The sequence below is a fragment of the Lontra canadensis genome, unplaced genomic scaffold (genome assembly GCF_010015895.1).
Source record: "Lontra canadensis isolate GAN:19392208 unplaced genomic scaffold, GSC_riverotter_1.0 scaffold141, whole genome shotgun sequence".
NCBI classification, from domain to species: domain Eukaryota; kingdom Metazoa; phylum Chordata; class Mammalia; order Carnivora; family Mustelidae; genus Lontra; species Lontra canadensis.
In genome coordinates, this window is record NW_022631135.1 from 28,126 (window position 1) to 100,214 (window position 72,089).

The window sequence follows — 72,089 nt, forward strand, 5'->3', positions numbered from 1 at the left end:
TATCCATCTCTCTTTCCTGTCTTAATTTTTCCCTCTTTTAAAAAATATTTTATTTTTAAGTCTCTACACCCAACATGGGGCTCATACAACCCTGAGGTTAAGAGTTGTATGCTCTGCTGATTAAGCCAGCCAGGTGTCCCCCATATTTTTCTCTGTTTTTACATATCAGATTCACAGAAAATTTACAAAATAATGCAAAGTATTCCATATACCCTTCATCTAGATTCCCCCAATGTTAACAGTTTCTAGTTGCTTTACCCTTTTCTCAGTCTCTGTGTGTGTACTTGTATATGCACATACCATACATATCAAATTTTTCTGAAATGGTTAAGAATAATTTGCAGGTACTATGCTCTCTTTCCCATAAATACTTTAGTGAGTATTTTCTACAAACAGGGAATACTTTGTTTTCAAACAAGGAATTCTTTAGTTACAGTAACAATGATCAAAATCAGGAAATTAACATTGAAACACTAGTTATTATATAATCTATGGACCTTATTGAAATTTTGTCAGTTGTCCCGGTAATGTTCTGTATAACAAAAGAAAATCCCAGATTATATCTTTTATTTATTTTTTAAAAGTGAAGCATAATTGATATCTAACATGATAGTAGTTTCAGAGGTACAGCATAATGATTCAACATTTGTACGTATTGTGAAATATTCACCACATTAACTATTTACCATCTGTCACCACACACATTTACAACATTATTTCTTGTGATGAGAACTTTTAAGATTTATTTTCTTAGAAGCTTTCAAATTTGTGACACAATATTATTGACTATAGTCACTATGTTGTACATTAAATCTCCATGACTTTCTTACTTTACAATTGGAAGTTTGTACCTCTTGCTCTCCTTCAACCATTTCCCCCACCCATCAACTCTCCTTCTCTCTGGTGATAACCAATCTGTTCTCTGCATGTATGGGTGTTGTTTGTTTTGTTTGCTCTTTTGTTTTGTTTTGTTTTGTTTTTTAAGATTCTAGATAGAAGTAAAACATGGTACTTGTCTTTCTTTGACTTATTTCCCTTAGCAGAGTAACCTCAAGTCCCTCCATGGTGTGACAAAGGAAAGATCTCATTATTTTCTATAGCTGAGTGATATTTAATTGTATATGTATATCATATCTTCTTTTTAAAAAATATTTTATTTATTTATTTGACAGACAGAGATCACAAGTAGGCAGAGAGGCAGACAGAGAGAGGGGGAAGCAGGCTCCCTGCTGAGCAGACAACCCAATGTGGGGCTTGATCCCAGAACCCTGGGATCATGACCTGAGCCAAAGGCAAAGGCTTTAACGCACTAAGCCACCCAAGCACCCCCTGTATATCATATCTTCTTTATCCATTCAACTATCAATGGACAGTTGGATTGTTTCCATATCTTGGCTATTGTAAGAATATGGCAATAAACATGGAGGGCATAGATCTCAGATTACTGTTTTTGTTTTCTTCAGATAAATGCCCAGAAGTGAAATTGCTAGGCAATATTGTTATTTATATTTTTAATTTTTTGAGGAAACTCCATACTGTTTGCCATAGAGACCATATCAACTTACATTCCCCTTAATAGTACATGAAGGGAACTTCCTTTTCTCTCCATCTTCATAACACTTTTTATTTCTTCTCATTTTGATAATAGCCATTCCAGATGTGGGGTGATATCTCATTGTGTTTTCAATTTGCATTTCCCTAGTGATTAGTGATGTTGAGCATTTTTTTATGTGTCTGTTGGTCATCTGTATGTCTTCTCTCGGAATATGTCTATTCAGATCCTCTGTCAATTTTTTAATCAGATATCTTTTTAAAAAAATATTGAGTTGTATGAGTTCTTCATATATTTTGAATATTAACCCTTTGTTGGATATATGATTTGCAGATACCTTTTCCCATTCAGTGGGTTGTCTTTTTATTTTGTTGATGGCTTCCTTCTCTGTGAAGAACCTTTTTAGGCTGATGCAGTCCCATTGTTTTAGGCTGATGCAGTCCCATCTGCTTTTTCTGGAGCCAGATCCAACAAAATATCAAGACCAACATCAAGGAGATTACCACCTAACTTTTCTTCTAGGAGGTTTATGGTTTCAGGTCTTACATTCAAGTCTTTATTCCATTTTGAGTTAATTTTTGTATAAGGTGTTAGATAGTGATCTAGTTTCTTTCTTTTGTATGTGGCTGGCTAATTTTCCCAAAACCATTTGTTAAAGAGACCCTCTTTCCCCGGTTGTGTTTTATTGGCCCCTTTGTTGTAAATTCATTGACCATATATGCATGGGTTTCTTTCTGGGCTCCCTATTCTGTTCCATTAATCTATGTATCTGCTTTTGTGTAAATACCACACTGTTTTGAATACTGTATCTTTTTAGTATAGTTTTAAACCAGTGAATGTGATGCCTCCAGCTCCCCTCCTCCCTGTCCCTGCCCAGGACTACTTTCACTATCTGGGACCTACAACAGTTCCATACAAATTTTAGATTGTTACACTTCTGTGAGAAATACCATTGGATGTTTGATAGAAATTACATTGAATCTGTAGATTGCTTTGGGTAATATCAACATTTTAACAATATTAATTCTTTCAAATCATCTTTTCAGTATCTTTCCATTTATGTTTGTCTTCAAATTCTTTCCTCAGTGTCTTGTAGTATACCAGTCTTTCAGTGTACAGATCTTTCACCAACTTGGTTAAATTTATTCCCAGATATTTTATTCTTTTTGATGCAATTATAAAGGGGATTTGTTTTCTTAATTTCTCCTTCTGATAATTCATTGTTGGGGTATAAAAATACAATAGATTTTGTGCCTACAACTTTACTGAACTCATTGATTAGTTCCAACTAATTTTTGGTGAAGTCCTCAGGGTTTTCTAGATTTAAAATCTTGTCTTCACAAATAGTGACAATTTTACTCCTTCTTTTTCAATTTAGATCTCTTTTGCTTCTTTTCCCTGCCAGATTGGCCACATCATGTCTTTTAAATCTCTTTTAATCTGGAAACATTTCTGAGTATTTCTTTGAACTTTATGAAATTGGCATTTTTTAAAAATACAGCACAGTTATTTTATAGAATGTGTCTAAATTTTGGGTTTGACTCTTATAACCTTAAGATTAAATCCAGATTATTCATTTGTGGCAGGAATGCCATAGATGTGGTGCTGGTTTCTTTCTGGTTCCTTATAAAGGAAGTACATGTTATTAATTAGTCCCATTAGTAGTAATGTTAACTTGGATCTCTTGTCTAAGGTGGTATCTGCCAGTTTTCTGTATTTTATTTTAATTATATTATACCCTTTGCAATTAAAGAATGATCTTGTGGGGATATCTTTTTCTCCTTAAACTAGACGAATCAATTATTTTTATGATGGCTGGCAATGGCAATTTAAAAATTCTATCAATCCTTCTAGATTTATGAGTTAGCTTTCTCCTGTGAAGAAGAGTTTTGTTTTTATCCCTAGTTTGCTTGCTTGTTTGTTGATTTTACTCATGGAATCTTATTTTATTAAGAGTGTCTAACCCCGGGGTGCCTGGATGCCTCAGTGGGTTAAGTGGCTGCCTTCAGTTCAGGTCATGATCCCAGGGTCTTGGGATTAAGCCCTGCATCACTGTCTCTGCTCAGCGGTCAGAGAGCCTGCTTCTCCCTCTCTCCCTCTGCCACTCCCCCTATTTATGTTCTCTCTCTCTCTGTTAAATAAATAAATAAATACAATCTTTTTTTTTTTTTTTTAAGAGTGTATAATCCTTAAATCTACTATCTTTGATACTCAAATTGTCCTGGATTTTGACAGTGGGAGCCCCTTCAGGCTGGTTCTTGTGTCTTTCTGATATCCCCATCCTCTTTTGGTTACTTTCTTATATTTTGGCACCACAAAATGTTTCAGGCTTATTTTATTCTTTCTCTGATCCAGTCCTTAATCAACCATTCCCTCAAATAACACTGTTTTCTTTTAGTGAAGAATCGTATTTAGAAAACAAGATCTGGGCAGTGTCTGGATGGCTCAGTCAGTGAAGCTTCTGCCTTTTGCTTGAGTCATGATATCAGGTCCCTGGGATCAAGCCCCCACATTGGGCTCCCAGTTCAGGAGGAAGTCTGCTTCCCCGTCTCCCCCCTGTTCCTGCTCTTTCTCTCTCTCACTCAAATAAAATAAAATCTTAAAAAAGAAAAAAAAAAGAAAGAAAGAAAACAAGATCTGGTGCTAAGTGTTCTCATTGTTATTATAGTTTTGTTGCTTCTAGTCATCTTAGAGGATGGAACTGGGAGATATACACATACACATCACACACACACAAACATGCATGCACAGTTTATCATATCATATATACATACAGTGTGCATTTATATGCACAAGACATGCACATATACATATACAGACCCATACATAGCTATACCCATTCATATCTATTTATATCCCCATGAGTTCACACTAATATCTACAGTTCCAGTTCCACACATCAGGGTTTATTCTATCATTTCCCTTCCTTATTTATCGTTATCTTCTACAACAGTGAGAAATCTGGCTTTTACTATCAAAAATGTTTGTGTGTGTGTGTGTGTGTATGTATATACGTATGTATTTAATCCTAGGATATATAAAAGTAATTTCAGAATTACTAACCTATGTTTCTGGGGAAAAAAGCAGCAACTCTGGTCACTAATTAGAGTTTAATATCTTGCATGTTTATTTTTATATATGAAGTTTATTGATATATTTTATTGAGATTGAATTCCACTTATGAATTTGCATAGGGGACTGACATTTTCATAATGGTGAGACTTACCATCCAAGAATAAGATTGTTTCTCCACTTGTTCAAGTTTACATTTATGTCTTTCTTTTTAAAAAAAATTTTTTTTTAAGATTTTATTTATTTACTTGACAGAGATCACAAGTAGGCAGAGAGGCAGGCAGAGAGAGAGGGGGAAGCAGGCTCCCTGCTGAGCAGAGAGCCCAATGCGGGGCTCAACCCCAGGATCCTGAGGCTTTAACCCACTGAGCCACCCAGGCACCCCTACATTTATGTCTTTCAAGAGTGTTTAAAGTTTTGCTCATATAGGTTTTGAACATGTATTTTTAATTAGAGGGTGTTATGCTGAGCGAAATAAGTCAATCAGAGAAAGACAATTATCATATGATCTCCCTGATATGAGGGAGAGGAGATGCAACATGGGGGGTTAAAGGGGTAGGAGAAGAGTAAATGAAACAAGATGGGATCGGGAGGGAGACAAACCATAAGAGACTTTTAATCTCACAAAACAAACTGAGGGTTGCTGGGGGTAGGGGGCTAGAGATAGGGTGGTGGGGTTATGGACACTGAGGAGGGTATGTGCTATGGTGAGTGCTGTGAAGTGTGTAAGCCCGACGATTCACACACCTGTACCCCGGGGCAAATAATACATTATATGTTAATAAATAATTTTAAAAATCTATTCTTAAGTATTTTATCCTCTTTGTTGCTATTGTAAATGAGGTTTTCCCTAATAATACCTTCTCTTCCTGACTGTCATTTTTATAGAAAATTGTTATTGATTTCTATGTGTTAATTTTATAGCCTGCTAAATTCTTTGATTGTTTATCATTAGTTGTCTAGGGTTTTCTGGTTATAGGATTGTAACATATGCAAAGAGAGATAACTTTTTTTCTTCTTCAATTCTTATACCTCTGATTTCTCTCATCTAATTGCTTGACTGACATTGCTGGCACGATGTTGGTAGCAGTGGAAACAGTAGCCAACTTCTCTTTGTTCCTCTTCTGTAGTGTTTCCCCTTAAGGAAGATGCTAGTTTTGGGACCAAGGAATGTATATTTTATCATCTTAAGAAGGTATTTATCAAATCCTATTTTTTGACTATTTTTATCAGGAAAAGGTGTCAGTGGTTTTCGAGAGCTTTTTTTTTTTGACATCTATGGACATAATGATACAATTTTTCTTCTTAAAAATTTTGAATGGCACATTATACTAATAAAATCTCTACTTTTGAAACAACCTTGTATTCCCCAAATAAATTTTACTTGGTTGTGTTGTATTTTTTAAATATGTTTTAGATTCTTTTTGCTAATATCTAGAACTTGTGAATCAATTTTCATAAGTCATATTGGATTGCAATTTTCTCTCTTTGTACTGTCCTTCTTAAGGTTAAGTGTTAATGTTATACTTGCTTCATAAAAAAATAGCCTATTTTAAGATTTTTATTTATTTGGCAGAGAGAGAGAGATCACAAGTAGGCAGAGAGAAGAGGGGAAGCAGGCTCCCTGAGGAGCAGAGAGCCCAATACAGGGTTCGATCCTAGGACCCTGAGATCATGACCTGAGCCAAAGGCAGTGGCTTAACCCACTGAGCCACCCAGATGCCCCTGTTTCCCTTCATTTTCAATGCTCTGTAACATGTAACAATGGAGCATTGGGACTATGTGATCTCTGAAGTTTTGGTGGTGTTTTTCAGCTCTCTAGCACAAAATGAGATCCGTTATAATATTTCCTTCCAGAGAGTTATGAAATCAATTGTTTTGATGAACTTGGAAATGCTTTGCAAATAGCACATCACTAGCCATATGTTAATTATTATAATATGGGTAAGAACAAAGTGTAATGCAGAATGGGTAATTGAATCTGGCTCAGTTGGGAAAGAGATAGATACCTAAGAAGGTTTCATAGAAATTGTGTCTTAGTTCAGTTTTGAAATAGGATTTTGTTGAACTAAGGAGTAAATAGTCTAGGCAAAAGAAAGAGCATAAGAAAAGACATTGAGTTTTATGACTGTACAATTTACCAATTTTATGATATATAGTAGTGATACAACAGTTGACACTTTTACATATTGTTTCTTTGATTCTAAGTAGGAGATAGGGTGGGTGTTATCTCAGTCTTAAGGTCACAGAGAGCAATGACTTTATGACTAAGTGACAGAACCTAGCACAGGTCCTGGCACAGAATGTGTGTTTAATAAATATTTGGAGCATTTTCTGATGATATGAAACTACAATAGAATGTTCTGGGGATTTTTTTTTTTTGTACTTCCTTCTGTTCCTCTATTATTATACATTTCATAATTAAACAATTATTACCAACATGTAGTATTGTTTTATAATACCATATTGTCCATTCATTGTTTCATTTATCTTTACTTTATATTTACAACTAACCTGTAGCTCCCTTTGCTAAGTAGGCTACATATTTGCTATTTAAACTTCTTATTTACAAAAACCCAATTTTCATTCTTGTATTCTATTTCCATCAAGTAGCTCATGAGTTTCAAGGGAAGCTGACACTCTTCTTCAAATGCCCTATTCTCCAACGGTGAGCTTAGATTGTCTTATGCCAAACAATGCATCCCATTGCTCTGGCCACAGTGATTGGTTCAAGACACAATGTGAGCCAATAAGACCAGAGGTTTCTGGGAAAGAAACATCCTTGCTCTGTCCCACTGTGTCTAACAAAGAAGAACAACCAAATAGGAAACATGAGGTGAAACCTGACAAGAATGGAGCCTCTACAAGAAAGCAGATGAGAAAATAGAGAACAGTAAACTAAATGTTGAGCTACAATTTTAAGCCTTACCTGAAGCCAACATAGTTTTAGATTTTTCAAACATGTAAGTGAATAAATAACAATTTCCTTTGTGACCAGAACTCATTTGTAGGAAAAGTATCAATTAATAACCATGAAAATGAATTCACATGACCAATCCAAATGACAAAGTCAAAACTTTGTACCACTTATCCAACCCTTTTCATTACATAAGTTGGAACACACACACAAAAATGAACATTTTAATTTAAACTTTCATAAAATTATCAAATCAGATTCTGTTTGGATTTTATAAGTGATCAGAAAAATACCCAAGTCTTTATACTTCATTATATTTCATTTATATAAATACATTCTGTAAAAATTGAAGTGTGTTTAAGCCTGGCTTCATAGGGTCAAGCAATATATTTGTCCTCACAGCAAAAGAGAATCACATGATGATGACTGAGCTTCCCATGATGATGAAGAATTTCACCTATGTTTATTTTAAACAATATGACATATAATCTACCTTATTTGTGTCATGATATTTTGAAGCTGTATTTGGAACAGAAATTCCAAAGAATTAGAATCTTCAGTGAGTCGATAAAACTAGTAAGTTTCCAAATTATGATAGACCCCTGTGAATTGTCTTTTTATTATAATAGTTTGATCATTCATTATTAACTTTAGATTCACAGGCAACATTAGAAATGCTCTTTGAAAGAGGTTACCTGAGACTTAACTTCATATGCCCAGTCACTAAGTATTTCCATTTGAAAATCCTATTTTCATCAACCTCATAAATTTAGTCATTAAAGAACTTCATTAAGTATGTGCAATGTCTTGTGCAGGCTCTCAACATCATTCTCCATGGGGTACAATTAACAGGGAAATGGAGAGGCATAACTGTTTGTCAGGATGTGGGGGCACAGTCACCTTCATGTGTTGTTAATGAAAGTGCAAATTGACATTGATGTGCCATTTGGCCATGTCAAGCAAAATTGAAAATAGACTTTGATTATATCAAATTTTTATTTTAGGCATTTACTCATTTAGTAAGAAGTTAGTTTTATAACTATTTAAATTTACTTTTCCTTGATTTCTAATATGGTTGGATATCTTTTATAGGCATATTGGCTTTCTTTTTTTTTTTTTCTTAACTTCCAGTTCATATTCTTTTTTTTTTTTTTAAAGATTTTATTTATTTATTTGACAGAGAGAGACACAGCAAGAGAAGGAACACAAGCAGGGGGGAGTGGGAGAGGGAGAAGCAGGCCTCCCGCCGAGCAGGGAGCCCAAGGTGGGGCCCGATCCCAGGACCCTGGGACAATGACCCGAGCTGAAGGCAGAGGCCCAACGACTGAGCCACCCAGGTGCCCCCAGTTTATATTTTTTGTTAGGTTACTTGTATTTTCTTTCTTTCTTTCTTTCTTTCTTTCTTTCTTTCTTTCTTTCTTTCTTTCTTTCTTGTATGTCCAGTGTGGAACCCAGTGCAGGGCTTGAACTCACAACCCCGAGATCAAGACCTGATCTGAGCTGAGTTCATCAGTAAAATGCTTAACCAACTAAGCCACCCAGGTGTCCCTGAGTTACTTGTATTTTCTTACTCGAATGTACAAATGTTTTCTATATTCAGATACTATTCTTTTGTATTTTTATAAACTGCAAGTAACTTCACATTGTATTATTTATGTTACTAGATACATCTCCAGAGGCAAGGGAAACAAAAACAAAACTGAACTATTGGAACCTCATCAAGATAAAAAGTTTCTGGGGTGGCTGAGGGGGCTCAGTCAGTTAAGCATCTATTTTTGGCTCAGGTCATGACCATGGGGGGTCCTAGGATTGATCCTTCCATGGGGCTCCCTGCTCAACGGAGAACCTGCTTCTCTCTTTCCCTCTGCCACCCCACCTATTGTCCTCTCTCGCTTGTGCACTCTCTCTCTCAAATAAATAAATACAATATATATATTTTTAAAGATAAAAAGTTCCTGCATACCACAGGAAACAATCAACAAAACTAAAAAGCAGCCCATGGAATGGGAAGAGTTATTTGTAAATGACATATCAGTAAAGGGGCTAGTATCCAAAATCTATAAAGAATTTATCAAAATCAACAATCCTAAAATAAAACATCCAGTTAAGAAATGGGTAGAAGACATGAACAGACATTTCTCTAAAGAAAACATACAAATGGCTGACAGACCCATGAAAAAATGCTCAACATCATTCATCAGGGAAATACAAATCAAAACCACAATGAGATACCACCTCACTGGTCAGAATGGCTGAAATTAACAACTCAGGAAACAACAAATGTTGGTGAGGATGTGGAGAAAGTGGAACTCTCTCACACCATTAGTGGAAATGTAAACTGGTGCAGCACTCTGGAAAACAGCGTGGAGGTTCCTCAAAAAGTTAAAAATAGAACTGCCCTATGGCCCAGCAATTTCACTGCTAGGTATTTATCCAAAGGATACAAAAGTGGTGATTTGAAGGGGCACATACGCCACAATGTTTATAAAGGCACTATCCACTATAACCAAAACATGAAAAAAGCCCAGATGTCCATCAACTGATGAATAGAAAAAGAAGATGTGGTATATATAAACAATGGAATATTACTCAACCATCAAAAAATGAAATCTTGCCATTTGCAACAATATGGATGGAACTAGATGTTTTATGCTGAATGAAATAAGTCAGTCAGCGAAAGACCAATGCCATATAATTTCTCCACTCGTATGTGGAATTTAAGGGAAAAAAAGATGAACATAGGGGAAATGAAGGAAAAATAAAATAAGATAAAGACGGAGAAGGAAGCAAACCATAAGAAACTCTTTAATATAAGGAACAAACTGAGGGTTGCTGAAGGGAAGGTGTGTGGGGGGATAGAGTAATTTTTCAGTGCCTTTTAAATATACTTCAGTATAGTTTTATAAGTTTTACACATAGTTGTTTAGTTTTATTCCTGATAACTTAAGATTTTATTATTATATTATATTATTTATTTAGAGGGTGAGGGAGGAGAAGTAGGGGGATAGGGAGGAGGAAAATCTTAAGCAGTCTTCATGCCTAGTGCAGAGCCTGATGTGGGGCTCTCTCTCACAACACTGAGATCACAACCTAAGCAGAAATCAAGAGTTGGATGCTTAACTGACTAAGCCACTCAGGTACCCTGATTTTATTGCTATTTTTAAAAAGATCTTTATTTGAAATATTTTCTAATTGGCTCTTAGAGGGGGATACTATGAATTTTTTATGTTTATCTTGTTTCCTACAACTTTGCAGTATTCTTTCAGGGGTTCTAATGGAGCTTTGTGGCTCCTAAAAATGAAAAATTTTCATTCATTTCAGGTTCTTGGAGGATATCCCAAATGACACACCCTGGGTGATTGGAATGGGGGAAGGTAGATTAACCCTTTCATGGGACTGAGACAGGGAGGCAAGCCAAGGTCTTTAGAAGGTCCTGTACCTACAGAAACACCTACAATGATCGTCCATTCTAGGTAGAGTGAAGCTGTTGATATGCAATTAGATTTGTCCCAAATCTACCGGTGACTTTTGCTAACCTAGACTGTCAAAGGCAGCTTGTTCATAGTTCTGCTCTTGGTGCTAACATCCTCCTTTATGACTGGAATTTTCCATGGTGGCTGAGATCCACTCCCGGCTTTGGCAAAAGTCTTCCTGGCATTTTTCAAGACCAGAAGCAGGCATTAATCCACTTGGGAAAGAATAATCTTGCCCAAAAACCTGGTACCAAAGGATAGAATAAAGAAGGGGTGAGCAGTAGTCACTCACTGGATCAAATAAATATAAATTCCAGAGTGGAAGGATGACACACCTTGGGTTAGAAAACCCACCTTGGTCCTTGTATCTGTCTATAAGCAAGTACTTGTGTCAGCACACTTACCAACAATGTCAAAAATGGTATGTTGTATTCAGTGCTTACCATATTGTACCATTCTGGTAGTATTTTTCAGGAAGTTTTAAAAAGCACCAAATACTAATTTTTCTGCCTAGTGCCAGCCCTCATTCTATTAGCATCTTAGTCACCTTATTACAGTACTTTCCTAGAAAAAGATGCCTATAATTTACAACCAGGTACTACAGACACCCTCATTACAAGACTTGCTGACTACTTCGGATTGCTAGAAAAGAAACTGCAAGTCCAACTCAATAGCTCCGATATAAATCTTAATTTACTAAAATTCTCTTTTAGTGTCAAATAAAGACTGAAAATATCTGATCTAAAAAGATTGTAAGAGCAAATTAAGAAAATGTTATAAAACATTTTGGAGGAAAGCAAAGAGGGTAGTTATTACAATGGGATCAAATATATTTGCCAGTCTCCTCTGGAAACAACCAGTTAAAACCTAAAATATTCTCAAAGCTAATTTAAGTCTTCAAACCATTCAAGATATAGAATGATACACAGTGGTGAAAGCCACTGTGACCATAAAAATAGTTACATAATATGGTATGCCATCCCTCATCCAATTCCTATGCAGCTTTTTCCATGACTCCGTTAATCCAATTGGAAGCTGATAGCTCGTAATACACTGTTACTAAAGTGCTTCTCACAGTCTGAAAACATGGTATTAGTCATCCAGGGGAAGATCAAGAGGCCTTTAAAGGGAAGGGAAAGAGGAGCTAGGTTTCCAGATTACACATTTCTGTGATTTTTTTTTTTTAAAGCGTGGCCAGCACAGTTCTGCATTTAACAGTTGTTGATACTAGACACTCATGAAAGGACAAAAAAAAGAGAGAGAGAGAGAGAGAGAGAGAGAAATCAAATTTCAGTCATAGCTCCAAGACAGAAGTTACATTTTTTATATGAAAGAATATATAAACACCAACACATTGTATATGACTGAACAATGAATGTACACATGGCCTTTGCGTATACTAGCCTGGATGACAAACCCTGGGCTTTCTATATACTTTCTCCTTTGGTTCATCCTGAGTTCCAGCAAACTGGGCTGGGTTCCATTCCTATTCCCACTTAGGCTTTGCTCATTTACAGTGCTCTGAAAAATATAGTACATGATGGAAAATGACTTTCCACAAGCAACTTTAAGATTGCTCGGCAACCAGTACTTTCATACCAGACCATGGCAGAGAACATATTCTCCCCCATATCAAGATAGGGTCTGGTTTGTATATTTCCGTCTGTTACTATGGAACTGATGGGTTACTTTAATCCTCTGAATTCTCAGTGCAATCAAACAGTTGATTACCAGAGAATTGTGGACATCAGATCTAGTGATAACCATGAAGGGAAGCATGTCCTTTACCTCTAACACTTCTTTTTGTGAATGGATCTTTCTATCCTTCATAATAACTTAAAACTCAGCCTGATTGGGGCACCTGGATATCTCAGTCGGTTAGGCATGACTCTCAGTTTTGGCTCAGGTCATGATTTCAAGGTCCTGAGATCGATCCCCACGTGGGGTTCCATGCTCAGTGGGGAGCCTGCCTCTCTCCCTCTCCCTCTGCCCTTCCCCTCACTCCTGCATGTGCTCTCTCTCTCTCTCTCTCTAAAATAAATAAATAAATCTTAAAAAAAGAAAAAACTTCAGCCTGATTGGGAGTTACAATATCTGCAGATGGTACTATTTTCCCCTTGTAAATGGAAAGGAGAGAGATCTACATTGTCTAGTACAGCCACCATTAGTTTAAATTTAAAATAATTAAAATTAAATAAAAAAGTATTCAGTGCCTAGATCTCTGTAGGTATATTCAATAACCACATGTTACAATAACCACATTGTACAGCTCAGCACTGATCTAGAAATGTTCATAGAACATGGAAATGGAAATTTTTGTCATTGCAGAAAGTTGTTGGAACAAACACTCTAAAACATACATACAGCATTTCCTTTCCAGCAGCAAAATTTGGCCATGAGGAGAGATTCGATGTCTTCTGATTAAGCGAAGATTTTGCAAAGCCATTTGGGAGAGTGTAGGGTGATAACCAGTAGCAACATATGAGGAGAAAAAGGATAATTGTTCTCCAAGTAACAACATGGATTTTATTTTGATTGCTGGTATATATTCTCCGTGATCAGAAGCTGACTGGTATATTGGGCATTTTTAGAGGCTCTGTGGAGATATGGTGAGGAAGAAAAGAGAGACCTAGTCATTGGCAACAGATAGGGACAAGAGCCAAGATGTCTAACAAAGGGATGAGTAAGCGTGCTGTGGTGAGTGACATACAGCTCTCTTCTCCATCTCCTCCCAAAATCTTGTATAAAATACACATTACTCACCAATACCTTGGGAGTTGAAAATGTTTTTTCTGAGTCTGCTCTAACATGAGTCTGGTGAGGGTGTAATGTGTCCAATTATGTTCAGCTTAAACATTTTATTCTCTTGCTCCTGGGTATCCTCTTTCTCCAAGGACAATCTGTGGACGTCTTTTCTTTTTGACACTGATTTTGGCTGGATCAGTACATCAATCAATCCCACCGCAGGTGTGCCAGTGTTGGACACGTTCCCAAAGTCTTCCAACATGCAACTAATTTGAAATGAACTTGTTTTTTTCTTCTCATTTAACAAATATTTATGTGCACATGATATGTCTGATACGTCCCCAACCCTATTCTAGTTGCTGGCTATAGGACATTGAACCAACCCTATCCCTGCCATCAAGCAGCTTAAATCTCCTCTTCTTCAGGCTGTCATCTACTCAACAACAGTTAAAAACATAAAAGTGCTAAGTATGTTGCTTTACCTGTGCTGCATTTGATCCCTTCTAGTGCCAAGCATGACAATCCCAAGACCTAGCGAAACATTTGTGGTCTGGTTAGAGGAAAGGAGAGATAGCTGTGTAACTGGTGTCCTGTACCCAGCAGGCATTTGATCTATATTGGTTGTTAAAGGCTACTCCAAAAGTAGGATGAAATGAAATTCCTCTAAATTGGAATTGGTTTACTGATCGTCTTAATTTAGGTCTCAATGACAGAAATAATTTTGTTGTAATAACTGAGGCATTGATATGCATTGTAAAAATATCATTTTAATAGGCATATACTAAATAGTGTAAAAATGAAAATTTTGGGGTTGGAGGAGTACAGCAAAATTGGGACTATAGTCAAATACGGACTGTGTAGGAGTAGAGGAAAATAGACATATATTAAAAGTATAAAAATGACAATTTTTGTGTTGGAGGAGTTAGTTGGAGGAGTTAGTAAAATAGGGCTTTTGGTGGGAGAATAAATAAGTTCAGACTTTCTGAAAGGCAATTTGGAGATATTTTTCAGTAATTCAAAGACATTTATACCATATGACCTAATAATTTCACTTCTAGTGACCCAATTTAACAAAATACTGTGAATGCAAGTGAAGGTCTACCTATTTACTCAATGTGAGAGAGAATTATATAGAACTTAAGCATCAAAAAAAAAAAAAAAAAGAACTTAAGCATTGATAATAAAGAAATGGCTGTTGGGGCACCTGGGTGGCTCAGTCAGTTAAGCGACTGCCTTCAGCTCAGCTCAGGATCCCTGGGTCTTTGGATCTAGCCCTGTGTTGGGCTCCCTTCTTGGCAGGGGGTCTGCTTCTCCCTCTCTCTCTCTCCCCTCACCCCACTCATGCTCTCTCTCTAACTCAAATAAATAAAATTTAAAAAAATAAATGGCTATATAAGTTTTTATTCACTTATATCACACACACATACACACACACACACCAAATTCTGAATTGAGATTATGAATTATCTTTATTTTCTTCCTTCAACCTTTTATATTTTCCCATTTTTAACAATAAATAATATACTACAGTGATAATTTCTAAGAGTGCTAATATATAAGAGATATAAGAGATATACAGGAATAGTAAGAGATAATGAGCTCAGTTTTAAATAACTATGATACCAGCTAGATTAACAAACTGATACTTTGTGCAGGTTTAATTTAAGGTAATTATTGGAGTAATATTTTTAAATTCCTTTCTGTTTGAATTATTGGTCATATGGGAGAGAGTGAATATTCTTCATCAAGAGGAGACACAGTTTGTAATTAACTGTGTTTTTAAGGATGGTTTGGTCCTCTTGTTACTGAAGTACCAGAATATTTAGATAGGATAAAAGAAAATCTAAAAGAAACCACTAAGATAAGTAAACCATAATACTTGGAAAATTTGTGACTTTATTGTCCTCTATTAAAAATGTGAAACATTCTCACATTTTTACATCTTTTATGAAGCTTTTTTCTGTAGTAGAAAATTTCCGTAGAAGAATTACATTATCTTCATATGAACCAAACTTTCCTCCCTTTTCTGAGTATTTCCTCCCTTTTCTGAGATTTTACCACAACCATATCTATGATGCTCTTGTTACAGATTTATTTACCTAGCAATTCAGGTTTCCAAGGTTTACGGAGCAAGAACTTTAGGAAATGCCTTTGTTTTTCCTTAAGATGTTTGTCATAAAATTCTCTATCTCATAGTATATATGTTTGTATTTCTTTAAATAAATGAATTTATTTATTTATTTATTTACTTACTTACTTACTTATGGTGAGGGAGAGAGGAGGGGAAGGGCAGAGGGAGAAAGAGAATCTTAAGCAGGCTCATGGCCAGTGCAGAGCCTTACATGGAGCTCAATCTCATGACCTTGAAACCCTGACCCTGAGATCATGACCCTGAATTCATGACCTGAGCTGAAATCAAGAGTCAGATGTTTAACTAGCTGAGCCACGCAGGTGCCCCTCTTGGCATTTCTGTAGCATAATCCTCATAGATTTATTTATTTTATTATTGTGTTATGTTAGTCCCTATAGATTTAGAGTGATAGCAAACAGCTTTTGAAATTATCAATTCAGCTGCTAGGGTACATTGGCTTAACAAAGCCCATTAAATTGTAGATCAGAGTAATCTTTACACTAGTCCTTATTTATATATATTTTGGAATCTTTATCAGCAAAGGTAAAGATATTGTTCATTCATTTGGAAAATAATTCTTTTAAGTAAAACATTATTAAAGGAATATGCAAATTGATTTACATTATACCACAGTGGTGTAATAACTGTAAAGGATATTCATGGAAAGGTTATGCATGACATAAAAGTATTACCTTTTAAAAAATATTTAAGTAATTTCTGGGTAGGATTTCACCTTCTTATGATTCTGTGAGGGACACTGGAAATGTTACGTGGGCATGACTCTTGGTCTTTGAATTAATATACAGTTCAAAGCAATAAACGCTAAGTGGATATTTAGTTGCTGTGTCTGATATACAATATATTTAAGCTAAAATATGTACTCTAATTATATTTTTAATTCTTGTGTGTCAAGTTGTGTCATCAAATAGATAACGATAATCATTTTAATGAGTAAGAGAAGAAAACCACAGATTATTCTTGTGATCAGGAGGAAAAAAATAAAGAGAAGGATTCACACAATAGTAATTACCTGAGCAGATGGATTCCTAATCCTAGAAATAAACATGCTAATTAAGCTACACTACAGAATGACAAGATATTATGGTCTTCGGAGTCTGGAGAGATTGTTATTCTAATTTACTAGTGTAACTTAATTCTCAATATATTAAAAAGTACTTAATCAACCAAATCTTTTTTTAATTATCAAATTTACTTAGGCAGTTTTAATGTTTCTGCAAATTTCTTCCATGTGTGAGTTTCTATAGGGTCAGACTTTCTCATCAGTGATTCACTGTTTGATATTTGTATTTTTCATAGAGCAGGATTGAGTTTTGTTTTATATATAACAAGACACTCTTTTCTGTATGCTGTTGGTGGGGTTTTAATTGGAGAATCAAAGATCATAATGCTGACCTGTTCATAGCTATCCTATGCTGCCTTCCTTTAAAGATGAAAGTCCTTATTAATAATTAGGAATTTATAATCCTTTGACTGATTTAGATGAGCTACATATTTTGTTACTTCTATGACTACGTATTTTGGAAAAGAATAATGGGAAGATTGAGAATAATGGATGGAAGACAAAAGTTTGTGGAAATAAGTAAATATGAGAAAGAAGCAAGGAAGAAAGTATCATATTCATATTTACAGATGCATGAGAAGTTTGAATTATCTAACCAGTAACTGATCAACATAAAGTTGTTTTTGGAAGGTTGTCTGGAATATATATAATTAACTTGACATTTTTTATTGGTTGGATGCAAATCTTTATGGAAGACATAGATCTTTTTTTAAAAGATTTTATTTTTAAGTAATCCTACACCCAACGTGGAGCTCACAACCACAACCCCAAGATCAAGAGTCACATGCTCTCCAAATGAACCTAGCTAGGCAACCCAAGAAAAATAGATTTTAGAGTAAAAAGAGTCATAGGAAAAAATTCCAGAGCTGGTTTAATGTTTCCCAAAATGTTAGTATGTGGAAATATATGGATGGAGGGGAAGTGGTGTATGTTATTTTCCTATCCTTTTTCCTATATTTATATTTTAGTTGTAAACATGGTATGCACTTCTTCTATATCAAAAGGTATTTTAACTACATTTAAAAGTGGTAAATATTTAAAACAATTAAGTAAGTGTAACTCACCTCAGTTTTAATCTAATTCAACAAACATTTATTGAATAAACATAGGACTGGCAGTACAGAGCTATATAACCTTAAAAAATATCTGGTCCAACCACTTAGATCTTTTACTTCAACTGTGGTCCATGGACCCACACACAGCACAGGCATTTTCCAGGAATTGTTAGATATATAGAATTTTAGGGGCACCTGGGTGGCTCAGTCAGTTAAGTGCCCGGCTCTTCATTTTGGCTTAGGTCCATGATCTCAGGATCCTGGGATCCAGCCCTGCACTGGGCTCCATGCTCAGCTTGAGCATTTTCTCCCTTTTCCTCTGTCTCTCCCTCTGTGAGCTCTCCCACTCTCTCTCTCTCTCTCTCTGTCTTTCTAAAATAAATAAATAAATCTTAAAAAAAAAAAAAAGATATACAGAATTTTCGGCTCCATCCCAGCCCTTCTAAACCAAAATCTGCATAGTAACAAGATTTCCAGGTGATTCAAATGCATACTAAATTCTGAGAAGCACTTTGTCATAAGAACACAATCTGAGGAAAGAAATAGACACGAATATTTTTTAAAAGGTAATAATTTTACAAGCAATGTGCTACCAGAGAAACAAATACTGTGCGACAGTAATAGAATCTAATTCTGCTTATAGAGATTTGTAATCGTTTTAACTCCACTCTCTTCTATGTTATACCTTCCACAGGATACATCAGCATTTTCTAAGTGTGTCCCTGGGTCAAATACATCTGAGAAATGGTGCACAGCTTTGAGATGCCCTGTTCATAATAGTATGTTAAAGATTCTGAGAAGTCCCAAAATAAACGTCTGTTTTACGTAAACCCAGGAATCCACAAATATACTTAAACAAGCAACTTTCTTTTCCTTGTGTGGTACTATTAACATACTACAGAACTAGTGTTCTATGGAGAACACTTTGGTAAACACTGTCTTTGATGAATTGGCAACATTTGGCTCATGAATACCTTACTAGGATTCTTCTGCTCTCCATTAACATCTCTTTTTCTTTTTACACTTATCAAGGATCTAGAATAAATTCAATCTTAATATAGGTGTGAACAAAAAATACAATTTAACTCCAACACAATGTATATAATAATATAGAAATTCTGAGGCAAATTAATTCAGCCGTTCTGTTAAAACTCATCCAGATCTGGATAGATAAAGTTGTCTTTGAACAAACAGTATGCAAAAGCCTGGCCTCCACATATCATTGAAATTAAGCCGGATCCTGCAAGTAATGAAAGGGGAGTTTTGGTTAACTACCAATAATGAATAATTCATTGGTGAGATTATGAATAAGAACAATTGTCATGACTAAAATAATGTTCCTGAAACTGACACAGCATTTGAAAGAGGGTATTTTATAGATTCAGCTAAGAGACAGTAGGTATATATTCTGTGCTGATAAATTGTTGAAATTCAAAACTTCCTTCAGGGAATAGATGCGTGGTTCTGTCAAATTAATAGTAAGGAGCTCTTAAAACTCAGAAATTCAAAGGCAATGGAGTCAAAGCACATGCCAACAGTTTTACAATTCTCAATTCTTTTAGCTCTTCAGACCTGCCATTTGTTTGTGTTGTTGTATTTAAAAATATGTCATAAAGTATTTTCTCTCTAATTATGAAAGGAAGATATGCTCTCCTCTAACTTGGAAAATATTTTTTAGTGTAGAAAAGATTTTGAATACAGAAGTCTCCCCACCTGGGCTGTTTGGTTGTATGAGAACACCTTTAGCTCTGACTTCATTGGCCCAATGATTCTTCTTTTTTTTAAATATTAATCCAGCCTAACAGGGCTTTCATAAATCTGTTATTTCTTGTGTGGCAGTAACAGTATAACTCCCATGAAAGGTAAAAGTCCCTGAGGTAAGAGCCCTTAGTGGATCAGAGGCTTAGCGGGACTGCACAATTTCCTCACACAAACGTGTACATCCAGTGTGAAACCAGGAGATAAAATTTCCAATATGTTTAGTCACTATTGTTTTGTATCTAAATTTTTTGACTCAAAGAAAAATCAAAGAAGTTTACCTCCAACATCATTTGGCAACCCGTTCTCTGTGTAATCTAACCCTAGTTCTTAAAGCCAAAATAGTGACCAAACTATTTTAGCAAATTGTATTGGCCACTCCAGTATGCCAACACCAACTCTCCTTGTCATCAAGGTGGCATGTGCTAGGTGACTGAATTGCCTAGGACTTAGTAAATTTTGTGGTATTGTGAGGAAAATCCAAGGGATAAGTTGTTGTTTTCATTTCTACTTATACTGGTAACCTGTCTTTCAGGTATCTTCTTTCTGATTCATTAAAAATGTGCATTTTTGAAAGCATCATGCAAAATAAAATATCAGTACCTTCTACATGTGTTTTCTGTAAGAACAAAACAATATTAGAAAAGAGTACACACTAAGACTTATGTATATGTAAGGGAAGTAGAACATTAACCTGTAGTGAAGGGAACTAATGAGTAATATAAACAGAATTAACTTAATATTAAACAGAAAACTTAACTTTCAGGAAAACAATGTTGTGAAATGTTGCCTTTCCATTTCTCATCATTAAGCTTGACAATACTTAAATAAAAACTATTGCTAAATTTACTGAAAAGGGGAAATGTAAAAATATCTGTGGTCAATACCTAGCTTAAGCTAAAGAAAAAGCGTTAGAAAAGTCCACTTCAACTTGGTTAGTTTTGTTACTAGATGTATAATTGATGAATTCAGCTGTTCCACTTGTGGGGAGAAAAAAGTAAATGAAATGAGATGTGCTACCATAAAAATAGTAACACTATTCATGTTGAAAGAGAACCAAAAGAATATGTCACAAATAGATATTGTGCTTTATTCCCTATAATTGTAGAATTAAAATATATTTTATTTTATTTTATTTTTCTTTATTTGAGCAGTCTTCTAGTCCAATTACCTGACTCACATAAAAATATTTTGATGCTCCCACTTTACGTATAAATTTTATGCTGAACATAATATATACACATACGTGTATAATATATTTGGATATCATGCATATATACCTAAAGCAGCCCACCAATGTGATGTCAAGAGGAATTCCAACATAACTGGAAAAGAAAAAAAAAAAAAAGAAGGTGTTGTTCATTTTTTAAAATGCATTTATTTTTACACATGAAGAAATATTTGTTTCGTCAGATCATATCCACATGACAAAGAGAAATTTTTTTCACATTCATGAAATCAGCTAGCTCCAAAGCTATACTTAGATCATCGTTTACAAAGTCATTTATTAAATAAGATACCTGAAACTCCTCCTCTAGGAGATGTTAGGATGTTATGAATCGTCAGGTTCTTGGGTCAGCTCACAGAATTGATTTGAGTGTTATATAACAGATAATCCTAAGGCCATCCCGAATTCTCAACACCTGACTTTCTCTGGAGTTCTGAGCCACTTCACTCTGAACTCTATTTAGCTGTATTTATTAAGTATTTTCTATGTGCCATGTGTTAGACAATTACCTTGTAACTTTTCTGGGTCTGGAACCTACACCTTGTCTCTACCTTGAAGATTCAGCTACCCTATGCCTCAGAGCCCTTTTGCAAATATCCCATGGCCATCTTTCATGTAAACTTAGCCCCAAAGTAAAATAGAGAAATTGAGATATGGGGTTTAGTAGTTCTGAAAGTTACTAAAGGGGAGTGTGTGTCTGGGGACAAGGAGATTGATGTACAAGAATTCTCTAATAATAGTGATGCTACGATGTAAGAATTCATTGGGAAATTGTGTATTCTTAAATTGGAGAATGATGAAGCCATAAGTAGACCACAACACTGAAAAAAAAAGAGTAATTTAAGTTGCTAATAAATAAAAATAACATTGAATTTTAGCTTGTGGTTGATTCCCACCCATCCTTTGACTAGTTCCTTTTATTTTTTTTTTTAATAATGGAAGATAGGAAGGGAGAAAAGTTATGACAGAAGAGTAAGTTTTGAATAGATGAATGAAAGAATGGATTAAACTGTCATTTACTGAGTAATTATGATCTGCTTAGACACTATGTCAGACAATTTCTCATTCTCATGGAAATGTCCCTAGGTCTCCCTGCTCCAGAGAGGAGGCAACTAATGTGAATGATGTTGTGACTTCCCTTAAGACTACACACTTCATAAAAAGGTAGGATTGGAATTTGAATCCATTTTCCTTTGACTCCAAAGATTGCAGGTAGAAATAAAACCCCTTGTTTAAGAACATAGTATTCTTGGTAAAATAACTATTGTTGGGAAGTTCGCAAGCCTGCCAGTATGGGTTTCCTTGGGGTCCAGTTCCCAGTCTGGTCAATTTCTGCCTCAAGGAAGGTTCTGGAAGAAAAGTATTCCGAACGGAGGCAAACTGTGTACAAGCTGATGACAAGTTGAACATGAGAGGAGAATAGGAAACATCTACATTCAGTACAGTTTTGAATTGGAAGATGCAGCCAATCAAAACCTCTCCCAGGAAGTATAGAACTTAGTTGGGGACAAGTGTGGGGAGGGAGGGAAGAACTAGCATCAGTTTTGATGATTAAGCCGTCAGAGGACACTATGCTAACAAAGTTTTACTCTTGTGAAACAGTTTAGGTACCAAATCAGATTTAACATATTTTCTTTGTTTCCTTTATTTTATTTTGCTTACCAGCGGAAGTGATGACAACATGGAGAATAGTTACTGAAACAGCATAATCCCAGACCCATTCTTCTACAACTAGAACAAAGAGCAATCCGCAAACAAAGTAGGTGACCTGTGTTGAGACTAGAAGAACTGCAAATAGAATGAAGAATATAATTATTTGGAACTTAGAGAAACTAACAGTTCTGAAACACAATTAGTAAGATTGTGCAAAGAAATTTTGGTAAGAATTTCCAAAATATCCATCTCTTAGCAATCCCCAAATTGGATAAGAACTTTTTAACATATTCTGTCCTTTAATAATCCTTTGACTCACAGAAAAATTACAGTATATAATTTGTTTCACATTCTCTGTACTTACCATTTTTAAAAAATTTTATTTTTTCAGTGTTCCAAGATTCATTGTTTATGTACTTATCATTTTAAAGGTAAAATACAATAAAGAAAAGTTGCTATGTAACCAATACATGCTGGTCTGTAATTGGATTTGCAACTCTCTATTTAAGCTATATTAAAAACTAATGAAAAATTCAGTTCTGAGTTTTCAGAAATGAAGAAAGAAATGTAAGAATTCAATGACTTATAACATTTCTTTGGTCCCAATTATTGCCTTTCTTGGAAACGAGTTCCTTCGTGTCTTTATAACAAAATGGCATGTTCAGATAGTCATGTGGGACATGTAACCAATAACCCTGGATGAAAGGAAGCCTCAAAAATGAGTTGTGTGGATGGAGACAGTCTTCTAAATCCACTCAGTTGTCTCAGAGTGGTCTCCACAACATGTATCAAGAGCTAGTAACTTACAGGTCAGGACCACAAATCTCTAAGAGCCTTGAACATGTGAAGGGTCAATGTTTTACGTCTTGGCTTTGATACGGATCTTTAAGACTATCGTGGTTTCGAAGGAGAGACCCATCAAACATGTGCAAGATATGTATGTGGCATACTATCAAGGTCCCTTTGTAATGACTTGACTTTCTGTAAAAATTACCTTTCTTTTTTAAATAATAATGCAGCAAATGATTAGTATGTTCTTATAATTCAGGGATCAATGAATCTAGACAGGCAAACTCTGCATTTTTCAAAGCAAGAGGTAAAATAATAATATTCTATCCTTTTGTGCATAAATAATTTTATTAGCCAGCAAACCAGTGATTGTTTTGTGCTGAGCTAGGCACTAACCAAGTGAGCAAGTCCCAAGTGCCATCCTTTTGAAAAGCCTTACAGTTACTCCTCCTCAATTTGATTTAATTTTACTTACCGGGTTTCAAAAAGTTGGAGGGAGAATTCATACCAACTCCTTTTTTATCATATGGGAAGAAAGTTCGGTTCAGCATGTCCTGTTCCCTAAAATTGAAGCTGTGGAAGGAACTCCATTGCTGTATCATACTGACACCACCTCTTCCCACCATGTTTCCACTTCTTCCTCTATCAGTGGCTCACAGAGCCTCCAGATTATTATAGGGAAATGGAGATGCCTCTTTTATCAGCATTGACAGATTTTATAGGTTAACTCGCAGCTGCTTGAAGACATTGATTTTAGTCTTGAACAAGCTATATTTGCATATATTGATGAAAAAGGCTTATGCTTTGTTTATAATATGAAAGAAAGCATGATTTAAAAGAAGTAATACAAAATTTAAAGTCAGGATACCAGTGTTATAGTCTTGCCTTTGAGCTTAGGAGTTATAAAACCTTGAGTACAATTTTAACCTCTGGGTCAGTCTTGTTTTTTTCTCTATAATTGGGAAGTGGAGTGCTTTCTTATCTACCTCAAGAAATTGTTGGGAGGATTTTAATTTGAAATGAAAGCAATTTGTAGCCTATTTTCTGCTATGCAAAGGAAAGATATTAGTAATCAAAATGTTTTAACTAGACTTAAAGTTTCCAGTGTCCTTGCTAAACCTACTCTCCTGGGTGATGAAAATCATTGAAACAGACAAGAAACTTGACCCTAACTACATGCCCAAGGCTCTGAGATTACTCTTACACTTTATCTCTGAGATTAAAGTCTAAATTCTCAAAGTAACAACTTTGAAGAGTTATGGCAGTTATCTCCCCAAGCCCAAAATTAAAGATCTAATAGGCTAAGGCTTTATTGATATCTTTGTACAAATGTTAGTGTTTTGTGAGAGGAGAGAAGAATATAAACTGTGCCAGACATCCTGGGATCTTCACTAATCTCCACTATGTAAAAACACAGCCTTTCCAATAAGCTATGTCATTCCTATCTTTCATGGGCTGACCCAAAGGCAAGAATTAAATACTAACAGTTGAGTTTTCAATCCCCTCCCAAAAAACACACATATAGCTCTTACTTAACTCTTTACTGTGACTATTCCCTTATCAATTGTGGACAGTTTTGATAGAAAATAAGTTAATTCTATCTTCAATAGGAAAGCACATAAAGAGAAACTTAAGATGGACTGTTAGACCTCTTGTGTCTCATTAGAATGAAAGTCTCTTTTTCCTAACATATTCCTCGTCTATCTAAAATTCAATTGATAATAGTACCAAACAAGGTTACCCATTTGAGGAGGTTGTTCTAAAGCTTTTTAATTTGAATTCAGTAATTTTAACTGACCAAGTTTCCTGTGCAAGTCATATTAAAAAATCTGGTTTCTCTGGCTTGAGGCAATATTTGTACATTTGCATATTTGTTCCAAAAAAAATGTCCAGTGGTTTTCTAAAGAATTGTAATGTTTAAAAAATCCACAATTCATTAAAAAAGTGTAGGAAGAAATTTGATAGACTGTTAAGAATAATTTTGTTTAGAAAGTAAGTTTGTGATTGAATTTCTTCCTTTTCTACTCTCTACTTGTAGGTATTTTATAAGCTTTCATTAATTTATGTGTATTATTTTATAATAGAAATAACATTAAAATCTCATTTTTCTAAAGATGGGACGAGCTCACCATGAATCCCTCAAACAAGTATGTTTGACATATATTCAACGCAAGTAGCTGTTATTATTAACATATATAAGGCTTAGGTATCAATTAATAATTATTTTTTAACCAATATTATGAATTTTAAAGAGATAAATTTTTTCTTAGTATACTCTCACATATTACTTTTCCTTTGGAACATTTCCCCCCTACTTTGGAAAGAAAAATCAAACTAAGCAGAAATGTACAAAGCAGAAAATGAAAGTCCTCTGTCATCCCAGCTGGGAGATAACAGTTTGTTGCATAATTCTCCAGATTTCTTACCACTGACACCATGTATTTTACTCTGTTCTACAAAAATGAATAATTACACTACACAAACACTATTGTCATCTTCATTTTCCATGCCATATCTCATGAGCATTTCTCTATATCAATATATTAAATCAGTCTTCTTTGAAAAATATTTAATGTACAAAAAATTTACCTACAAGATCACCAAACAAAAATTCCTATAATAATTCTATTCAATTATTCCACTACTCCATTCTATCCCATCTTTCAGGAATAGCCACTTTAAAATTTGGGATGGCATTTTTCCACATTAATTTTTGAAGTCAGATATAAGATACAGATGGCTGCGAAGAAGGCTTGATATGTTGTAAATTTTTACAAAACAAAAAATATTTTGTTTTTTGAGGCATTTAACTCGCTCATTGACAAAGATTGGAAATTAAAACCAATTACCTTTATAATTTGTGTTGAGCCATGAAGGGTTTGTTTTGAAATCAAATGGTGCCAGGACATCCAGCTCATATACCCTGAAGATGTTACAAGTGAAAATAGTTTACTCCAGGGGAGGCAGTTCCTAACTTCCCACATTAAGGCTTTGAATATTGCTCTTCACATGATAAGTCATTAGCTTTAGCCACATTGTGGCACACGTAGAAGCTGGCAGCTAAATAATCTTTTTAACTCTGTTGTCTTATTTGTCTAGTGAAGTCCCCTGGATGGGGGGGGTAGTTAGCCCTTAGCTATCATCTTGAAAGTCCTTTCCATCAAACACGGGAAGAGGACGTAACCTAATCCTGTGGCAAGAGCATCAGCCCGGAAGTCAACCAGACCCAGGTTCTAAACCTGATGGTGTTGTGAAACTGCGAATTCAGGCAAGTCAGTTCCATTAGAAGCTGAACTTTCATGTCTTCTCTGTAAATTGAAAAGGTTAATCTCTGAGATCTCTTTCGGTTGTAAAATCTGAGTCTATAAATATACACCCTCTACGGTGCCTGTTTGTAGTTGTGTGCAGCTGGTCAATCAGTTAGCTGCCTCCTGGAGCTTTAAGGCCCAAGAACTTAAAACTCCTCTCCTCTGACTCACATTAACTACAAATCCCTGAAATCAGGCTCAGAGAGCCCCGAAGAGTCTTAGCTCTTCCCTGCTCCAGGCATGGCTTCACCGTCTCCAGTCCCGGGAAGAGCTGAGGCTGTATGCGAGCACAGATGCTTCCTCAGTGGGTTTGCCTGCAAGCATGCTGAAAAACATTATTCCCATTGCAAAACTTGGTATAATTATTTTTGGTTACTAATCTGCATATTGAAATCAAAGGGTCCTAACTCCTTTCTTGAACCATAAAATTAAACTATATAAACACTTAACTTCTGAGAAATTATTTGTAAACCTACATAATGTATTTCAAGACGATCAATTTATTGGCGACCTAAATTTGTAGAGGCAAAATGCAACCATAGCAAGACCAAAAAAAAAAAAAAAAGGCAAAAAAAAAAAAGCCCTAAAAAAAATGCTTCACATTTACATAGAAACAACACTGAAAATACACATTTTACTTTGTCTTCATAGCAACTTCATTTGACAAATGAAGACAATTAAGAGAAGCTCTATGGCTTAGTTAAGATGTTTCCAGAAAGTTAGTAAAAACCTGGGCTAGAAGTTAGGTCTCCTGATTTGGGTCCAAGAGGTATTTCCAGTACATATCAGAAAATATTTAAATTGGATGTAGATTATCTCTAAATCCCCTTCTCATTCAAATCTGCTCTGTTTCAATACCAGCTCAGGGAGTAAGAGCTTCACTTTCTTTCCATCACTATCTTCCAAAGAAGAGGAGCAGTCCTGTCTGGTCCTATCCAACCACATCATTTCATGGTTGTGGCTTTTATCATTTTGAAGATGGCACATTTGCTATCTTTCCTTTAAAAAGGTGTGAAAATATACCATTTTTAAAACATTGCACCCTCTATTCCATAAAGGCACATCAGGTGGTCAAATATAAACTCCTTTCAGATTCACTCTTAGCTTTTTAATTCTGTTGGAAGGCAACTTACTTGAGCATCATGCCACACGTGCCCAGAACTGCGTAGTACATGGTGTAGAAAAGGATCACACATACAAGAAGATTCTGCAAAACAAGCTGCAGAGAACACAAGCATGAGCTCCAAGAGCCTAGGCTTTCTCGTACTGTTGTTGGTAATGAGTCTGACAAACAAGAGGCGATGGCCGCCCAGTCCTTCGTGTTGGCTAGCTTTGTTTTGCTTGGAGACCCATGGGGTGGGAAGGACTTCAAAGTCCACAAGGAAAGTTTCTCTGACTGGAAAGGCTAGCGTGGTCCACATTTGCACCAAGGATTAACGCAGTAGAAAAATCCATATCACTTGCCTTCCCTCTCCCAAAACACACTTCCTACACGCTAACATTTACAATTTAATTTGACAAAATGATCATAATTACAGCTATCATAATAGTCAAAATAGGAGAACAGCTGAGAAATTTTGAAAAGTATGAACAAAAAAGTACATAATAACACAGTAATAACGGAACCTATGTGCAAGAGTTTACAGAGCTATTGACTAAAACACAATAGATGGTCCTAAAATGGCCTCTGCCACATATGAGACTTTGGAAGGAAGCATTGCAGATTAATGGGGACCAGATGGATTACTTAACAAACAGTGTTGTGAAAATTGTCTAACTTCTAGACAGAAAAACCCCATTAGATTCCAGTCTTGTACCAGACACCAAAATAAACTTGAAATGGATTAAAGGCTTAAATGCCAAGAAGTAAAATGGGATAAAATATTTGCAATATATATTAGGAGCAAAGGATTGATATCCACAATACATAAACACATACAAATAAAAAAAGACTCACAAACCAAGAGAAAAATGGACAAAGTAGATAAATAGGCAGTTCACATGAATAAACATTTAAAAAGCCAATAAACAACTGAAAATGTCTGAACCTCACTATTAATCTTCTGAAATATATTCTTATGAATATAATAAAAATGTCAGCATTTCACATGGAAATTTTCCAGTATATTCTTTTCTCTTTTTATCTTTTCAAAAGTCTTCTTGTTTGGTCAATACTTAAACACTTTAGCATTATTCGTTTTCTCTGAATGACCAATTCACCAAATTTATCAAATCTTTTAATTGACCTGGGTACAGAGGAGCCCTCCACTAGATGCAAGAAGAGAAGAGAGTTAGCACAGAGCACACCACAACCATTTGGCTGAATGGACCAAGTTTACAGACTTACCAAAACTTACTTCTTTTTTTTTTTTTTGTCCTTATGGAGTTTATATTTTTTTCTCCTATTTTTTAAAAAAAAATTTATTATGTTATGTTAGTCACCATATAGTACATCATTAGTTTTTGATGTAGTGTTCCATGATCCATGGTTTGCTATAACACCCAGTGCTCCATGTAATACGTGCCCTTCTTAATACCCACCACCAGGCTCACCTAACACCCCATGCCCCTTCCCCTCTAAAACCCTCAGATCAGACGAACCATGAGAGACTATGGACTCCAGGAAACAAACCTACTTTTTTCAACTATTTAAAAATGGGTGAACTGTCTGGCCTAAGAGAACCAGAGGAGATCAGGACTAAAAGGTTCTAACACCTTCAGGATTCCAGCCCCCTAACCCCCACAAACCCCTGTCATCCCTAACCCCTCCTACTCTTTGCCTATAGTCTTCCCTTGGCCAAGTCTCTTCACCTTGTGCCCATCATTCTCATCCCCCTTTTGCCCTTCAGTATCTTCCACTCCAGGTTCCCTCCCTCATGACCCTTTGTCTCTTCCTAGCCTTATTCTTTTATTTATCCATTTATTTTATTTTATTATTTTTAGTTGAAATATATTTGACATATAATATTGTGTAAATTTAATGTGTACCACATGCTGATTTGATACATTTATATACTATAATTGGGTGCCATTGTAGTAGTAGTTTGCACTTCACCCTGTCTCATAATTATTTCTTTTTGCGGTTGGAACAATTAAGATCTAGTCTGTTAGCAAATTTGATGATTATAATACAATATTGTCTATATTTTCTTATTCCGTGCACTCAATTTCTAGGACTTATTATGGGTTGCAAATTTGAACCCTTAACACCTCAATCTGTCTTTAAGACCTGCATAGCCTTGTCGTTTCATTATGGCTGACACAATCCTTTTTAAGGGAATAAGTAAAAGGATGAGATCTTCTCATAGCTCTCTTTCTTTTATTAGAGAATAAAAATCTTTCCTAGAAACCTCCATCAGATGTCCCAATATGTCTCATTGACCATGAGTTGGGGTCATGTGCTCACATCCTTAACAATCACAGACAAAGAGTAAAGGGGTCTACCATGATGGGTTTAGAATGTTGGGACTTTGCTCCCAGGGCTTGGCACTGACTGCTATAAAATAAAAATTATTAGCAATTATTAGCAAGGAAGGAAAAAGGGGAGTGGGGTCTACTACAAGGTAGGCAACTCATGAGGTCTTCCAGGTGGTAGAATCAATATGGAAACATTGATTTGTAGAGAAGATTATTTAAAGGTCAAGAGAATATGTGAAAGTTTTACCTGAGTTGAGGTTCAACTACCATGCCCACATTTAATGTGCCCACATTCCCAACTCTAGGGATAAGAATCTGCCAATGGAAAATGGGTATGTGATAGGGAACAACACTGGTGCTTCTACAACCTTAAAAGTTTCTTAAGGGTAATGTGTCTTTGGGATTGCTTTACTCTTTATTCTACATATTAACATCAATTTGTTTTCCTTTTAATTTGAGCATTAATAGCCTCTCGTTGAAATATTTCTAGGTGATTCCTATATTTTAATTCAATCTAAAATAAGATAAATAATATATAGTTTCTATACTAACGTACAAATATGAAATTATTTTTATTTCTATGTTAATATCAAAATTTAAATATTTTTAAATATACTCACTTGTTTTAAAATTTTACTTTTGTAATCCAAACAGACAATTGTGATACATATGTATAAGACATTTGTAGCTATTCTTTTAAAAATGAAATAATAATTTGTGGGAAAACATATTTATTGACAAATTTTACATATAGGTGTGTCTACTTTGCCCCCAAATTTACAAAACACTATACATAAATAAAATTACACATTATAAAGTTATTTTAAAAGAAACGCTTTGAAAAGCAAGGCCTAATTTTTAAAACAATTACTTTTTTTCCCACCTGAATACTATATTTAGATTTTCAAATAATAATTTTCCTATGAGCAAATTCAGTTGCCTCTAGTAACTTCTTCCTATAATCTATACTCTACGCAGCTTGCAAACGTAACTTTCTAAAAGGTAATCAGACCATGACATTCCCCTGCTGGATATCCTCCGATGGCCCCACATCATCAGGATTCATTCATCCATTCTTTCATTTGACAAATAGTCACTGGGCTGAGTGGCAATGCAGAGTGAATGGGATGTGGTCCCAAGCATAGAAACTCAGCCTAGCAGTGTTTTTCAAATAGATAAGTATCAGACTCACCTTGAGGCCTGCTAGGACACAGATTTCTGGGCCCCAGTTCTGGAGTTTCTGATTCAGTAGGTCTGAGATGGGACCCAGAAATTTGTGTTTCTGACAAGTTCCCAGGGGATGCTGGGTGCTCTGTTTCTATGACCACACTTTGAGAACCACTGATCTAATGGCAAGAATGATGAGTTAACAGCTACCTACAGAGAGAGCTCTGGTTGGGGGAATTTACAGAGTGCTGCTTTAATATTGTATTTAGGCCAGTATAGCCAACATATTATACTGTCAACTCATACTAAAGATTAAAAATTATTAATGAGATATTTTATGGCTTTTGTTCATACTACATTTAGAAACTCGGAGTACTTCTTACAACACAACTCAATTTTGACTAGCCACTTTTCAAGTGCTCAGTAGCCACGTGTGGCTAGCAGCCACTTTTTTGGACAAGGCAGTTCTAACCACTGCCATTGCCTTTCCTTCCAACTTCATCCCCTCAACCCTGTCCCAAATGGTTGATAGTGTAACTCTATTTGTTATTTATTGTTGGGTTGGATTACTATGTCTCAAGCCCTATCACCATTATTTCTCAAGTCATCCACCCTTCCCCATCCCCCACCATTATGTGCACACATGAAAACCTTTCTGGATATGTGGGACTATCATCTGCATTTCACAGATTTGGAAACTGAGGCAAGAGAGGTTAAACTTATCTCAATGGCCTGTCTGTGGCAGGGCTCCAGCTCAGAGCAGCTGGATGTCAAAGCTCTTCTTTGCCCTGTACTGTCCTGCCTCTCACCTGGTAGGTTCTTGATAAAAGAATTTTGAATAGGCAATTCTACTTCAACACTTTCTTTTTAAAATGATGGAAACTGATTCTTGACTAGGTTGAGTGAATGGCCCAACATTATACATTTATTTAGTGACAGAGAAAGAAAAATAATTGTATTCAACTAACAAAGGAAAGATAATGCTACCCAAGTGACTGAATATATAACTTCATTATGATACAATTATTTTCATACTTCAGGAAAAACTAATATACAAGAATCAGAGTTCATAGAAGTCTAGATATTTAGCAAGTGCCAAAATCTTTATTATTCCTTCAAAAAACATATTTGGGTCCTGAACCAAATAAAGTATAAAAAATATGACATTTGGCTCTTTGAACTTGACTGAATATCTGATGATGTTAATATTTTAGGGTGTTACAATGATTGGAGGTTTATCATATGTAAATACAGATCATTATAAATGCAATTACTTTATTAAAGAGCTCCCATGTTGTTTTATTTATGCATAATAACAAAACTATTTTGAGAATAGAATATATATATATGCATAAGTCTGGCAAAATGTGCAAATTTAGGATATGGTAAATACTTTATAAGTTGCTTTCAAAAACACTGTCTGCTAAAAGTCATCTTTACACTGCCATCTTTTTTGATGCAAAATATTGTGAAGCCAGCTTTCCTGCCATTGCCCTAAAGACAAAGCATGTTTTTACGGAGTTGAAATTAAGGAAGGACTATACCTACTAAAAAAGAATAAAACTCTTTTAGTTTGAGGTCTCTGAATGGCCCAAACCAGAAGTAGTAGATCTGGGTGGTGACTCCTGGTTTCAGAGCCTGAGTGCCCCAGCTGCGTACCTCATTCAACTCTCCTGCCAGTTTCCAAACTGGTTTGACTGGTATAGGAGTGCTGACAATACTGACTCCATCTTTGGGTCTCCATCTTGTTCGTGTCCTCCCAATGACCTCCCTCAGGGCTATGTGTTCCAGGCCCTGTGGAGTGGAGGTTAAAGCATGCTCGGACCAGAAAGTGGGAAGGCTTATTTGGATCTCCCCTCTGGTGCACAAATGGCGCCATGTTAGATAACTACCCTTTGCTCTATAAAGTCCGTGGGTGAAGATCTGGCCTCGGTGGCGCATAGCAGTGTAGCACCTGGATTGCTACCCACCTGATCCCCATTGTCAGTAGGTTACCCGGCATAACACTCAGTGTGAATGTTATAGAGTGGCTTGTTTCATTGTCGGTCTCAAGGAACCTGCCTTGTCTGGAAGAGACTTTGCTATTCCTTCTCCACCTTCTAACTCTAGGCTTAATTCAGAAAAGGAAAACCTGAGGGTGACTCAGTTAAGTGTCAGACTCTTGGTTTCAGTTAAGTGTCAGACTCTTGGTTTCAGCTCAGGTCATGATCTTGCGGCTATGTGCTCAATGCAGAATCTGCTTCAGATTCTTTCTACACCACCATCCTCTCTGCCTCAAATAAGTAAAGAAAATCTTTAAGAGGAAAAAAGGAAAATTTCATATTCGTGCCATTCTTCTGGAGTCAATAGCTACCTCTCATCCTTCTCTTCATTATTATCTTTTGAAATTTTCTTGTTATGTCATTTCATAACACCCCAGAGGGATCTCTTCCACATATCTCATGGTGTTTCTTCAAGGAATTAGCTAAAAGATATGGGGTCTAATTGTTCTATGATACTTACCCCATTTTATCTGGAGGAGCGGGGTGTGTCCCGTATGCTCACTAATGTATTCACAGTGTATGGTCTGGTTCCTGGCACACAGTTGACTGACTCATTACAGTATTAAGGGTTGAGGGAAGCATGGCTGATTTTCAGCCTGCAGACGAGTTATGGGGTATCCATTATGACAGATCAGGCAACACAGAACAACACCTCATATAAGAGCAGTCTTGGCTGAACAATAAGATGGCAATCAGTCACCAGATAGTTATGGAGTGTTGACATCGTGCCAAAGTTATCACACAGCAAACAATTAGAACAAATAAATATATCCAATATTTACATGACTGTTTAAAGTATACCTGTATAGATTAGCTTACTCCTCAAAATAAACGGTAAGATTGACCTAGGATAATAATCGCCTCTTTTCAGATGAAGAAACAGAGGTTCAGAGAAACAAAGTGATGTTTGCAAAGCTGTCGGTGGAAAAGTTGCAATTTGGCATCATGTTTATTAACTCCAAGTCAGAAAGTAAGTTTTTTGGTTCTGGTCATGAGGGCAAAACTACTTCACAGAAGGGAGATAACCTTGGCTGTGCAATGACACAGAGCTGTTAGTAAGAATCACAACGGTCCACACTCTTCATATTTAAATCAGTTCACACGACCTGTATGTGAGTGGTTTTCCAAATGTCATTATTCTTAAAAACACCCAGTGTTTGCTTATGAAAATACAAATTCCTCACACTCCATGTCTGATATTAGCATTCTGTAGATATTGGGTAGAGCTCAGGTAACTGGATTTTAATGATCCTCTCAGATGATTCCAGTGCAAACAACTACTGAGGACGTAGGGACAAGTCCAGGTGATAAACAGAACATGGGTTTCTCCTATAGTCTCCTCCTCAGGTAGAATTTCTAAACGGGAATTGGACAAATATCTGGGAGACCCGGATGCCTGAGCAAAATGGGCAAGATGGATGAGAGAGAGATTTCCAACAGGAATGAACCAATACAATCTTCTACTTCACAGATAATAAGGAAATGCACACTGAAACAACAATAAGACACCATTGTTCTCCTGTCGGCAAGATATATATATATTTTTTAAAGAATCACTTGTTCTGGTGAATATAATAGACATTATTCTAGACTGCTGGTGTGAGTGGAATTTAGTACAAGTCTAATGGGAAGCAATACATCAATATGTGGTTTTCAAAAGTGTGATTCCGAACCTAAACACATATTTCTGGTAGGAAATAGAAAAGTCTTAAAGGTGTCTGTCTTTACATGGTGAAATCATTGATGATCTCTCCCCCTTTTTTCTGTATTTTATAAATTTTTAATGGAAGATGGAGACCTAGTTTCTAGCAGTCACAACTTATATGATTACAGGAAAGTTACTCCGAGTAATGTTTTTATCTGTAAAATAAGGCAATGGTGTCTTTAACCCTTGGGGGCTCATTATTCTGTGGAATGTCTAATGTAAACTATGAACTATGCAGAAAAATAGATATGCTCACAAATACACAAGATGTGGTGTGCAATGTCAATGTTCTCACAGAACCTCTGAAGTCCATGCATGGATCCCAGGTTAAGAATCTCTAATCTTGGGGCGCCTGGGTGGCTCAGGGGGTTAAAGCCTCTGCCTTCGGCTCAGGTTATGATCCCAGGGTCCTGGGATCGAGCCCCACATTGGGCTCTCTGCTCAGCGGGGAGCCTGCTTCCTCCTCTCTCTCTGCCTGCTTCTCTGCCTACTTGTGATCTTTGTCTGTCAAATAAACAAATAAAATCTTAAAAAAAAAAAAGAATCTGTAATCTTGAAGGATAATTCCAAGTCTAACTAACTAAGTGCACTTCAAATCCTAGCGGGGAGAGAGCATCCCCATTCCCATTAGAAGAACTAGAGACCATCAGTCTAGTCATGGTATCTGCAGCTAGGGCAGATGCTGAAAACTCTAAAAATATTTTCTGTAGCATTAGTACTCTAAGTCATATTTCAAATTTCTATATGTTCATTAGACTCCTCTAGTTGAAGGGATCAGAAAAGTTCACTCTCTTAATGGTGATAATGGAAACAGTGTCAGAATCAATTAAGGGAACTGTCTCAACAGCTGTTCAGCTGCACTTCGCCACCCACCATTCAGGAGACACAGGAACTCGGTAGTTAGGTACACTGTGGTGCTGGAGACTTAACACCGATTTTCCCTGTCGGGACGAACCTCTTCCAGTCTCTGTTTCTCTCTTTATTTCTTCTTTCAACTCTTCTCCCAATTAACTACTTCTTTCTCATAGGCAAAGACACAAAAAAAGAACCTGATTTGATAAAACAATCACTATCTGATATATGGCACCTGAGTTGGATAGAGCCCAATGAACGGGGGCTATTCCACCAATGACTTCACCATGGGTGGCTGTCTTTGAGTCAGCTGAACTTCTCTAAAGCACCAGGGATGTCCCATTAGAGATTCCACCGCGCACAAAACATGGTGACCTATGTAAAAGGCAACCCACAAATTGGGTTGAGGGAAGGGTCAGTACACCCAAAAACTTCTCAGAAGGAGAAGGCTGCTGGCTTATTTCCTGTTATTAAACTATGAATAAGATAAACATGGGGCAACCAAGTTCAGATGTAGGCTCTATTAAAACTAGTACCATAGAGTTGGTTATGAGGATTGGGGTAGTTCTGGGGGTGGGGGAAGATGAAACAAATTCTCTTGTTTCCAGGTACTGGTTAACGGTTTCCAAGTGTTGGTTAACAGTTTTCAGTCAGTTCGGTCTTCAATACTTCTCTAATCTCTGAAGTTCAAAAGGACCGCAAATACTCTAGGACCTCAGTTGCCTTTTTGTTTTTCTAAATCCTAGCTATTATTAAAATAATACACATTCATTAATTCAGTCCCCAAAGTATTCAGTGCAAAAGATAAAAATATAAACAAATCTGACTTTGAACCTAATGGTCATTGTGGAAATTTTGGAATACATAAAAACATGAAGCACAAAAAAAGTGAAAATCACCCATAATCCATTATTCAAACAAATCTCAGTTAAATTGCTATTCGGAGCTGTCAGGTTCTTTTTGTCAACATCTGTAGCTTCCAGAGATTAAAAGTAAGTGGAGGCTTTTACATTTCCCTCCCATACCCTCGACTCAGTTTCTAAAACCTGCAAATCTGGTAGGAACTATAAACATCTTAAGAGTGTTTGTCTTTAGATGCTGAAATCACGGATATTTCCTTCTTCCTTTTCTACAATTTATAAATTTCTAATGAAAAATAAAAGACCAGGATTCTACATTGTATGCTACAATCATAGCAAGTCATTCATTCTTAAAATTGTGCCAAATATACAAAAATGTATTAGCCGATAAACCTCAGGGTATTTATACAACCTGCTTTTGAAAAATTTAGGGAGTTCCCACTCTCTATCAGCACTTTGATAAATACTTCGTGTTTGTCAGATTTACTTGGAGGCTATCGCAATGATATCCCGAAGTCAGGATCAGTCATGTTGACCAAATCAGTCGACAAATTTCTTCATGAAGTGTGTGTGTGTTGAGGGAAGGGATAGTGCTGGTGGGGGTGGTGGGAGGATGAGGGCAGGGACAGAACAAGAATATGGGTTCTAGATCTGGGGTGCTCCTGTGATGGTATTTAGGTGGCCGAGCTTCCCAGACTCGGATATCTTGTTCACGTAAGGATATGACACGTGTTCAATTTTGCATACTTTGAACAATGCTCCTTTCATCAGTAAAAAAATAAGTTCTTTCTTATGTTCATTGACAAAGTCTCTGGTATGGGTTTCATTAATAAATTTTCTACTGCCTGAGAAGTGCTTCAAGTGTGGATTCCTGATAAGGATATTTCAGATGCTAATCAACAGCTAATAGAATGCAGATTGGCGTTAATCTATACACACATCTCTCACACTGCATTATACCGAAGTATTTTACATGAAATACACATTTTCAAAATAAGTCTTTTTATATTAATATTCACATTTTTGCCCCTTTAAGTGGCTTAAAATTTAACTACAGACTTTGCAAAAATGTTGAATAGGGATACTCTGAAAAGGTAATGTGAAATTGTAACATATTTATTTCTCAAGGACCGAAAGTGAAAACAAAATTTTCAGTGACCTCAGGTATTTTTTTCCCCAAACTCTCAAAAAGAGCAAGGATAGTTCCTATATAATTATAAAACTATTATTATACACAAGAAATTTTACATGGATACACAATATTATTTATGCAGAGTTCATATTCAAATTTCCCCAATTGTCCTCAAAATCTAGAATCAATTAAATTTTCACATTAAGTTCAATTGTCATATCTCTTTAGTGCCATACACGAGATTTGTCTGATGATTTCCTCATGATACTAATGAAACATTGAACAGTACATCAAAAACTAATGATGTATTACTCAGTGGCTAACCGAACATAATAAAAGAAAAGAAAGAATCTCTGGGGAAGAATTCTAATTGGTAATCTTGTATATTTCCCACTGTATCTCATGAGGAGACACATAGTATTATTTTGTCTCATCATGGGTGATGGTCAGTTTGATCACTAGGTAAAGGTGATGCTTGCTGATCTATTTTATTTTATTTTTAAAATTTATTTTATTTATTTTTTATTTTTATTAACATATAATGTACTATTTTCCCCAGGGGTACAGGTCTGTGAATCATCAGGCTTACACATATCACATACTCTCTCCAATGTCCATAACCCAGCCACCCTCACCCTACCCCTTACCCCCCAGCAACCCTTAGTTTGTTTTGTGAGAGTAACAGTCTCTTGCAGTATGTCTCCTCCCTGATCCCATCTTGTTTCATTTTCGCTTTCCCAATACCCCAGGACTCTCAAATTCCTCATATCGGAGAGATCATATGATAATTGTTTTTCTCTGATTGACTTATTTTGCTCTGATCTATTTTAATTGCAGTCTTTATCCTTTGTTATTAATAAGTAATCTGTGTGGTGACACTTGAGATTATGTGAATGTCCTGTTCCCCCCCAAACTTTTCTATTTACTGACTTTAGCATCCATAGATAGACTTTGTCTGAATCAATTATTTATGTTGGTGTTATAAAATGGTAATTTTCTCAAATTTTTTTTCTTCTACATATTAGTATACATTCTTTCATAGAGAGATTTTCTTTCTTACCTTGAATTTGTGTATTTATTATTTATTCATCTATTTTTTGGTAACTTGTGGGGTTTATTTTCCATGTGTTATAACACACTAATGTCATGCTTGTTGATGATGCTAAGATTGTCCTAAATTTGAGCACTTATATTTCCTATGTTCTTTTCAGACATCCCCATCATTTTCTTTGTATGCCCTTGCCCTTGTATGTCTTTTGTCACACAACCTGATGTTCCAATGAGATAGCGCCTTTTTAAACTATATTTCTTTTTTTTTAAGATTTTATTTATTTATTTGACAGACAGAGATCACAAGTAGGCAGAGAGGCAGGCAGAGAGAGAGAGGAGGAAGCAGGCTTCCCACGGAGCAGAGAGCCCTATGCGGAACTCAATCCCAGGACCCTGGGATCATGACCTGAGCCAAAGGCAGAGGCTTTAACCCACTGAGCCACCCAGGCACCCCTTTAAACTATATTTCTATATGTATTTTTGCCTATCTGTGAGCTTTCTATTCTCTTCCAATGACTTCTCTGTCTTTCTATCTATTCAGAGATCAATATCACACTGTTTTAATTATAGAAGCTTTGTTGTATGTTTTAATATAGGTGCCCCCATGGTCCTTTGTTAGGGATACTATAGCTATGTTTTATGTTTATGTTTGTTTCCAAATAAGCTTCAAAATCTACTTGAATAGCTCCGTAAAACAACTTTATGCTATTTTTATGGGGATAATATTAAATATATTAAATAATATTAGTAATATGGGAATAAATGATAGCTTTATAATGTACACTCCTGCTATTCAAAAATAAACAAGATCCCCCAATTTATTCAAATTTACTTTTGTATCTTTCAAGAGCATTTTAATTTTTCTTCACACACCTTTAACACACTTCCTGTTAAATCTGTTCTTAAATAAATCCTGCTTTTGTTACTAGTGTTAACAGAAGATTTATCTTGTGGTATCATCTAACTAGCTATTGTTTATGTACATAAAGACTTCTGGTTTGTGTTTTTAACATTGCATCACTTTACAGAATTTATATAATTTTTTTATTATGTTAGTGTTTTTAGTGATCCTCTTCTATTGCCCAAATACACTACAATATCATCTGTAAATATAGTTTCACTTCTTCTACTCCAATTCTTACGGCCCCATTGCTTATTGCAACCTGATTGCATTGGCTAGAACCTCTATATCATGAGACTTTTCATCATAAGAAACAAACTGAGGGTTGCTGGAGGAGAGAGGTGTGTGGAGATGGACATTAAGGAGGGCACATGATGTAATGAGCACTGTATTATATAAGACTGATGAATCACAGGCCTGTACCTCTGAAACCAATAATACATTATGTTAATTAATTGAATTTAAATAAAAAATGTTTTAAATTAAACATTCTAATAAAATTTATTATTAAAAATAATAATTTATTTTCAAATAGTAGTGGAGTTAGTGAGTATCCTTGCCTCCTCGTTCTTGGCCTTACTGTGAATGCTTCTAACATCCTCCATCAAGAAATACACCGGTTTTAGGACTGCAACATGTGTGTTTGTGTGTATGTTGTTATAGACATATATTATTACCAAAGAAGAAATAATCAGTACCTATTTTATTCAGTGTTTTAATCAGTAATGGTTGTCAACTTTTGTCAAAGGCCATTTCAGCATCTATAAAGATGATTCTACAATTTTCTACTTAGATTTACAAACATGGTAAATTATGTGAATGGATTATCTAATACAGAACCACCTTTACATTTTTGGAATAAATATTACTTGCTCATATTGTATGTTATTTAGATTTTTACTTTTATATTCCTAAGTAAGATTGAGCTATAGTTTTTGTATGATCTTTATAAGGTTTAGATGACATAGTAATTCTTGTTTCATAAAAATATCTGTGGTTTTTCTTTTTTTTTTTTTATTTGACAGACAGAAATCACAAGTAGGCAGAGAGGCAGGCAGAGAGAGAGGAGGAAGCAGGTTCCCCGCTGAGTAGAGAGTCCGATGCGGGGCTCAATCCCAGGACCCTGGGATCATGACCTGAGCCGGAGGCAGAGGCTTTAACCCACTGAGCCACCCAGGTGCCCCTCTTTTTTTTTTTTTTTTTCTATACTCAGAAATAATTTAAGTAGCATTGGGGCATATGATCTTTGGAGTTATGGAATTCACCTATGGGAATTCTGGGTCTAGTCCTTTTATAATAACTTTCTCTATTTATTCTGTGAAAACCAGAAACCCTTATGTGATTTTGCAGAGCAGAATGCTACCATTAAGTAGAAGAGCTTTACCCTTCTCTACAGAGCAAATATATGTATCTTCTTCAAGGTCTAGTTCATATATCATATCACGACTCCATCCCTTACTGTAGGACAGAATCAATCCTTTCTTATTTCTTCTGCATCCACAGCATTGTACATATTTTTTACAGGTCTAATCACATTGTTTGTAGCATTCCTATTTAGAGAGGTTCCCCTTTCTCCAGATTTTCAAAGACAGAGACATGGATTTAATCATGTTTAATTCTTCAGCCTCAAAATTATTGTTTAGTTCTTGGTTAGTGGGCAATAAATATATTTTGAGTAATGATGAGTGAAAAGAAGTAAAAATAATAATGAAATTTCACTTCAGTATGAACTATAGTCTATTTGTAAAACAGGTAGATTCTAGGGTCAGAAACACTAGGGTTTCTTTCCCACTTTCTCATTGGCAGGTCTATGACATTGGTCAATTACTCTGTGTTTTGTTTTACTCATCCATAAAATACAGGTAAAATCTCATGGAGATTTTATATTCAGAACATGTGTAAAACTCCTATCATTGACTACTGTATGTACTCAACAGGTAATAACTTGCCCTATTACTCCCCATGTGAAAGTTTACTTTTTAGTTCTTTGGGCAATTCCAGAGAAATCATGAAATACAGCTCTCTCACCTATAGGACCACAGTGCCTGATCCAGACTTCTGATAGTTGTTCCCTTCGAAAGTATCTGTATGGATGAAATTCTCTAGTTCATATCAACAGTCACATGCAGGAACACAGTGTTTTTCTGCCATTTTTAAATTCAACATTTGCTTTACAGTTGTAACTTTGCATTTAGTTTAATGTAGTTATGAAATAATGTATCCTACTGGAGTTCTGAACAACAATACATTGTATTCTCAACAACAATTTAGCAGTCCTCATACCTGGGCTTTCTTCCCAGTTCCTGTGCTGTTTCCCCAGACAGCAAATTAATTAAATGGCCTTTGGCCATGGCTCTTTCCCTTGAGTCAGCTTTTCTCTCATTTAAAGTATATGGACGGGGGGATTTAATTAGCCCAATGCCTGGCGCATTGCATACACTCAATAAATGTTTGTTAAGTCTTGGAATTCTCTTTGGATAAAGGTCACTTTTGCTATTACTATTAATTTATGAGTATCTGAATAAGTTCCTGAGATGATGATACTGACAATGAACAAGGACGTAAGGAAAGTTAACTCATAACTTACAGGGAGGTATCATGAGATCGACTTTTCAGTAACTCACCAATTTTGAATGAATTCACTGTTGGCCTAATGTTCTATAGCTGTGATTCGATGCAAAAAGCTCTGGGATTCTAAAAAATTGAAGACCTGCAGCAATTACCTGAATATTTACACTGGAAGGAGAGTGTGTGTATGAGCGTGTGTGTGTATGTGTGTGTGTTTAAGCCCAAACTAAATATAGAGTCCCGATTCTTTATGTAAGCTATTTAAGGAAAAGGGTATTGCCTTTTAATTTTTTTTCTCTTCAGTAAAAGTTATTATTGCTTGTTTAATTCCCAAATTCTATATAAATTATGAATAGTCTAAAACACTCTTAAAAATAAATTTTTAAAAATATTTTCCCTGAAATAATGTTTTCACTGACCTAGAAAATTTTTCTTAGCTGTTGCCATACTTAACATTTCTAACTGATGATGTATGTTGTGATGATGGCTGTGAGCAAAAAAAGCTTGAGGAAACACACACAAAGCTGATATTTTACTAAAATGAATGGAGCACTAATTCATAAAACGTAATTTAATTTTTAAGTAAAAATCTGACTTTCCAGAGTGTCATTCCCCTAAGGCTAGATCTTTATAGGCCCAAAGCCTGTATGAATTTACACAGCTGCTTTGAGGCTTTGCAAATTTTCTTGTTTTAGGTGCTTTGATTTTTTTAAAGGGGTATTTTTATACTGAAATAGAACACAACTATTAACACTAGCCTCAAGACAAAAAGAAACTAACAAACGACCAGCTTAAAATGTTTCAATACTTCTCCTTTAAAATCTTGCACATCTTTTAGAAGTTGGAAAAATTAAAGCCATCCCCTGCTCCAAAAAGAGGAAAGACAGACTGTCTTGAGTTCGGAACCCGAGAGGCTGAGGTGCAGGTGTTCATTCTAGAAGGTTTGCCTGTGAGTGACACAGAGTCTGCTAAACGCCCCTTATCTGAATGCTTTGGAATCTTTTCTTGGGCACCGGTGTCTCTAGATTGCCACCGTCACCCCAGGATGCCAGGAGGGCTGCAGAATGTTTTCTGCCTTAGCTCCCAGCCAAAAGTGAAACGAGTTGCCTCCTGACAGAGACACCATTTATAGAACGTATTTGCTTACAGCAGTGCGAGGTGGTTACGGGAAGCCAACGCCAAGAAGTCATTCCTCTTTACCTTGCTCGGAGCGACTCTGGTCTGGAGAGCCATGGACACATCCTCTGTCAGAAAGGTGGCGAAAGGCACTCTCTTCCTACTGACGACATCTGGAAGAAGAGACAATTGCCGCTGTGAGCTTTTCAATTACTCCCAGAGACGAAGTGTGAGACGCAGCCGTGCAGGATGATTGGATTACACAGAATGAGACAGAAGCCATCTGTGAGCCACACGTAAGCTGCTGAGTGCCAGGACGAGCACCCTTCGGAGACAACTGAGTCCTCATTCCATTCGTAGTTTGGTCAAGTTTGAAAGATGAGTTGATTGTTTTTAGATGGCGTTGCAAATAGGCAGGGATTTGAAATACTCCCTGGCTGTAGGAGTAATGACTGTCTCCTACTTAAATTAGAAACATGGATTTTCGGTTAGGAGGTCCCGAGATGGTCTCCAAAGAATGCTGCTGGCATTCGTGTTGAAGCATGGCCCGTTCTCTCGCACGTTGGGCCTGCTAAGGAAAGAAATCATTTGCCCCTTCACGTCAGGACAAAGCAATACAGGAGTTCTGGTTTGGGGTTGAGAAAGAGAGTGAGCCTTGTGCTGTAAGACAAAGGCCTGTAGCCATCAGTAACAAGTTTTCACGAATTGCCAGGATACATGTGATACTGGAGCTCTGCCTCTCTGTGCCCTGAGGATCCGGAATGAGTCCTTCACTTCCATCACCACATCTTCTGACTGGCACCAGCTTCCAACTTACAGATGGGGATTTATTTGTTTTGGGGTCCTTTTCCAATGATAACACCTTCTTCGCCTCTTCTCAATCAATCACATTCTGCAGTACATACCCCCATTCAGAAGAGCGTGGGCTCTGCTAAAAGGGAAAAGATTGTCTTAGCAAGCCCAGGGTTTGGTACCTTTCTTAGGGAAAGCCTGAGCGGCTCAGTCCTTAGTCGTTGGCCTTCGGCTGAGGTCCTGATCCCTGGGTCCTGGGATTGAGCCCTGCTCAGCAGAAAGTCTGCTTCTCGTTCTTCCTCTACTGTTCCCCCTCCTTGTGTTCCCTGTCTCACTGTCTCTCTCACTCTGTTAAATAAATAAATAAAATCTTTAAAAAATAAAATAAAAAATAAATTTGACTGTCATAAAACATATTATTAATATTATCAATGCTCTTGTATTAATAGGACTTAGATAATTCCTTTGGTCCATGGGTGCCCTGCACATCTATTTGCATTATGAATTCTTACAGAAGAAAGTCCCTTTTGCCTGCCAGTATGTTCGTAACAGCTCCCAGTGTCTGCTTTCAGATTTTGGCAAATGGGGAACCCTCAGTCATGGGTTGACTATTCTAGTTCTGTGCTTTTCCGGGCTTGCGACAACAATGAGTGAGGCTTTCTTCCTGAAAAGCCCAGAGAGAGCTTCCTGGGAGTCACAGCCCAGTACAGAGTAAAGGACCTGTGCCTCCAACACTTACAGTGTTTTGTATATAATGCTATTCCATCAGAATTATTCAATTCTGTGGTAATTACACCAAACTTATCCTCTCACAAAGTTGGCCTCGTACACTGGGAGCCAACACGAATTTCAATAATAACCACTCCATTGGATTAAAATATTGAAACGTACTAATCTTCTATAATGACACTAGGAAAAGTAAGTGGCCAATGAAACATACTATGTGGAGATGGCGTGTGTGTGTGTGTGTGTGTGGTTACACCTACAACAACAAATATCTTTTATTTGAACCACTACTATGAACTCTTGTAAGCTGAGAGTATGATATAGAGACACACACACACTCAATAGCTCTAACTCTGTTTTCCAACTTTGCCATTAGATGGATAAAATATATCCATGTGTAGTGTTATAAGTATATGTGTGTGTGCATTCCTTCTCATTCATTCATTGATTACATCCATGCGGAAGGTAAGGAATAAAATGTGGAAATCTTTTCACATTCTTGTATTCTGACTTGTGCCCCTTGTTATTTTTTCATGTTTGAAAGCAATCTTCGTGTCCCTTTGTGTAACTTGTATTCGGGGTTCTTTGCTGAAACCCGACTTAGCGATTTCCTTCATAGTAGAGACATTCAGAAATGTCAAGGTATTAAGTAGATATTTTCAAGACAATGGTACATAATTGAGAGCTGCTCTCTGATAAAGTTAGAGGAGAAAATATGTTCAGGTCCATGATCCTGAATCTTCTGGGCCAGATATGTTTCCAAATTCAGAAAATCTAAAATTTTAAGCAGATAATACAATCCATATAATACATTACATCATATGCCCAAGGGGTCTGGAACTTCCTTCTGTGTTCAAACACATTGTTTGAGCAGCTCAATGTATGAATATTCACCCCACATGGGATAAACAAAAAATGTAAATGATTTTATGTTGGTTTATGTCAGGTTTTGACACCAAATTAGTTCAGGTCAAGTAATATTCTACCACCCTAAGAATGCTAAAGTATAGTTTTCAGAAATTTTAAATTTAAGGTTGATAGATAACAAATTATAGACAAGTACCAATTTAATCATAAGAATCTGAAGACTGAAGGTTGCCTGTCTGGCTCAATCAGTGGACCATGTGACTCTTGATCTCAGGGTCATGTGTTAAAGTCCCACACTGGGTATAGAGATTACTTAAAAATAAAATCATCAAAAAGAAAAAAAAATCCAAAGACTGCTGTTGATGACAGAATTGCAAATACAATTTTAAATGATATGATGAAGCTGAAGATGCTGCTTTAACACCATCACATTATCCATAGGAAATTTAAAAAAAAAAGTACAATTCCTTTGCTCCCAGTGCCAGAATTAAATGAAACTGGTTCCCGCTAATGCTTCCTGCTCCTTCTATTTTAGCCAGCTTGGCTTTGGAAGCCTGGTGTTGTATATTTTTAGTTTGACTGATTTTCTCTAACCCATTTCTCCCTTTCACGGCCTCCTACCACATCTGTTGTTCAGCGTGTTCTTGAAATTAAAATAAAGTACTCTACAGGATATCTCTAAATCATAAAAACATATTAAGAACAAATAGGCTCTATTTTCTTTCAGGGAGCCATGGAAATACCAATAACCCAAGTTGAGGTAAATTTCTTTCTGTTTATAGCCTTCACGGAGTTTCCTTTAGGTTTGGGCCCATGTTAAAGAGAAGATACATGGATACATGCATAAGTACACACTGATTTCATTGTTTCAGATTTACTAGGTAATCAACTGTGTCTTGAAAGGTAAAGTCACAATAAGGGACAGCAACTCTAAATAGTTATGGCACAGAATCCAAAAACAGTTGGCACCAGCAAGTTGTTATGTCCATATTTCCTCCTGTAGACCTAAGCCAGGGCTACTAGTAACTGTAAATGTGGACACATGAGTTTCACTATCTCTCGATTCCCTACTTTTAAGCTGGTTGACCACAGATCTGGCCCTACAGGACATTAAAGAGTGGAAGAACATTGGGAGGATGAAGGGAAAACATCTGGAGAGAAGATACATTGTATCAACTTGAAATAATGCCTGGAAAAGACACCTACAACTTAGGGCAAATTCAATACAGTGATTACAGAGTTAAAATAAATACTGAATGATAAACTTAGAGCCCTGACTCAAAGAATGTGAACTGGATCTTCATTAGGAAGCGGCTCTGGTGCAAAGAGAAGGAGAGGGTGTCCATTCCGAAAAGAAAAATGGAAAATACAGAGGAAGTGAAAGCAAGCCAATGACAGCGTCTTTGCCCGAAAGGGAAAGAGCCCGAGGCCACCGAGGAATGCTGGTTGCTGGAGGCCTCAAAGGATGAGCCAGAGAATTGTATTTTGGTTCAAAATAAAATAGCACTGTTCTGGAGCAGCGGCATGGTCGATAAAGTCAGCACAGAAGGAAAATTATTCTAATTGCAGTGTGGAATCAAAGACTTACAGAGAGGATAATGGTTGGTTTATTGGAAAAGGCCTGGGATTTAAGTTTGTTTAGATCTACAATATGTGAAGAAGATTCGATTTCTAAACACACGTTGGTGACAAAATGGGCTGTCCCAGTGAGAGGGGCTGAAGAAGAAGGTAAAACAAAGAAGAGGAAAAATGGCTTCCAGGTTTTGACAAGAAACCAAGGTGGTTGTGATGCTGTTGATAAGAATGCTGAGTCAAATAAGTCAAGCAGAGAAAGACAATTATCATATGATTTCAGTCCTATGTGGAACATAAGGAATAGCAGCGGACCACAGGGGAAGGGAGGGAAAATCGAATGGGAAGGAATCAGAGAGGAAGACACACCATGAGAGACTCTGGACTCCAGGAACTAAACTGAGGATTATGGGAGGGAGTGAGGGGGTGGGGGGATGAGGTGACTGGGGGATGGGCATTAAAGGGGGGCATGTGGGGATGAGCACTGGGTGTTAAACACAACTAATGAATCGTCGAACATTACATCAAAAACTCATGATGTACTATACGCTTGTTAACTGAACATTTAAAAAAGGAGGGAGAAATTAAGGAAATATGAAATTAGAAACAACCTAGCAACGTGTTGGGAGTCAACAGGTGACGTTTCAGGGCCTGGGCAAGCTCCAGGGGGCGTCAGAGTCACCTGAAGTGCTTATTGAAGTACAGGTGCAGAAAGTCGCCCTTGGAATTTCCCATTCAGTAGGTCTCAGATGGCCCCAGGGCTTGCATTTCTGGGTACCACATGTTGAGAACCATTACTTTAAACCACATTCTCAGGGGCACTGGGTGACTCAGTGGGTTAAACATCGAACTCTCAGGTCATGCTCTCAGAGTCCTGAGATGGGACTGGGTGGGGAGTCTGCTAGAGATTCTCTCCCTCTCTCTGTGCGCATCCCCTTGCTATGTGGGCTCCCGCACTCTAAAATAAATAAATAAATCTTTAAAAATCCATCAATCAGTCATGTACTCAAAGGCAGCGATGATGGAGGCAAGGAGGGAGGGCTGGGGCCAACAGCACAAATGTGGGAATTATCCACACCCAAGTCATTGGTGAAACTATGTTGTGGGGATTTCTGATTTACAGCACCTTCGATCATTTTTATGCTCTCTATCATCTGTTTCCTTAATTATATTGCACACATTAAAGTGAAATAAGGGTTGGGTCTCTGGCAGCTGGAATAAAAGGGACTGAATGTTTAAGAAATAAAAACACTTGTTCTGAAAATAGACAAGGAGAGCAGAAGGGAAGATTCGAGCATAGCTTTTGAAGGAGGCGACAGAAAGATTCGACAGGAAATTGCAATCAGGCGTTTCATGGAGGTAGGAAGAAGGATCTCTAGGTGCTTGACAGTCTACTGGAGAAATGTCCTCTTCCTCTCTGTGAAAAAGCAAAAAGGCAGAAAGTTTGAAAGAAGGAAAGTTAATAAGTCTACTTTGTATTTTAATTATTGTCAAGTACCCAGGTGCTTCAGTGAAGAGTTTCGTGTACATATAAATTACTTCTGTGCCCTAGCATATTTGCAGAAATCTAAATGAGATGTTGTTCCATTTAAAATTTAAATAACTCCCTTGAGAAAATGCCAACCAGATTGCTTCAACTAGAAGTCAATGCATAAACATGTATTTGTTATTTACTTGTTAATGTGTTCGGCATCTTTACGTATTTTGGTCTTTTTGCAGAAATCTGAAGTCCTCTGTAATGTGATTTGATGACCCTAAAATAAAGTAGAAGGAACTAAGCAAACAATATTATAGTAGATGCAGGGGACTATAGAGAGCCCCCCTACCAACAGCGCATTTCAGAGGTAATGATTACAAAGTGTGATACTCCACTGTTCCAAAAGAGTTCAGACGTGCATCAGCTTGCACCGTTTGCAAAATGGCAGATTGTGATCCACAAGTGCAACCTTTTTTTTAATGGTGACTCAGCTGAGGGAAGTTCTCTTGAGACCTAAGAGCGCTGAGGGCGATTAAGGGGCGCCCTTGGCTTTGTTCAGCAGGCTCAGGCTGACTCAGCCTTGGTCCTGGCAAGGCAGCTGCTGGCAGAAGTGTGCAGGCATTTTACATGTTGTCTTCTGACTGGAACTTACCTCTTACAGGAATAATTTGAAGTTAAAATGGGGGTGGGAGGAAGTTCAAATTCAATGCTTAGTCCTTGAAAATGCACAACTTCCATCCTCCAACTGGGAAAAAATTGGACTGAAGACAGATTATACTAAAAAAAAAAAATGCCCCTAGGGTTTCTTGGATATAAAATTGTTTTTTGAAAACAACAATATGATGAGTAAGAGTGAATGAATCAGAAACATACGGATTAAATTTTCCCAGAATTTGCATGGATTTGGAAGTCATGGAGAAAAGGGCACTTGGCAAGATGTGTTTGAGATTTTACCCAACCAAAAACATTTGGGAAATAATGCGAGGTGCTTTGGTGGATGCAAAGCTGTGCCAAATTCTTTCATTTTTATAAGCTGTACTACCATAAAAAAAAAAAAGGAATAAAAATGACCTAATTGTAATTAATGAAGACATGGAAGACTGTCTGTAGAGCAGCAAGCAAGTTCTACAGATAATCATCCGCTTTCCAAGGGATTAGGCTCAGGGAGTTCAAGAGCAAATCTCAGTCAAACGGGGACAAGTAGTTGTGTGAAATACATATGTTCTCTGCCCGTGGATACCGAGGAAATACACCTGATGCTGCTGAGATGGTTTTATTGGCGGGCCATTTTTCTCCCTCACCTATGTGAAATTAAAATCAATGATGAGGACAGTAATTGAAGCATGGTTGGAAGAAAAACACATGGTAGTGCTTATCTGTATGTATTATTAGCATTTTTTTTTTTTTTAAAGTACACAGCATGTCAGTTGCTGACAGCCTTGGGCTGAGAGTGCTGTAAAGGCCTTCTGGTACATCTAATATCAGGTAAGACAGCCAGATTTATACAAACTTTGGCACTTCAGCAGTCCAAATAAGCTTCAAGTTGCTTTATAAGCATTTACAAATGATTTATGGGAAAAATGTGTTTTTAAAAAAACTCAGTTCTATTGTCTTCATTGTGCTAAATATTTTTGGGTCTTAGAAGAGTTCTCAGGATAAGGATTTTTTCCCCCCAGTGCCTTTCTCTGGTGGATCAAATAAAAACATAACAATCATGTAAGATCTTATTCATTAACTACTTTTATGTAATAGCTTAGAGAGTGTCCATGTAGATAAAGACATTTTCCAAATATTCACTGTTTAGCTGAAAAAAAAAAAAAAGAGGTAAAGAAGAGGAACACAAGGCACAGTGAGTGCTTCTGTAGAGACAGACTGGAAAGTATGAGTATCTTGGTAGTATTTAATCCACAGACCTAACATTTAAGCTTATACCACAGACACATGCAAAGATATTTGAGACATAGACCTACTCCCGATTTGCTCTTAACTCAGGGTAAGGGGGTTCCTGATTTCCTTACTTTGCAGATGGGCTCTTGCTTCCTGGAAGGGAGGTTTCTATAGTCATAAGAGCTATCATAAGCACTTCATTTCCTGACGAACAAGCTAATAGTAAGGGCAACTTTGAAGTGAAATGCAAGATGAGCTAGAGAATCATCCACAGAGCAGGTCTTGCTGGGGTGTCCATTATTACTTGAGTAAAGTACACTGCTTGTGGAAATAATATTTGAAGTAGACGACAGTCCCTCCATCTGGCATCTTAACTTGAGCAATATCATATGCATGGAAGGGGAGTTTGAAAGGGCCAACAGCAATGCAAAAATGGGGGCATCTACTCAGGAGATGTTAAGAGAGACCCAAGACGCAAATGTTGGGTTTGTTTAAGTCTTTCTGTACAGAAAATATCTATCCATTCAAAGGGGATTGGGACATTTATGTTTCCAGAGAGGAGGTCCTGAACCCTTCGTGAATGTCCAAATTTGTGAATTCCACCATAATATACTATTTTCCTGCAAACAAAATAAAACCACAAGGGAACATGTATGTACCTCTTCAGACACATGATTTATTTTTCTCATTAAATGAGCACATTTTTACTATTTCTGGGACTTTCTGAATCAGTTTTACAATTTCCTTTTACTTGTTTCCACATAGAACCTACAGGGAAACTCAGTTGCCTCACAGAGCTAAGCCATTGTGAACCCTAATACACCACTTTTCAATATATCAGAGATTTCTATGTTTTTGGCTCAAAGTCATTAATTTCTCATATCAGCTTACTTCATTTTCACTTCTTTCATTATTGGCCTTCACAATTGACTTTTTCTCCCCCCGGGACCTTTTTAAAGAAACAGACACAGTTTCTCTCTCTCTCTCTTTTTTTTTTTTTTAAAGATTTTATTTATTTATTTATTTGACAGACAGAGATCACAAGTAGGCAGAGAGGCAGGCAGAGAGAGAGGTGGAGGCAGGCTCCCTGCGGAGCAGAGATCCCGATGCGGGGCTCGATCCCAGGACCGAAGGCAGAGGCTTAACCCACTGAGCCACCCAGGCGCCCCAGTTTCTCTCTTTTTATCAGACTTCCTACATGTGCCATGTTAGAGAAAGAAAAGATGCTGTGTTGAGGTGTGGCTGCTGCATGAATGGTGCATGAATGTCTGGTTGTCCCCTTAGCAAAGTGGCCAATGCTTACAGATGAACTCTGGAGCATCTGCAACTTAAGTTGGGCTCCTCAGCCTGGGGTCACCTCCTCCAGGGAGGCTTCCAAGGCCTACCCTAAGTTACCCAACTTCTTAGTTATTATTTCTACGTGTGTGTTTCTCTGGTACCCTGAACATTGCCTGTGATCTTGTCGCTGTCCATTGTGATTACCTGGTTGCTTATTTTTATACCCATTAGATTGTAAGCCCTAGGAAGGCAAGTACTGTGTCTGACTTAGTTTGTTTATTTCTATCACCAAGGCACATAGAAAGGTTCCCAGAACATAGCAGGAACTCAATATGTCCACGTTACATACTGAGTTCCATTCAGATTTGTACAGTCCTTCAATAAAATGTGGTATTTGCTAAAGGACTATGTACATTTGAAAGCACAAATAAGATCAAGAATGTGCAAAAGTTGGCCAATAGATTTAAACATGATACAAAGATTTCCAGACTAAAGATATTTTAAAAACTACTTTAAAGTGTACCTTTTCTTTTAGAAAGAATTTTCAACAATGCAACAATGTATCTTACACAAGCTTTCATTTTCTTCTGTTCTCGAACATCGAATACCCTGTTGGCCGCTTTAGATGTCATTGAGAAACCAATGGACACTGAAACTTGTTGCTTTCCAAATGCCTAATGATATCCATCTTTGTTTTAAGGTACTCCATTCAAGAGACCTGTCCTTTTTGTCACCAATACCAACATTTTCACTTTTTCCATTTGCATCGTTTTATGAAATAATAAGGGGTAGGCCAGTGATGATTAAAATGACTATTCTAACAGTGGTGGACAGGCCAGAAAATCTCCAGGCCAGAAGAGCTGAGGTCTGGGAGGCCAGACCTCTGAGAGCTCCCCCACCTGAGGTCAGTCCATCCGCAAGAGTGTGCTTGCATATATCAACTTCCCTCCCTCCCTGGGACCACTCCGCAGCCGACAGCCAGCGCCCCTCCCTCTCCTACTGTACCAATTTCCTAACAACTCCCTGCTCTGACTTTGGCCCCAGACAGTACCCCAGTTTTCACAGAGCAGCAGGAAGGATCCTTTAGAAATAGAACTCAAATCACTGGTTTAAAATCCTCCTTTGGCTTCTCATCGCTTTTAGCACAAGGTTCTGATTTCTTATTCTAGTGCACAAAGGCCTCCCGGACTGGGCTGGTCTATCTCTCTGACCCCATCTTGTACCACCCCGTGGACTCTTACCTGCCCACTGGCCTTCATTTCATCTTCAATGCACCAAGCTCTTCCCCACCTCATGGCCTTTATAATCTGTTCCTTCCACCTGTGTTTCCTTTCATTTGTGCTTTTTCTTTTTTTCCTCCAGATCTCAGGCTATGTGTCCTTTAAAGCAGCCGTCTGACGACCCATTTTGCATCTTTGTGTAGAAGTCACTGCTCTGTGGCAATTTTCTCTCTTTTGTTTTCTTTTTTTTCTTTTCTTTTTTCTTTTTTTTTTTTTTTTTTGGTGATTATCAGTTTCCTCTCAAGAATGAAGCTCTTTTGAGAGCAGGAGCTTACATCTCCTGGGGAAGCTGAAGCTATTGGTTAATGGGTAGTTCTCAGATTTTCTTTCCCCATACCAAAAGCTGATTACATCTTTAAAAAGAAAATCATGTCAGGAAGATTCTAAATGCTAACAAACTCCCTTTGTCCCTGAGATGACCTTCTTCCCGAGTGCAGTGGGTTCTTGGGAAGATCAGATGCATGGGAAGTACTAGCAAACGTGCTGCACGCCCTCAAGGGGGGAGGTGGTGGGAGTGGAGGCACGGAACACAAGCCGGAAACATTCGACATGGTACCTGATACATGGTAGGCAGCAAATGTTCATGGGCTCATATATTTTTCACCTATTATTCCCTAATCCCTTTATTCATTTCATCGTTAGATGCGGTTCACCATACCCCGGGGGGGCACGAGCAGCGACTGATTGTAAAAGGGACCTGTCTTCAGACAGGGATAAGAAGTAAATCTACTAAAGCCGTTAAAAAGTAGAGAAGTTGGGCCTGGAACTGGCTGCTTTGCAGCTTTCAGTATGAGGGAATATCAAAGGCAGCAAGGAACTTAACGGCCTGGAACTGAACAGGCTCAACAGAGAAACTTTCCTAAGAAGATGAATTTGATAAAACACTGTTGGAGGATCTCAGTTTGTACTTGATCTTAGCATCGCTGTAGACTTTTATGTCCTTACAGGTAGGAGTTAAATCTACAAATTTGCCAAATACATTGACAGTTAGATATCACTTTACTTACTGTGATTGTGTATGAAGAACTCTAAAAATTCATACTATAAAATACTAAATTACTATGCTTACAAATTCTGGGTCAGCAATTCAAGAAGGACACCGTTGGTTAGTGGTTCTCACTTAGGACTCTCTTGTAGTTACAGTCAAATTTTGGTTGGGGTGATGGTCCAAGGTCTTGACTGGGGCTTGAGAATGTACTTCCAAGAGGGCTTCATCCTCCAGAGTGAGTAATCCAAGAGATCAGGATGGAAGGTACAACACCTTTCATGACTTCGACTGTCACCACTCTCACTTCTGTACTCTATTGGTCACACCCAGTCATCTTGGATTCAGTAGGGGAGTAGAAGCTACCGGGGTGTGGATACCAAGGGTGAGAATCATATGGGGTCATTTTGGAAGCTGGCTAATGCACATATCATGGAATACTAACATTGGGGTTAAATAATACGACTACAGAATGCCCAAGGACCAAAAAAAAAAAAAAAAGATTTTTTCCATGACTAAAGTTAAGAAAAAATAATCAATTGTAGCAATTGGTAATATAATTTGTAACTATTGTGTATACTTTTAAGTTTTAAAATAAAAAAAATTAAGGTAGGATTTTATTTTTTAAAATGAAAACATATGATTGTATATGAGAATACAAAATTGTATTAATCCTAGAAAATTCCAAATATCTTTGTAGACAAAATTATTATTAATCCATTCATTCATCCAAATACTCATTTTACTCGAATTTATTGAATAACTGCTATATACAGTCTTGTAAAAGCAGCAATGAAAGAAGGATTTCTTTTAAAGCAACTTAGGCCAATAAAGATATTGGTGCTTTGACCAAGAAATTTCAGAAAGGAATGATTCTCTACATAGATCTCTGCCTTAAAAAAAAAAAAAAATCACCCCCCAAAAAAGTTTGGAACATTTGAATCCATTTCCTGATAATTTTCCACTATTCCTTCCAGTGCAAATCCACAGTCAGTGTGGGGTGGGAGCCTGAAAATTAGGTTTTAATAATCACTAGGCTTGACATATAGTTTGTTTTTTGTTTAGAGACATATATTTTTATGTACACACATACTGGCATGCGCGCGCGCGCACACACACACACACACACACACGCACATTCCCACAAAGTGCTGGGCTGATGTTAAGTCGTGCAGCTGAATTTTGAACTTCAGGTTCTTCCTTCTGAAAATCAAGTCCAGATGACTCTAAAAAAAAAGCTAACCGTAAGAATGAGAGAACAGGTTTTACCAAATTTAGAACCACTCAAAGCCTGATGGAATCCACGTTTAAATAAACCAAGTTTTCCAAATTTCTCTGGGTTTTGCTTTGCTGAGCATTAGTGGGCCCTTCCAGTAACTTAAAAGAAGAAGGAGACGAGGAGAAACAGCAGCAGTGGTTCCTGAAATAAGTTCTGCCACTTCTTAGAAATTGAACAGGGATGATAAAACACCACCCTGAGAACCTGACTGTTGACTTCACTCCCAGATACTGAAGGATTCGGTTACCCTTTAATGTCTGAATAGCTCCAAACAGGTGGGAGAAGGAGGATGTTTCTTTTGAGTTTTACCAAACCCAAAGCATTTGAAAGGTACCTGGAAATAAATGAGACCAAACTACCCCTGGATTTATAACAGATACTCTGTTACAGAGTTGGGCATATTCAAAATTCATGAAAAGAACCATTCAACCACACCCTTTGAGACTGCCGTGTTGCAGACAGGTGTTCCATAAACAAGTCCGTAAGCTCTGTATTTACATTTCTAGCCTGGTGTTCTTGTGAAATTCAACCATAATGGCTCTTGAATCCAACAACTCAGCAGAGCATAGTTGAACAGATACAAATTTACATAGAACGTTTTGTGCCAACACAGGATATTTATGTTTGAAGATAGCAATGACATTCCTGGAAAATATGAAGTTTTGCATAAAAACCTCAGGTGAGATAACACTTGATATACTAATGAAACTGAGCCAGCTTGAACTAATTGCTATGGTATAAATTCACATAGTTTCTTCATCATGGGGTAAAAAAATAATGATCTATTCCAGGAAGTGAAACCTGATTGCATGAAACTGAACCCACGCAAAACTGAAGCTATTCAGATAAACAAAATTTCCTCCAAGAAGCACGACAGTGCCCTTCTCTAAGACATTAAATGCTTAATAGTACATTTGAGATTTAAACTTACCCATCAGAAAATTTAAAAATAAGTACTTGGTTTACAAGAATCTTTTGTCCCTTCCTTCAATTGCAAGATCACTTTGATCTTCATGCCTGCTCATTTGGGGCAGCACATTTATTATGTAAGAAAGAGATTTTGGAGAAAGTTTTATTATTATAATCACCAGTCTTTTAGTCAATGTTAATGTAAATGGTCATTCACGGACCTGGTCAGCCCCATGACTTACTGTATCTGACATATATAGTGCTAGTAAAAATGATTTGAGAAAGATTTTTCTTATTTTTCAGTTGCTCCAAAGTTTTGCTTTGAATAAATTATTAATCACTTAACTCACAGCAATGAGTAAGACGCTCAGAGACTACTGAAAAGAAAAAAAGACTTCTTTCAGGATTTCCCCTTGGCCTTACCAACAGAAGAATGATGAAACAACAGAAACCAAAACCAAACCCAAACCAAACAGGTCACACTGAGAGCAGGCGAGAGAGGGATGGGTCCTCATTGCCTAGGACAGGTACAAGGGTAACAGTGCCTGGCTGGGGTGGGAATCCAGAGGACATAGAAGCCAAATTTAATGGTAACTTAGAGTCAGGACTTAGAAAGAAATAAGACCAGGAAATGTGTCAAATTCATTTAGGAAGTTGGGGGAATTTGGAAATTCACAAAGAATGTAAAAATCTACGCAAAATTTCACCCCTCAGATATAATCTTGGTTAAATTTCAGAGTATTAATGTAATGGTTTTGGTTGTTGTTTTGTAACAATAGAGATTATATTTTGTAACTTTTCTTTTACTAAGGTATAATTGATGTACTACATTAGTTTCAGGTGTACAACATAAGGAGTTGATATTTGTACATATTGTGAAATGATCACTACAATAAGTCTAATTAACATCCATCACACACACAACTACAAAAAAAAACATTTTTTTATTGTGATGAGGACTCTTAAGATCTACCATCTTAGCAGCTTTCCAAATTGCAATACATTACTATTAACATATAGTCATCACAAATGTACATTACATCCCCACAAGTTATTTATTTTATAACTGGTTTGTACCTGAACCCAAATTCTGTAAATTCCTATTAACATTTCCATGTTCCAAGAACTAATCTGTGTTTAGAGGGCTATGAATTACCACATGGTATGGAAGTCTCATTCTCCTTAACAAATCCCTAATTGCTGGATTGACCACATAAGAATGTGGCTGGAACTATTGCTCTTGTACTATTTTAAATGATGCTGTGATATGGATTCTTTTGTGTTTATGAATAAATCTTTGCATATGGTAGATAACTAAAAGTGGAATTTCTGGGCCCATGAGTTTGCACATTTTCCAGACATCCATGAGGTACTGAGTGTTCCTCTAGAAAGACTGTAAAACTGATAACCAGTAGTACAGGCAAGGTGAGGCTGTTTTCAAACCTTTAGACCCAGTTCTTGCCTCAGTGGATCTTACAGGGACAATACCTGGGGCCTAGAATTTGGAAGAAAGAGGGAAAAGCCCAGTTAAAATTGGCATTGTGTGCAGCCATGTTTTGTCTGTTTTCTCTGCTTATTTCATACCATCTTTTTCTTCTTTTTTAAAAATTTAAATTCAGTTAATTAACATAGAGCGTATTATTGGTTTCAGAGGTAGAGTTAGTGATTCATCAGTTGTATATAACACCCAGTGCTCATTACATCACGTGCTCCCCTTAATGTCCATCACCCAGTTACCCCATACCCCCACTCCCCTCCCCTCTGGCAACCTTCAGTTTGTTTCCTATGATTAAGGGTCTCTTATGGTTTGCCTCCCTCTCTGATTTCATCTTGAGTTTTCCCTTCCTTCCCCTATGATCCTCTCTTTTGTTTCTTAAATTCTGCATATGAATGAGATCGTATGATAATTATCTTTCCCTGATTGAGACTTATTTCACTTAGCATAATATCCTCTAGTTCCATCCACTCATAGCAAATGCCAAGATTTCATTTTTTGATGGCTGGGTAGTATTCCACTGTGTGTGTGGGGGGGGGTGTGTGGGTGTGTGTGTGTATACCACATCTGCTTCATCCATTCATCTTTTGATAGGTTGATGGACATGTAGGCTCTTTCCATAGTTTGGCTATTGTGGACGTTGCTGCTATAAACATTCAGGTGCAGATGCCCCAGGTAAGTCACCCAGTGGTGCAGTTGCTGGGTCATAGGGTAGCTCTATTTTCAACTTTTTGAGGAACCTCCATACTGTTTTCCAGAGTGGCTACACCAGTTTGCATTCTCACCAATAGTACAAAAGGGTTCCTCTTTCACTGCATCCTTACCGACATGTCCTTTCCTAAGTTGTTAATTTTAGCCATTCTGACTGGTGTGAGGTGGTATCTCATTGTAGTTTTGATTTGTATTTCCCTGATGCTGAGTGATGTTAAACATTTTTTTATGCGTCTATTGGTCATTTGGATGTCTTCTTTGGAGAAATGTCTGTTCATGTCTTCTGCCCATTTACTGATTGAATTATTTGTTTTGTGGGTGTTGAGTTCGATAAGTTTTTTTTATAGATTTTTGGATACTAGCCCTTTATCTGATAAGACATTTGCAGATATCTTCTCCCATTCTCTCAGTTGTCTTCTGCTTTTGCCGACTGTTTCCTTTGCTGTGCAAAAGCTTTTTATCTTAGGAGAACACATTACACATAAGAGCACCATTGGGCAGTGCTAAGTAGCAGAAAGCAGGATAAAATTAAGCTTCATAATTTTTATCTTAAGACTGGGAGAGATTTATGGACTTTTTGAAGGTTATACAAGCAACTCAAGACATGACCTAAGAATAAAACACAGACTAGTGACTATTCAGGTAATTATCAAACCAATTTTTTTCTAATAAAAGTAACTCAGTTTAATTTCTAGGTTAATTTAAAATTAATAAAAGATGTCAGATGAATAGCTCAGAAGATTCCTACCTTCTTAATCTATGATCGAAACAATAGCATGTTTCTAATAACATCATTCACAAGTGAGCTAAAATTGTGTCCTCTCTGTGGCCATAACTCAGAACTATGGCAGAATTATATGTGTCTAAGAAACTTAAGTCAGTATCTTGAGACTTTTTTAAATGCCCTGATGAATAGAAAATTGTGGGTGGGGGGGAGTCACCATGGCAGGGCAGAAGCCCTCACACAGGAAATGTAAATTGAAATGATTAAATCGCTTTGGTCATGTTTAATTATTCTGTGGTCATTTTGCCACAGATTATCTTTCTAAATCTACTTTCTGGCTTTCTTCATATATCACACAACTGTGAGGCAGCACAGTTTGAGGAGCACAGTGGACAGGAAAACCAGGATTCTTGGCTTGACTACTAACTAACTCAAAGACTTTTGAGGATAATTCCCTGACCCTTTCTGGTCTGCAGTTCCTTAACTGTCATGTAGCAACTTATATTTATGATAAGCAAAGACCACTAATGAATGTAGATATGAGCCAGCTGAGCCTACATGGTGATTAAGGTATTTGACTATGAAGCCTGATTGCAGGTTCAAATCCCATCTGCCCACCACTTAATAACCACGTAACTTCAGGAAATTTGCCTAACCTCTCTGTGTGTCAGTGTCCTCATCCATAAAACATGAATAATAACAGCTCCTACCTCTGACAGTTCGTGTGAGAAATCAGTTATAGAGTTCTTGCCTGTCTTATGGTAAACACCCACTACCTGTCGGCTGCCAATAATACATGCTCATCATACGTGGCAGAAATTTATTACATAAGACCCTTCCATTCACTCGGTTTAGGAATCCTTTGGAGATTAATCTTTTTATTGCATCTCTTTGTGCACTAGTGTAACTCAATGTCTTTCTAGCAGTAATGATTTTTTTCATTCTCATGGCTCGATCTTCATTTTCTGAATAACTTTTTTCTACTTACAGAGGCCTTCATTTCCTCTTTATCTTCTCATTTGGGATCTGCTTTCAGAAAAACACGAGAAGAGCTGTTTTTATTGATGATTTAATTATATTCAGTTAGCTGTTAAAATACGTTGCAAATGTCATGAGAGCCTCAAATTTGTTATCTTGGTCTTTCAAAGTTATTTTGAGTCACATCAGTCATTCTGTTGAATGAAAATTCAGATGAGGCGATCGACTACAGTGTTGAAATTTATCATTATGTGTCTCCATTTGGGTCCTCCTCTAAGGGAGCTTAGTTATTAGAGAGGCAGAAAAACCTCATGACAATGTGATTTAGCCTGGAAAGGTCCTTCAGTTGTTCCCAGCGGTGAACTGGACTAACAAGCAAGCCTTTTGTGTAAAAAAGGATTTTTATTAGTATCCAAAGTTTATTAACAAATATGCAATTACTTTAGTTCTCATGTGATAAAAGCAAAAAAGCAAAATTAAATAAGCGATCAACATAAATTCAGATATGGCCTTGCATAGGCTCTGGTATTTTCATGGTGCAAGAGTCTTCCATGTCAAGGGAAAATACGTAAAGCATAAAAGATGTTACAACACTCCATTATTTCAGTTCATGAAAGGGTGACAAGCAATAAAATATATGCAAAAGAACTCTATCTATGTTCCCTATCTATGTATCCATCTATCATCCACCATACCAAAGATGCAAAGATTAATCAATCACTATCTCAAATTTGTGATAGTTTAGGGAGTTGCAGTTTTTCTTGGATTTATATTAATAAGATAAAGAAACAAAACCATTCTTGGAAAAAAATCAATCCTCCTTGCCCCCACTTTTTAAAGAAGAGATTTTTCTCCAAAATATTGTGATGCTCATTTTTAAGATGAGTTATTGAAGTGGTTGCAATTTGTGATTATTTGTTTCAATCCAAATGTTAAAAGGGGGGGACTTCGTGTATTTTAGCTCGCTTTTTAACATACCTAAGTAAACTTGGGGATTATTTTAAATTTCAGATGTAAAACACACAATGTAGGGAAATCAGAGCAATAACTAAGTTTTAACATCAAACAGTCTGATGAGGATAGCACCTCATCAATTTGAAGTGTTTTCTAAATATGCAAAGTGATTGGGAGCCATAAATTACCTTTCAATCCCAGTTTTTGATGGCGAAGCATTTCTGAACTTCCCGCAACAAAGGGGTTCGTTTCAAGAATGAGCAATGTCTCCATTTCACTATATATTCTAATTCCAATCATGTCTGACTGTCCTAAAGTCAGGGGCTTGGGCCATGTTATTTTACTGACCCATGTTATTACCTTGCTTTTCACTAAGAGCCATTTCAAGAAATACTAGTATGAGGCACCATTGCAGAGAGTACTGCTGGCCTTCTCTCCAACTGGCTTTTCGTGTGAGGAAAGCTCTTCTCCCTCAGGCATCTTTTTTTTTCCCCCCCTTCTAAAGAAAATGAGATTTTTATTTCTTTTTTTGCTTTGTCTTCCTGGAAGCTCATAGGCAAAATAAAATATGACAGCTCTGTTGGATTTTAGGATATGCTTACATGTGTTTTCACGTCATGTTCTTTTCTCCTGGACCCGTTTTTACTTCAGTATTTATAATTCCTAATTTCCTCTAAATATTTGCTGTATGCTGCTTTAAATTCTTTGAGGAAAAAGGTCATGGCTGGATAGCTAGCTAGCCAGATATGATTGATAGATCTGAGGAACATGAGAGGAATCTTAGTTGGCTGAGGTTTATAAACAAGGAGGGAATGGGTTCTTAAAAGTAATATTTTATGCAGATGGCAAAAGTATACATTCGTTAATGAAAATGTAGACAAGTTAAAAACAAAAATAAAATTCCCACTATGTAACCTGCGAGAGACATCTGCTGCTAATGCTTTGGTGTAGTTCTCCTCAGTATGCGGTCTCACACAGGATATGCCGCAGATGAGCACTCACTCTGGGCAAGCTCTCAACGTAGGCAGTTCACACACAACATCACATCATCCTCACATCTCGGGGGCAGGTGCTACCCTCCTCCCACCAACCACGAATGAAGAAACTGAGACACGCAGAGACTATCTAATTGGCTCAGAGTTAATTATATTAACATCCCAGTTTGGGTCCAGGCCAGCTAACCTGGAAGTGTGTGCCTCACCACTGTTCTGGGCTGTCACTGAGAATAAGTGTCATTTTTATTAAAAATCCTTCCAAGTTGAGGGGCACTTGCGTGGCTCAGTCAGTTAAGCATCGAACTCTTGATTTCAGTTCAGGCCTGGATCTCGGAATTGTAGGTTCATGCCCTGCCTTGGGTTCCATGGTGGGTGTGGAGCCTACTTAAAAAGTAAAAATTACTTCAAAGTTGAGTGTGCTGAGCCTCCTACAATGCACTTGATTGGTTGGAAGCTGAGTTTTTCCTGAGATGAACCTCATGACATGGTCCCTCTAGGAAGATTCACCAAGATGCATTATTGCGCATACTCCGAGTTCCCTCCATCAACTGTATTCTATACTTTAAGGTTACCATGACTAACTCCCTCGTTATGTCTTACTGCTCATATGGATGCCTAGTTGCCAAAAGTTTCCGGACCACTGATTCCATAATGCTCACTTAGCTGACACTGACTTCTTCCAATCTAGGGAAATATATATTCACTACATATGACAGACAAGGGCTAATAACCTTAAAAAACAAAAAGCACATGGTAATCAATAAGAAAAAAACAAACTCACTAGAAAAATTGGTAAGGGATAAAAAGCATAAAATAAAATAGAAAATACTACTGTTCCATAAACATACAAAAATATACCGAGTCTCACTTTTGATTTTCAAAATAGTGAGAATCTGAGCTCAGCTTCCTCCCTCCCCTATTGATAAATTGGCAAGTAAAAGGGTGTAAGGGAAATAAGCATTCTCAGAAACCATTAACAAGAGAAACTTTGGCGCAAACTTTTGTGAAATAATTTGGCATTATTTATTAAATATTTAAAGGATTTGCCTTTTGATCTTGCAACATCACTGTTAAGCACTTACACTGAGGCTATATTGCACATTTGCACAGAGATAGAGGATAAATTATTTTTGTAACAATTTGTATAATAAAAATCTGTAAACAACCTAGCTACTTATATGTAGGAGATTAGATTTACAGATTGTGGTCATTCATACAATGAAATATCGCTCAGTGGTTAAGAAGGATGATATATCATCCTTCTTAACCATATATATATATATATATATATATATATATATATATATATATATATGACAAGATTTAGATACACTATGCATGCCAAGCAGCAGCTTAGCTTAGTGATTATGAGTAGTTCCCAGAGGCTAATTGCCTTAGTGCAGACTCTGGAACCATACCTGAATTTGAATTCTGGCCCCACCACATAGAGCTGGGATTTTCTATAGCAAGTATCGTAATCTCTGTATGACTCACTTTGCTTATCTGCAAAGTAGACACAAGAACAATCCCCATCCTTTAGGTTGTGATGAGGATTAAACAAGGCAGTGTTTGCAAAGTGCTTGGAGGAGGGCTTGGCCCTTACAGAGTAGAGAGCATTATACCATTTTTAAAAAAATAAAATAAATACTGATATGGAAAGTTCTTTAAAGTAATGAAGTAGAAAATGAAATGAGACAGAACAGTATAATTCCATATATTTTTTTAAGATTTTATTTTATTTATTTGACAGAGAGAGAGATCACAAGTAGCGGAGAGGCAGGCAGGGGTGGGGGGAGTAGGCTCCCTGCTGAGGAGAGAGCCTGATGCAGGGCTCGATCCCAGGACCCTGGGATCATGACCTGAGCGGAAGGCAGAGGTTTAACCCGCCTAGCCACCCAGGTGCCCCATAATTCCATATATCTTTAAAAAAAAAATGATGGAGGTGGGTTACATGTTCGCACAAGAACGCAACATTTCAGGAAACCACAGCCAGAAATGTTAAGTTTACTCCTGTGATATAGACAGGAAGTAGATGATCTCAGAGCCCTTTTATTTTCAACCTCTGTACACTTTGAAGTGCTTCTATTTCTATTTTGTCAGGAAATAAAAGAAACAGCAGCAACAGCTCCTGGAAGATTTTGAGAGTCAGAGGCTTGTTTGCCCCAAGCTCACAAAGGACCTCTGCAGGGGGTAGGTTGAATGCCACCAGCCAGGCTCACATCTCGCCTCTGACTCAGCCAAAATACCGTCTCTGTCTTCCTATCTCTCTCTCTATCTCTGTCGTTCTCTCTCACACACATGGGCGCACACACACACACACATACACAGACACGTACACGGACTTGGCCAAAATACTATCTTTTCTCTAACACACACACACACACATTTACACACACTCACACATGCAAACTCACACAAAAGCACGCACGTGCACATGTGTTACAAAATTAGAAATAAGCACAATTTTTGTTCCTATTTTAAATTAATGATATTAAATTTTCTTCAAAAATGGGATTTTAGCAATTGCACCATCTTCTACCACGTACGTGTACCACATCCTTTCCTGAATGGCTTTAAGGAACTAAATCAGCCTCGTTAAGCAGAGAATCAAGTCAGGGTGTCCTGTGACCTGCACGAAGCATCTATGCAGCCTTCTTTTTTCATTTTTTTTACTGTCCTTGACATTTTCTTCCTCATCATTATAAAAATGCAGCAAGGATCTGGCAAGCTCATTCACTGTAAGGCACAAATTACTAGAATGGTGGGAAAAAAACTGATACCGATAGGAGAAAAGAAAAAAAAAAAAAAAACCAAACCCCACAACTCTGCATTTTAACAAGGAACAAACCATTAATCCAAAGATTTAATTTCAGAGGTAGATTTTCAGTAATCATCAAGAGGAGTAAGGGAAGGATTGAGTGGAATGGAGGAAACATTTAGAGCTGCCGTTAGCAGTTTGGACTCAGTAAATGTTGGTTGAATTGGAATATTCAGAGCCTGGCTCAAACAGGCCTTCACTCTGTCTTCCCTTCTTCCCTTTATTGTTGCAAATCACTACAGCATATGAACCTTAGGAAGTCAAACAAGTCACAACAATAACAGGAAACAACAGAGACTTCTGGAATATAAAATACTAGCTTTCCAATTTTGTCCACTCATGCTTTTTAGTTTTGTTATAACCTTGGGCAAGTTCACTCAGCGTCTCTGTGCCTCACTGTTCGCTACACAAAATGGTCTACCCTGCAAAGATGTCATGAGAAGCCATTTCCCACAATACGAAATTCTCTGCTTCTTGCTCTCATCCTTTCTTGAGCCCGGCTCACAGGGAAGGATGGATGTCAGAAGAGACAGCATTTCAAACCCTTGGCACTGAACATGAATTCAAATCTTGCCTTTAACCCATACCACCTAGGTGGGCAACTGAACTTCGCTTTGCCAATCAATATGCATAGGCTAAGATATATACATTTATCGTTTAACTTAATTGAATGTTAAGGGGCACCTGGGTGGCTCAGTGGGTTAAGCCTCTGCCTTCGGCTCAGGTCATGATTCCAGGGTGTTGGGATGGAGCCCCACATCAAGCTCTCTGCTCCTCAGGGAGCCTACTCCCCCCGCCCCCCCTCCCCCCGCCTGCCTCTCTGCCTACTTGGGATCTCTCTCTCTCTCTCTCTGTCAAATAAATAAATAAAATCTTTGAAAGAAAAAAAAAATAAATAATTGAATGTTAAGACCTATTGTGCCTACTGCCTAACACTTTCATCATCATTGGGAAGAGAGTCAAAAAGATAAAAATACATTTCACATTTTTGAGAACATAGTTTGAGTTAGGTTCTTTGGTGGATTACTCCCTTTCATCCTCAAAATAGCTGTTTAAGTTAGGTACTTTACACATAGAAAGATAAAAGTTTAGAGCTTGCCCAAGTGCACACACCTCAGGAGGAGCATAGCTGGCATTACAATTCTAAAGCTTCTATTTGCTCCGCGCTGCCTATGTGATCTTCAGACGTCTGTAGAGGCACATACAAATTAAGCATTACTATTATCATATTACTAAAAAGGTTATAAAACCAAAGGAGTGTGAGTCACCCAAATGGGGTGACTCACCAACATCTCTATTGTGAGAACTTCTTGTTCTGGAAATCTTCCCTCGATATGGAAAGGACTAATTTATGATGAAGTGTTTCATAAAATAAAACCATGATATGTCAATGACTATAACTGCGTATGCCAGCAATAGCTGGATTTTTCGACACAAAGGATTAACTTTCTGAGAGGTGTATAAAGTATAATTTAGATAGATATTTATATATGGATATTACATATGTAGGATAATATGTACATGTATTCTATACTAGACATATATACACATATATTTACATATATCTATATACTTATATATATGGTTGGACTCTTCATACATGACCTACTAACAGCTAAGACTTTTGTCAAGTGAGCTGTACATCTTCCAGCTACTTTCCTGGAGATCATCTTCGCATTATATCCATTCACGTTATTTTGCCTTCCCAGTAGTGTTATCACCATGGAAACCAAGGAAGCACATCTCGCACACCTGTCTCCTCTTCCCCCTTGAAGGCAGTAAAATGCCTCAGCGTCCATTCCGCAAACATTTCTGAGCTCTATCCTCACGCCAGTCGCCGGGCCAGGCCGGGCAAGGGGAACACCACCCAGGCAGACGTGAAGTCACTTCCGCTCCAGGCACTCACCAGTGGAATGAGATGAGATACGTTGGGGTGTGGTGTCGGTGACCCAAGGGAACTGCAATGGTGAGGAAGTGAAGAATAGAAAGTTCTTTCTGAAAATGGTGTCCACGGGGAGGGTCAGTGATTACTTTTTTGAGAAAGGATGAGAAGGCTGCTCAGGAAGCAGAGAGAAGGTACCAGAAGAATGTAAGCTTTCAAAGGGTTGCAAGCCACATGATTTCGTGGCTTTCTTTGGTGGGCTTTAGCAGGACAGAGATTGGAAAACAAGCCTCACCTTCAGGTAGAAAAGCCAGGGCATGAAGGCATCCTCCCCATCTTGATATTGAGGTCCCCCGTCTCCATGCTACTGAAAATATCCATCAACATGCCAGAATAGCTTGTCTCAAGCCATGCCACCTGGCCCCCCCCCAGGTAAGATTCATTGCATCGTCTTGTTTTGCCTAGTGTGTGCACGGACCCTTGAGCTATGTGGTGGTCAGTGGAGGTCTGTCATTCCAGCCAGAGGGAGGGTGCAATCAGCTCTGCCTGCCATTTGCTGTAGTTGTGGCCTCTGCCTGTTTGTTTGAATTGTCCAATCTTTGCCTTTTGCATCACTGTAATGGAGATATTAATACCCATCTCACAAGATTTGTGTGTAGGGGCAGTGAGAATTAAAGAAAAAATATACGTAAAACATTTAGCCTAGTTCCTGGCATATGGCACATGGTCAAACATTGTATTTAATGTTGCTTTACTTCCACACACATGTCATCTTCCTGCCTGATCTTTTCCTAATAGTCATGGCTTCTCATTTTCTTTCCTTTTCTACAGCCTGACCCTCACCCTACTTGTGTTTGAAACTGCCTCTTGACTCCCTCACACTAGCCAGATCCACACGTCCCTTAGCCTAGAGCAGCTTTTGTCCCTCCCCTAATAGGCTAGCTGCGTGGGCTGGGTTTGCCCTGCTCCCCCATCCCAGTACGAAAACCTGCTCTCAGGCGTCATGTATATCCCCACTCAGGAATACTCCGTGGCTTTTTAAAAAACACAAGATACCTAATATGAATATACTGACAAGGGGGAGCAGTCTAAGATCTCTAACTGAAAGGAAAAAGTGAGGTACAGTTCAGGCTGCATGGTAGGATCTCATTTTTTTATTTTGGATCTCATTTTTGAAATAAAGTCTACTTTATTATTCAAAAATTTTTCATAAGCACGTACTACTTTTACCATTGTGTATGGGTATTTTTAAAGAAATTTATATTAGTTACAGGCATTACAAAGACTCAGAGGAGATAGAAAATACAAATTAAAATGGAGTAATGTTGGTAAGGAGTTGCCTGATCTCGTGTTTTCCCAAGTGCTTGTGGATGGCAAACTTGACAGATGTTGATGCTTTTTCTTTTCTTTCTTTTTTTTTTTTTTTTTTGATAAATACAAAGATGAGCCTAGTCAAGTAAGTCAGAGAAGCACTAAGTTAGGTGAAGTCAGCAGGTTCATTTGTTTATTCAGGGAAATCTTTAAGGCTCTCATGTGCTCATGTTCCCTGTGTCTGCATAGTGAAAGATGGGTACTCACAGCACCATCTTTTTCTGTGGAATGAGCTGAGCATTTGGTGTTCCTTGGGAGAGGAAACTCCCCAAATTTGAGAAATGCTGACCTAAACTATTTCTCTCTTTAAATATCTCTATTTTTATCTTTGTTTGCTTTTACTCTCTTTCCACTTACACCCCACCAAGTATTTGTATCAGACTATTACACTTAAGCTCAAAACTTTGTCCACTTAATAACTATATTCAAAATCTCAGTGCCCAGTGAACCCAAAATATAAATAACTTCAGGGTGTTTACAATAAGCTCCAAACAAAAATCATCTAGCTAAAGTAAGTCCTCTCCTCTTGCTGGGAGAAATATCTCCTTTACTTAGGAGAGAAATTTTTATTTTTTTAAAAAATCACTTTTACATTTGATTCTTAAATTTGGCACATTCAACATTATTATTTGGGTCTTGTGTTCAGAGACTAAGCTGACCTTCAACAGCACTGAGTCCTCAGTTTAAAGGACATCATCATCAAGGGTCTTCACAAGGCCCTTTCTGGTGACGTTGGTTATTAATTTGTTCCTCCGCTTATTCCTTTTTGTATCCATCCCCCAATTCCTTTTCCTTCATCCAGTCATTCTGATGCATATAAATACACTGAATACAAATTTGGGGGATTTTACATTTGTGTACATTGTAGATTGTTTTATATTACAGTATTTTAATTTACAAAATGATACATGTTGCATAATTTTTTTCTGTCTTAACTTTTACACTCTGCACTGTTTTTTTTACTTTTAACTGTTGCATCATAGTTCATCATGAAAATTCATTCATTTTTGTCTATTCACTTCCCCAGTGATAGACATCTAGAAATCTTCCAGCTTTGTACCTCGACAAACAGCACTGTGATGATCATCGTGTATATCCCCTTGGACCCATGGGAGATTTTGGAGTGCATACCAAGGAGGAGGTATATACTGGATCATAGGATAAGGATATTCTTAAGTGTTGTCATATTGCTGGTGTGCATGACTGCACTTGTCTACATTCCTACTGGTAATGAGTGAGGCTTTATATGATACCACATTCTCTTTTATTTAAGTTTTTATTTATTTATTTTTTTAGTCATCTCTCCTCCCAACATGGGGCTCGAACTCACTGCCCAGAGACCAAGAGTCACATGCTCTTCTGACTCAGCCAGCCAGGCGCCCCAATACCACGTTCTTATGCCAAAACTTTTCATTGGCCAGATTCTAATTTTTGCAAGTCTAATTGACACAAATTAATACCTCACTTTTATTTGCAATTTTGTGAGAATTATTCCAACCCTGCTGCCCAGGATTTTATGAGATTTTGACTGTATTGAATAGTCAAATAGGAACAACCATGAAATTCTTCAAGTCACACAGGCCAAAATGTGCATATAATAAATCTATGAGTGTTGCAACTATGTGTGTATATTTTGCTAAGCAATATTGAATGAAAAACAGAAAGCCACCACATTCAAAGAACATCCTAGTATTATTTGCTAAAAATTGAAATGTTCGTTTTATCATTCTCTACATTCTTCTTGTAACAGGAAATGACTTCTGAATATACTGCCTCATCTGTCATTGTCAAGGATTAAATATGAACCAAATTTGCAAGGTATTTTTTTTAAGTTTGCTAGAGCAGAATAATGTGATTGTCAACACTTTTAAACATTTTATGACTTTGGAATCTTTCCTTAAAAAAAAAAACACACATTGTCAAACTAATTAAAATTGGTCATGAATATTAATGTTTGAGTTGAAAACAACTGCCACTAGGTGGCAAACAATCTACACATAGAATTATACAAAAGAGAAAATTATAAATACACTATCATATATGCATATTATACTAGGCAGTGAAAAAATATATAGTTAATACAGTATCTTCTAGGTATTGTTAATAATATCACTACTGGAAACATAAGCATGATGGTACAAATAGTAACAAATGTTCTTGGTGAAAAATTAAGTGAAAAAAAAATTTTTTAAGAGAATGAGACTAGCAGACAGTTAGCTTTACATCTAACATTTGTCCTTAATGTAGAGCTGGCACGTGAACATTTATTATTTATCTTGTCTGTGCTTTCCAAGTAACGCATCTCCCTGTGGTTGAAGATACATTGATGATGAAACACTACAGCCCTGAATGACCTTGAACTTGTCCTAAGGCCTCTTGTTTAGTTTCAGGGTTTCTATATAGTTACCAGATTTTATACCATGTTGCTTGTAAAGGAAAATGAGGATTTTCCTTTCACCATTTGATTCAACCATCTTGGAAATGGGGTAAACAGGAAGTTTTGGTGAAGAATGTAGACTCTTGCTAGACTGCCATGTTTGAATAGTAGCACAACTACTGACAAGTTGCATAACTGTGGTAGATTGCATTATTCTTCCCAAATAATAAATTTCTCTTCTGATGAGAGGATGATGATATGTTTCTCATCCTATTGCTCGTGGGCTTGACCATATGTGTGCTCTGGCCAGTGGAATGTGAGGAAACACAATGTATACCATACCTAGCAAGCAGCTTTATGAGTTGTTATAGGTTTCCATCACCTCTCTTACTCATTCCCTCTACTAAAAAAAATGGTGTGTCCTTACTAAGGGTTGCCTACTTCTTTAGCCTAGCATCTGCATTGAGAAGAGTCATAAAGAAAAACTAAGGAAAATGACATGCAAGTACCAAAATATAATATGAGTGAAAAATAAGTATGCATTGTTATAAGCTATTGGAATTTTGAAGTTAGTTTTTTTTTTTTAAAGATTTTATTTATTTATTTGACAGAGATCACAAGTAGACAGAGAGGCAGGCAGAGAGAGAGAGAGAGAGAGGGAAGCAGGCTCCCTGCCGAGCAGAGAGCCCGATACGGGACTCGATCCCAGGACCCTGAGATCATGACCTGAGCCGAAGGCAGCGGCTTAACCCACTGAGCCACCCAGGCGCCCCAGTTTTTTTTTTTTTTTTTTTTTTTTTTAATCACAGCATTACCTACTGAAAACTGACTATTACAATCACTTTGGGCCTCAGTTTCTTCACCTATAAAATGGAGCTGATAATATTTTTCATCTCATAGGTTTTGTGGGGAGAGTGAATGAGCTAATACATATAAAGAGTATAAAATAGTACTTTGCATCATAGTGGATTGATATCTTTATTAAAATAGTCTAAATGTATATGCAATAAGAGCTCTCATTTATTGAATAACTTATAGTCTAGGAATGTCTTGCTTATGATTTCATTTAATCATACAATATCTTTCTAAAATTTTGACATTATTGGTGGGGGTGAGAGGTTGCATGATCCTGGTGGTGGGTATTATGGAGGGCACATATT

The 72,089-nt window shown here is 37.1% G+C and overlaps 1 protein-coding gene across 1 annotated transcript; it reads right to left on the minus strand.

The window, feature by feature from the left end:
* Nucleotides 1-21,050: 21,050 nt before the first annotated feature.
* Nucleotides 21,051-43,749, minus strand: TMEM244 (transmembrane protein 244). Its single transcript, XM_032843509.1, is given in 5 exon segments — nucleotides 21,051-21,109; nucleotides 22,675-22,800; nucleotides 26,304-26,406; nucleotides 27,925-27,981; nucleotides 43,657-43,749. Coding segments are annotated over 5 exon segments (378 nt in total). The 5' UTR covers nucleotides 43,690-43,749.
* Between the last annotated feature and the right edge of the window lie 28,340 nt (nucleotides 43,750-72,089).